Source organism: Phascolarctos cinereus, unplaced genomic scaffold (assembly GCF_003287225.1).
Source record: "Phascolarctos cinereus isolate Bilbo 61053 unplaced genomic scaffold, phaCin_HiC Scaffold_2;HRSCAF=192, whole genome shotgun sequence".
NCBI classification, from domain to species: Eukaryota; Metazoa; Chordata; class Mammalia; order Diprotodontia; family Phascolarctidae; genus Phascolarctos; species Phascolarctos cinereus.
This window is the reverse complement of record NW_027555625.1, coordinates 36,617,022-36,683,696: the sequence shown is the minus strand read 5'-3', so window position 1 is coordinate 36,683,696 and position 66,675 is coordinate 36,617,022. Positions and strand designations below refer to the sequence as shown.

The following is a 66,675-nucleotide window of genomic DNA, read 5'->3' as shown; positions in this document are numbered from 1 at the left end:
AGTTCTGTTTCCACTGGATCTCTTTTCCCACACTCAGTCCTCCTCTCCTCACTCTGCACCTCACCTCATTGATTGATGGCCTGTATAGAGTAAGTGATGCCGTTTGGATTGAAGCCGTGTCAGGTGGTCCAGGCATGCTCAAGACCACGCGTGAATGTTAAGACTGTCCTTGTTATCAGTGAATTTACGTTGCAGTGGGAGGTGAAGACACATAAAGGGGAGTGATGGTTTGAGAAGGGTATTTTGCTCTGGAAATGTACAGGGATGGTGAATGGAGCCAAAGAAGCACACTTTGAGATATTTCCAATAGGGAAGGCAATATTGATTTAATTTCTTGATTCCATATTTGATTTCTAGGATTGAAAAGTGGATAGTGCTTGGAGGGCAATGCAGGGGGTATATGGTAGCAGCAAGGCACTTGACAAAGAGATGCCTGAGGAGTAAGTAAACACAAAACCTACATACCCAATATAGCGGACCACAAGAAGCTCCCTTCAGTCTAAACAGGGCAGATGTTCTGCAGATGAAAAGCTTGATTCATCCAGGATACTTCTTAAATAAATAAAAACCGTTTTTAACATTTGTTGTTTTCTTCTTAAGTTTTGAGTTCCAAATTTTATCTCCCCCACCCTCCCCTCACTGAGATGACAAGCCATCTAATGTAGGTCATACATGTGAAATAATGTAAAACATTTCTATATTAGTCATTTTGTGCAAGAAGACTTGGGAGAGAGAAAGGAAGAAAGTGAAAAATAGTATGCTTTTCAGGGAAGCACTCCTCATCTTATAAAGTACAGCAAAAAATATAGACTTAATTAAGAGAGATAAGGAAGGAAACTACATCTTGCTTAAAGGTACCATAGACAATGAAGTGACCAAATTAGAAGAGCAAGGAATAGTCTGCCTGTCACATCTAAGGGGAGGGGAAGAATTCATGACCAAACGAGATAGAGAGCATTACAAAATGTAAAATAAATAATTTTGATCATATTAAATTGAAAAGCCTGAATGAAAACCTTCTATGAAAACAGGAAGCAATAAGTAATGAGATAAAGGGGAGCATCTCCTCATCTCTAAAATGGGAATAACAGTATTGCATGTATAGGGAAAGGCTTCAAGGAGCAGGTGAAAAAAGATGCACAGAATTTTGTAACCACAAGCTTAGTGCTCAATGAAAGGGGATTGTAACTCCTAAGAGGAAGATTTCAAAATAAAAGTAAGACCCTTGAGTTCCTGTCTTCTCTGACTCTTGCGTAACATAAAGAATATATTCCCAGGCTAAGAACTTAGAAGAGGGGATTTCTGGTGATGGAATCCTAATAAAGCTGCCTCCCAGCCCTGATTTTATAACTTCCTTATAGGCCTCATTATGAGCCTCACTGAGGAGCAGGCATGTCTAGGTTTAACCACACTGCAGGCCTCCAGACTCCATCATAGGCCTCACTGAGCGGCAGGCCCACTGCCCCTACCTAGCCACTGCTTTGCCCCCAACTCAATATCCTAACTTCCTCTTATATGCCTCACTAGAACAGCAGGCATTTCCATGAACACATGCCCCACTAGAACAGCAAGTGTGTCCATGTGGTGGACATGATTAGCAAGGCTGGAGATTAGATCCCCACAATGTCCCTGTTGGCATCTATTTTTAGAAGGAGAAAAATGTCACCCAAACCATACCCACTGAGGTATCTGCAGAACTAGTATTGATATTATCTTTATGTTTTATATCGTCTATTTTATATAAATATTTTGGTTTTCTATTGATGATGGGGTTGAAGAGGTTTGTAGAAAGTGTATTTCACCATCTTTCATGTGGATACTAATATGTAGAATGTGCTAGGAAGAGAAAAAATTAGTACTGGCCTTGTTGTTCTTAAAGAAAACCAGTGGAGCTCCTCCAATGTGAATATGAGGTATGCAGCGTGAAAGAATTCAGAGAAATTTGCAAAGGCAGCAAATCATTTCCCCCCTAAGTTTCCCAGATTACTATCAAACAACTCAGCCTTGCCTTGATTGTGTGAATATCATTTGTGAATGTCAGTGTAGAATGGGGTTTGATAGCGAGACAGGAACCAGATGAGAGGAAACAGCTGAATATGTGCCTAATCAGAAAGCAGTGACCACCCGGGCCATGGACTTAGGAGGATGTAGCTGCTCTTTTGAAATCACACAGTTTAATAGCCTGGACAAGTTTTTGCTCCAAGGTGCAGCATTTTGTGTGAGGCCAGTCTTTCCTAATGTTGAGAATAATACACTCCAGAATCTTCAGCTTCTACAGTGTTAATTGTGCGAGTGAAATTTGTCTCATGCCAGTTGCCACTGAACCTGGTAGAGATCCTGTACTTCATGTTGGAAGTTTCATAGATAAGGAGATTAGGGGATTGACTCTGTTTCTGTTGGTACCAGCCCTGAAGTAGATGGTGACACTCTCTCTCTCTCTCTCTCTCTCTCTCTCAGAGATGCAGGCTGAAACTAATTGGTCAGCGCAATCTGTCCAATGGTACCTGTAAGGAGAAAGAAAAGACATGGTTTCCAAGTGTTAACCAGCTTCAATCTCATTGACTCACAAGCAGAATTAGATAGACTCCTATCACTTGGATTTAAATACAGAACCCGATAATAGGTAAAAAACATTTTAGAATTCCTGGAATTTAACTGATCTAAGAAGAATGTAAGTGATCACAATCCACCTTTATATGTTCCCTCCTTCCTCACCTATGAGCTAGAGCAGCAAGAGAAAGACGAATAGAACTTCTGACTCCATGTCTATACTGTCTCCTTCTCTGGGCTGATGCCTGAGTGGGAGAGTAACAAGAATCATGGATAAGGGCTCTAAGCAGCAGTTGTAACAGGCTGGGGTTGGGGTCAGGTTTGGGGAGGGAACATGAAAAGCAGGCTGGCTCTGAGAAAGGTCTGGAGTTCCAGCTGCAGATCTAATTCCTCTCCAGGGCTCATGTTATGGATAATTCTTCTCTATTCTAGTCAAAACAGGAAGACAATTCAGGACTTTTTTTTTTACCCCAAATTATTAAGTGGCAAGGATAGCTAGATGGCACAGTAGGTAGAGTGCTTAGCCTGAAGTCAGGAAGACTCATTTTCCAGAGTTGAAATCTGGCCTCAGACACTTACTAGCAGTGTGTACCTGGGCAAGTCACTTAACTCTGTTAACCTCAGGACCTTATCTGTAAAAGAGATGGAAAAGGAAATGGCAAACTACTCCAGTATCTTTGCCAAGAAAATCCCAAATGAAGTCCTGAAAAGTCAGACATGACTGAAAGGACTGAACAACAACAACAAAGTTAAGTGGAAGATAATTGCTCTATTTTCCTACCTTGTGCTATCCTTAGTCTCAGAAGATATTATCTCTACACTAGTGGGGGCAGATGATAGAAAAGATACGCTGAGCATTTTCATCTATCTCTTTCTTGGCCTGGCTCTCTCTTCTTTCAATACATTCTTTGTTACCTAAATATGCCATGGACATTCTTACCTCCCCACTTTTGCTCATCCCCTTAGAATAACCCCATCTTTTCATTTGTGTCTATTTAAAATTTTGGAAACTTCAAGCAATCCCTCTATGGTTGTGTTGCTTTACAAAATCATTTTAAAGTGAGTTGAACATTTTTAAAGTCCTTTCAATCTATGAATCTTGTTCTCAGCAATAAGAGGGATTCTCCTCTTTCTGACCTATTCACTTTGGTGTCTATCCCAATGATCAGATGACCTCATTGACCTCTGTGTCAGATCAGTACCTGTCCCAGTAGGTATAATGAGTCTGTATTGAGTCAGAGCTAGAATATGAATATGGGAGTGACTACTTCAGAGAAAATGTACCTATGGATGTAGCAAAAGCTTCCCTTTTCCTCATCATGGGCAGCTTTCTACTTTGCCATAGATTATTACTGTTAGACATTTTAGCAAAAATTCATTCCTGGAGAGTCGGAAGATGGGGAGGGGCCAAAATTCGGGATTTGCCACCCAAATAATTATCTTCCATCTCCTAAAAACTGATCCAGTCATCCACAGTTCCCAGTGTAACACCTTTGTCAGAGGTCTTTCATCCAAATAGGCCCAAGCATTCCATAGGCCAAAATCACCAGAGGGAAGTCTGCTGATACTAAGGAAATATGGATGACCATGAGTAGCCAGCATTTTGGTACTCTTTCACACAAATACCCATCATTATTATTCATATGACCAATTAACCAGAAAAAAAAAACTTAATCAGCTTTTACGAAAGATCTACATTCTTTTTAGTAAGATCTACAGAGCATCTGAATGTTTGGGCTGGATGGGATGGCCACTGACGCCATCTCTCAGATCCAAATTATGGGAGTCTGTGACTCTCTTCATTCATTAAAGACTACTGCAAAGAAAGAGCAAATAGATAAAGATCTGACGAACAGTTAGTAAACTTGTCACACAGGCATAGTATAATAGTGATGGGGGACTTCAGTTATCTGAACACTTGATAAAGTGCTCTAGCTTTGTCAAGAGCAGAACAGATAAAATATCTTGACAAGTCTAAGTGTTAATTTCATCCTTCAAAAGGAATGGGAGACCTATAATGAAAATTCTATGCTGAACTGAATTTTCATCATGAGTGGAATAATGGGAAGCTGGAAAAGTGGCTGATCCAACCTGGATATTGTGTTAGAGAAGGTTTTGGTTGAGAACAAACACAAAAATCTAAAAAAGTGTTTAGAAAGAGTTTTATTAAGTGAATTCAGCAGAAAAGAAAGCCAGAAAAAAGTGTGGTCAACTCTCTCAAGTATCTGTAAGGCTGACATTATATAGAGTCCAGACAAGGACATAAGGACAAGTAGCTGGTTGCCAGCATGTAACAATTGGGCAGTTTTCAGAAAAGGGCAGTTCCCGGGTGAGGTTGATTGACATGTATACCAGTACATAAGTATAAACATTCAATTCAGTTTGGGCAAATACAAAAATTGTTGGGTGGACCTTAAACCTGGCTGGATCCAAAACAAGACCTGAGTGGAATCTGTGCATTCCATGCAGCCATCTGCCTTCCCTGGAGCATCTCTGAGGTTAGCCTAACCACTATGGGTTAGGTGATTACCATCATATAAAGCAGGCCTGTACAACCTGCAGCCCACAGTCAGCTTGCAGCCAATGGGCCTCTTATAGTACGTCAAAGGATTTCCTCTACATACAAAGAATGTTTTCCTTTACATCTTATGCAAGCTGCCTGAATCCTTTGACATGCTACAGGTGGCCCAAAGGCCGTAAGCTGCCCAGGGGTCACAGGTTGTGCAGGTCTGAATAAAGCTACATTCAAAAACATTAATTTAATATTTTATTTTTTCCCAATTACATGTAAAAACAATTTTAACATTCTTTTTTTTCTTCCAATTTTGCCTTCCAAATTCTTGCCCTCCCAGCCCACTCTCATTGAGAAGGCAAGCAATTTGACATAGGTTATACATATGCAGCCATGCAAAACATATTTCCATATAAGACATGCTGGGAAATAAAACAGACAGAAAACCAAGAAAAATAAAGTGACAAAAAACTATGCTTCAGTCTGCATTTAGACTCCATCAGTTCTTTCTCTGGAGATGGATAATATTTTTTATCCTAAGTCGTTCAGAATTGTCTTAGATCGTTGTATTGCTGAGAATAGCTGAGTTATTTATAGTTGATCATCATATAATATTTCTGTTTCTGTGTTCAGTGTTCTCCTGGTTCTGCTGATTTCACTTTGCATCAGTGTATGTAAGTCTTTTCATGTTTTTTTCTTCAAGCATCCCACTTGTCATTTCTCATATACTGCAATAGTATTCTATCAGAATCCCATACAATAATTTGTTCAGCCATTTCCCAACCAAATTGACATCTTCTCAACTTCCAATTCTTTGCCACCACTAAAAGAGCAGCTGTAAATCTTTTTGTACAAATCAATCCTTTTCCCTTTTTTTTTTTTTAACCCTGTGATACAAACCTAGTAGTGCTATTGCTTGGTCAAAGGTTATGCACTGTTTTGTAGCCTTCTGGACATGATTCCAAATTGGTCTTCAGAATGGTTGAATCAGTAAACAACTTTACCAACAATGCAGTAGTGTCTTAATTTTCCCACATCCACTCCAACAGTTGTCGTTTTTTTTCTGTCATAGTAGCCAATCTAATAGATGTGGAGTGATAGCTCAGAGTTGTTTTAATTTGCATTTCTCTAATCAATAACGATTGAGAGTTTTTTAATGTGAATATGAATAGCTTTGATTACTTCATCTGAAAGCTGCCTGTTCATATCCTTTGATCATTTGTCAACTAAGGAATGGCTCTTATTTCTATAACTTTGATTCAGTTCTCTATATATTTGAGAAATGAGGTCTATCAGAGGAACTTGCTGTAAAATTTTTTTCACAGTGATGATTACTAACAATATATTTTCTTCTATCCTATTTCCCCCATTTATCCTTCTCTCTCTTTTCACCCTGTCCATTCTCAAAAGTGTTTTGCTTCCGACTTTTACTTCTTCCAGTCTCCTTTCCCTTCTGTCAGTCTCTCTCTCTCCCCTCACCCCATTCCCTTTCCCTCCTGCTTTCCTGTATGGAAAAGTATATTGTTACGCCCAACTGGGTGTGTATGTTATTCCTTCTTTGAGACAATTATGATGAGAATAAGGTTCACATGCTATCCCACCCTATTTTCCCCATTTTCTCCTTCACTGTAAAATCTCTTTTATGTTAGATAATCTACCCCCATTCTAGCTGTTCCTGTCCCCTTATCCCAGTGCATTGTTCTTTCTCACCCATTAATTTTATTTTTTTTAGATAGTCATCTAATCATATTCAACTCACCCCTCTACCCTCTGTCTATGTATATTCCTTTTAACTGCTCTAATAATGAGAAAGTTACAAGTATCTTCCCATGTAGAAATATAAACAGTTTAAATTTATTGAATCCCTTATGATTTCTCTTTCCTGTTTACCTTTTTATACTTCTCTTGAGTCTTGTATTGGATGTCAGATTTTCTATTCAGCTCTGGTCTTTTCATCAGGAATACTTGAAATTCCTCTATTTCATTGAGTATCCATTTTTTCCCCTGAAAGATTATACTCAGTTTTGCTGGGTAGGTGATTCTTGGTTATTATCCTAGCTCCTTTGCTCTCTGGAATATCATTCCAAGTGCTCTGATCCTTTAATGTGGAAACTGCTAAAACTTGTGTTATCCTGACTGTGGCTCCATGATATTTGAATTGTTTCTTTTTGGTTGCTTGCAATATTTTTTCATTGACCTAAGAACTCTGAAATTTGGTTATAATATTACTAGGAGTTTCCATTTTGGGATCTCTTTCAGGAAGTGATTGGTGGATTCTTACAATTTCTATTTTATCCTCTGGTTCTAGAGTATCAGGGCAGTTTTCCTTGATAATTTCTTGAAAGATGATGTGTAAGCTCCTTTTTTTTTTAATCATGGCTTTCACACAGTCCAATAATTTTTTTTTTTTAGTGAGGCAATTAGGGTTAAGTGACTTGCCCAGAATCACACAGCTAGTGAGTGTTATGTGTCTGAGGCTGGATTTGAACCCAAGTCCTCCTGACTCCAGAGCTGTTGCTCTATCCCCTGTACCAGCTAGCTGGCCCCCAATAATTCTTAAATTAGCGTCCTGGATCTATTTTCCAGGTCAGTTGTTTTCCCAGTGAAATATTTAACATTTCTTCTATTTTTTCATTCTTCTGACTTTGTTTTATTGCTTGATGTCTCATAAAGCCATTACCTTCCATTTGCCCTACTCTAATTTTTAAGAAATTTCTTTTCTTCAGTGAGCTTTTGTAGTTCATTTTCCTTTTGGTTAGTTTTACTTTTTAAGGAGTTCTCCTTATTAATTATATGTTTAAAAAGAGGCTATCTGCATCCAGAGAAAGAACTGATAAAGAGAAATATATATAGAATAATTTTACATACATTTATACATGTATGTATGTGTATATAGGTATATACACACACCTATTTGGGTCTAATGGTAGCCATCTCTAGGGTGGGGTGAAGTGAGGGTAGGAAAAAATAAGAAAAAAGAAATTTACTTGATAATTTTGGTGATAATGGGCATCTGTCCTTGTTGCACACCTTATCTTACTGGAAAGTCTTCTAGCTTATCCCTATCACACATAATGCTTCTTCATGGTGTTAGATAGATATTGCTTATCATTTTAAGAGAAACTCTATTTATTCCTGTGCTCTCTAGTGTTTTTAATAGGAATGGGTGCTGTATTTTGTCAAAAGCTTTTTCTGTATCTGTTGAGATAATCATATAATTTCTGTTAATTTTGTTATTGACATGGTCAATTATGCTGATAGTTTTCCTAATATTGAATCATGCATATTCCTGGTATAAATCCCACTTGGTCATAGTATACTGTCCTTGTGATAAATTGCTGTAGTCTCTTTGCTAATATTTTATTTAATGTTTTTATACCAATATTCATTAGGGAAACTGGTCTATAATTTTATATCTCTGTTTTGGCTCTTCACATTTTAGGTATCAGCACCATATTTGTGTCATAAAAGGAATTTGGCAGGATTCCCTCTTTTCCTATTTTTTCCAAATAGTTTATATCAGATTGGAATTAATTGTTCTTTAAATGTTTGGTAGAATTCATTTGTAAATCCATGGTGATTTTTTTCTTAGGAGGTTCATTGATGACTTGTTCAATTTCTTTTTCTAAAGTGGGGTTATTTAGATACTTTATTTCCTCTTCTGTTAATGTGGGCAGTTTATATTTTTGCAAATATTTATCCAGTTCACTAAGACTATCAAAATTGTTGATACAGTTGGGCAAAATAGTTCCTAATTAATACTTTAATTTCCTCTTAATTGGTGGTGAATTCACCCTTTTCATTTTTGATACTGGTAATTTGGTTTTCTTTCAGTTCTTAAATCACATTAACCAATGATTTATGTATTTTATTTTTTCATAAAACCAGCTCTTAGTTTTATTTATTAGCTTAATAGTTCTCTTACTTTCAATTTTATTAATCTCTCCTTTGATTTTCAGAATTTCTAATTTGATATTTAATTGGGGATTTCTAATTTGTTCTTTTTCTAGTATTTTTAGTTGCATGCCCAATTCATTGATCTCTTTCTCTATTTTATTGATGTAAGCATTATGAGATATAAAATTTCCCCTAAGAATTGCTTTTGGCAGCATCCCAAAAGTTTTGGTATGTTGTCTTACTATTTTGATTCTCTTTGATAAAATTATTGATTGTTTCTATGATTTATTGTTTGACTCATTCTCTAGGATTAGATTATTTAGTTTCCAATTAGTTTTTAGCTTATCTTTCCTTGGCCCTTTATTACACATAATTTTTATTACATCATGATCTGAGAAGGATGTATTTAATATTTCTGTCTTTCTGCATTGGACTTTGATGTTTTTATGCCTTAATACATGGGTAATTTTTGTGTAGGTGCTGTGTACTCCCAAGAAAAAGGTATATTCCTTTCTAGTTCCATTAACTTTTATCCAGAGGCCTATAATATCTAACTTCTTGTTTATTTTGTGGTTAGATTTATCTGGTTCTGAGAGGGGAAGGTTGAAGTTTCCCACTAGTATAGTTTTGCTGTCTATGTCTTCCTATAACTTACTTATCTTCTCATCTAAGAATTTGGGTGCTATACCAGTTGGTGTATATATGTTTAGTATTGATATTACTTATTGTCTATGGTACCTTGTAGAAAGATGCAGCTTCCTTCCTTATTTCTTTTAATTAAATCTATTTTTGCTTTTGGTTTCTCTGAGATCAGGATTGCTATCCCTGGTTTGTTTGTTTGTTTGTTTTTTTACTACAGCTGAAGCATAATAGATTCTGCTCCAGCCCCTTACCTTTACTTTCTGTGCTTCCAATGTGTTTCTTGTAAACAACGTATTGCAGGATTTTGATTTTTAATCCATTCTGCTATTCACTTCCATTTTATGGGAGAGTTCATCCCATTCACATTCAGTTATGATTACTATATGTTTCCCTCTGTCCTGTTTTTCCCCATTTTCTCTCTCCTTTCATCCTCCCTTCTCACCAGTTTTGCTTCTGACCACCACCTCCCTCAATCTGCCCTCTCTTCTGTCAACCCCCCCTTTCTTTCGCCTTTTCCCTTCTACTTCTACCCTCCCTTCTATCCTCCCATTACCCCCCCCTTTTCCCCTTTCTTTCTCTTTTCCCTTCCTACTTCCCTACAGGATAAGGTAAATTTCTATGCCTAATTGAGTGTGTATGTTATTCCCTTTTTGAGCCAAATCTAATCAGAGTCAGGTTCAAACAGCGCTCACCCCTTCCCTTCTTTCCCTCTACTCTAATAGGTCTTTTGTGCTTCTTCATGTGAGGTAAATTACCCTATTCTATCTCTCCCTTTCCTGTTCTCCCAGTACAATCCATTTTTCACCCCTTAATTTTTTTATATCATCACATCAAAGTCAACTTATACTCATACCCTCTGTCTATGTATACTCCTTCTAACTGCCCTAATAGAGATACATTTCTCAAGATTTACAATTATCTTCTTCCCATATAGGGAAAACAGTTTAAATCTTACTGAATGACATGTTTTTCTTTCCCATTTACCTTTTTATGTTTCTCTTGATTCTTGTATTTGAAGACCGAATTTTCTATTCAGGTCTGATCTTTTCATCAGGAAAGTTTGAAAATCCCCTATTTCACCAAATGTCCATCTTTTCCCCTGAAAGATTATGCTGTTTTGCTTGGCAGTTGATTCTTGTTTGTAATCCAAGCTCCTTTGCCTTCCAGAATATCATATTCCAAGCCCTCCAGTCCTTTAATGTAGAAGCTACTAGGTCCTGTGTAATCCTGACTGTGGCTTCTTGATATTTGAATTGTTTCTTTCTGGCTGCTTGAAATGTTTTCTCCTTGACCTGATAATTCTAGAATTTGGCTACAGTATTCTTTGGAGTTTTTATTTTGGGATCTCTTTCAAGAAGTGATCAGTAAATTCTTTCAATTACTATTTTGACCTCTGGGTTGTAGGATATCAGGGCAGTTTTCTTTGATAGTTTCTTGAAAGATGCTTGAAAGATTCCAGGTCAGTTGTTTTTCCAATGAGGTATTTTAATTTTCTTCTATTTTTTCATTCTTTTGATTTGGTTTAACTGATTCTTGATGTCTCAGAGTCATTAACTTTCACTTGCCTAATTCTAATTTTTAAGGAATTCTTAAAATTTGAACAGATTTGAACTCAGGTCCTCCTGACTCCAGGGCCAATGCTCTATCCACTGCACTACCTAGCTGCCCCTCTCTTTTATGTTTCTTTCTCATTTCCCATCTATTTCATGACTTTAAAGTTGATCTTTGCTCCTGGGACACAGGGGACACTATCCCAAGCTTCTTATGCTGGGGACAGGGGCCTGGTTGCTGGCTTTCCTTGTTGAGGCCTCAGGTGCTGGTGGCTTGCCCACTGCACTAGGGTGGCCTGGCCTAGTTGTGACTGTTTTGCCAGGGTTCCAGGGGTCATTATTTGCCTTCTGTGCTGGGGCTGGAGGTCTCACAGCTGGCCTGCTGAACTGAGGGACCTTGGTTGCTGATCTGTGCTGTCACTAAGAGCCTCCTGCTGGCTTGCCCATCTACACTGGGCTGTGCTCCCCTTTTGCCCAAGTGAGACAGACCTTTTCTGAAGTCCTTCTAAGTTATCTTAAGCTGGAAAATTATCTCACTCCATCTTTTGTGGGTTCTGTCACTCTAGAATCCATTTAGAGGTTTGATTTAATGTTGTTTCCAAGGGAAACTGGGGAGAGCTCAGGTAACTTCCTGACTTCTCTCTGCCATCTTGGCTCTGCCCCCCGGAAGGGATCTTGTTGGGAATCTAGTCCAACTCTTACACTAAAGGAATCCCCACTCAAAATCCCCACCTGTCAATTCTAAAAAAAAATTACAAAAGAGCCCACAGAGGTTGTAGCAAAAAGCTTTACACCAACTGTAAACTCTGAAATGTAAAATAAAATACCCAAGAGCCCACAAAGGTTATAGGCAAAAAGCCTTCTTTATTCCGTTGCAGGAGGGAAACAAGACACATGTGCCAGGATCTGCTCTAGGACCGAGGAGACCCAAGGCAGACAGGCTAAGCCTTGTTATATACAGTTAGACAAAAAAAATCAAGCAGTAAGCTATAACAGCAGTGGTCATGTATAATAGAAACCATGAGGCAAGTTTGTCAAGTGACAAAAGGTTTATTCATAGCAGGGCTTCATGACTGCGACGTGGTTTGGGCTGGTGCTTGCCCAAGCTCAGGGATGGCCAGTTCTATGATTTAGCTGCAGCAGATTTCATCCAGAGGGTGGGCACGAAAGACTGTTGTTATGCAAGCAAATTTGCTTGCTGGGCATTAGCCCTGGAAAACGAAGTGTCTCCTAGTAATAAAAAGAGAGGAATGGTCTTGGCATGGGGATCCGGACAAGTGGTAGTTCAGTCTCTGCTTGAAGACCTTTAAGGAAAGAAAACTCATCACCTCTCAATGCAGCTTATCTTTTTGTTGTTCCTGCTGAGTCTTTTCAGTTGTTTCTGGCTCTTTGTGACCCCTCATTTGGGTTTTTTTTTTTTAGCAAAGATACTGGAATGATTTGCCACTTCCTTCTCCAACTCATTTTACAGATGAGGAAACTGAGGCCAACAGGGTTAAGTGACTTGCCTAGGGTTACATAGTTAACTAAGTGTCTGAGGCCATGTTTGACCTTGTCTTCCACACTCCTAGTCTCACACCACCTAGCTGCCTTCATCTAACTTTTGTACAGTTCTAATTTTTAGAAAGATTTCTTGACAATGTGCCTAAATTTCCTACTTTGCACCATTTACCCACTGCTCCCCCTTTTGCCACCTGGAGCCAAACAGGAAATGTCTAATCCCTTCTCCACATGACAGACCATATTCTTGAAGACAGCAATCATATTCCCCCTCTGTCTTCTCTTCAGGCTAACCATCCCACTTCCCCCAACTAATCCTCTTATGTCATGCAGTTAAGGCCCTCCACCATCCTAGCCGCCTTCCTCTGGAAAGTCTCCAGCTTATCAGTGTCCTTCTTAGATCACAGCACCCAGTACTTGACAGTAATTCAGATGTGCTCTGACTAGGGGAATGGGATTACTTCCCTGTTCTTGGAAGTTATGACCCTCCTAATGCAGATCAAAGTTGCATTCACTTTTTTGGCTCCTATATTCCACTGCTGACTCATTTTGAACCTGCAGCCTTGTAAAACCCCTGGATCTTTCTCAGAGCTGTGGCTGATCTGCGCTTCTCCCATCTTACATGTACAAAGTTGGCTGTATCCAACGGCCAGATTTTTTCCCTTTTGAACACCATCTTACTGGATTTAGTCCAGTACTCCAGCCTAACAAAAGTTTGATGGATCCTGACTCTCTCATCCTGTTACCTATTATTAATCATGTATCATCTGCAGAATTGATGAGCATGTTATTTATATCTTTATCTAAGTCATTAATCGTAACACGCAACAGCACAGAGCTAAGCCACAGGGCCTCAGTGCTGCACTGGGCAATATCCTGCCACATTGACATGAAACCATTAATAACTCCTCTTTGGATTCAGACCATTCAACCAGTTCTGAATCCATTTGATTGTTATTCATTAATCTATATTTTCCCTCTTCTCCACGAGAAGAGTATGAGATACTTTGTCAAAAACTTTGCTGAAAATGTAAACTATATCTTTGGTATTCTTCTTATATGTGGACTTAGCAATCTTCTCACACAAAAAAGAGGGAAATGAAGTTAATCCAGCATGTTCTGTTCTTGTTGAAGCCATGCTGACTCTGTGTTCATTCCCTCCCTTTCTCCATGATTGCTACCCACCTCTTTAATGATCCATTCTAGAATTTTCCCAGAAATCCAAATGAAGCTGACTGGCAATAAATCGTTAGCAGACTGTGCTCTCTTATCTTTCACAGGAAATGCGAGAAAGCATTTGCCTCTTCAGTATTGTGGTACTTCTCTCATTTTTCCATGATCTTTCAAATATCTCTGACAGTAACTGAGCAATCACATCTGTAGTTCATCTCGTCCAAATGACTTGAATTAATCAAGGGTGGCTGGATGTCCCGTTATTGTCTACTTCCTTATCTTGGGCATCCACTCTGAAGCATTTCTGTTCTGAAATTTCAAGTACAGATGTCACTCTTCTTTAGAGAGAAAACAAAATAAAAATAAAAATTGAGAAAATCTTCACTGTGTTGTCAGTGATCACCCTTTCTCTTCTTTGATCTTCATTTTTCTCCCAACATGACTTTAAAAAACCATCTTTTTTGTCTTCCTCAGTCTTCATTACCAGCCTCAGTTTATTCTGAGTTCTAACATTCCTGATGCAGTTTTTTTCCAGAACCATAAAATTCTCATATCTGACTGTTTCTTTTTTCTTTATTTTTTTTTTTGCCAATATAGAAAGTGAGAAATTTAATTTTAACTTTTTGGCTTTTACAACATAATTCAAAGACAAAATGGAACCCAATTCCCTTATCACATAGGGCCTTAAGATCACAAATTTTCTCTTAAAACACTTACTTAACAAATTGATGGTATGCTAGGCTCATTAAACTCTTGTAGTAACTACCTCATAAGTACTTTTACACAAATGCAGTAAATAACATCAAGAAAAAAATAGGAACTATTTCTTTAAGGTCTTTTATACTCAGGTTATATAGTATAATTAATCAACTTCACAGTACAACACATATGAATGTGATGTTAATATAAATACAAAAAAGCAAGACAAACTGCTGCAGGATTTTGTGTGGACTTGGTTTTTTTTAGGATCAACTCCAAACATACAGTACATGAAAGATGGAATAAATAGAAAAAAGGGCCTTAGGTATTTCCCTGTACAGTGAACTATACTAATGAAAGTATTAAGCAAATATGCTATTAAGTCATCTCTCTTAGTCATTGCCTTACTTCAAAACTGTCACCAAATGATGACTCAAGTCATAGAAATTCATTAGGGTGCCCCTTGCTAAGGTACACTACATTTATTAACTAGAAGTGCACTTCTTTCTCCCAAAATTTAGCAATTTTACTACTTTGGTCAGTTTACAGTGAGATTAAAAGAAATGGAAAATTTCAAAGCTAATATTCTTTTTTTTATCACATATATAATAAGATATCCTTAAAGACAGAACTACAGGTGGAGCAAAATATTTTCAAAGAAAAATGACAAACTACTAGAACGTACTGTCAGTCAAGTACATCTGAACAAAAGGAAGATTTTAAAAGGAAAAATCTCTACATACACACTCTATACCTCATACTGTACCACATGTCCTCATTGTACATTTTATAAAAATATCATAAAGTTTAGCCTCAAGTTGGGAAGAAATGGTGATACAAAAATGAATGCATTTAACTTTTATTTCCAAACAGTCCTAATTTCTACATTCAAAAATATTTTTCTCTTTTGGGCACTTAAAACTAACCAAAAACCTATCTTTAGATATTTTCTTCACTGTATACTCTCTTAAACCCTATATTTTAATACCTCTATACAATTTAACATTCCTGATACAGTTTTTTTTCCAGGACCATAAAAAGTTCTCATGTATTGATTCTTTCTTTTTTCTTTTTTTTTTCTTTTGCCAGCATGGAAAGTGAGAAATTTAATTTTAACTTCTTGACTTTTACAACATGATTCAAAGACAAAGTGGTAATATGGTAAAAAGGAGACAAGTGCATTTTAAAAGGTTACATAAGGGGCAGCTAGGTGGTGCAGTGGAAAGAGCACTGGCCCTGAAATCAGGAGGACCTGAGTTCAAATACAGCCTCAAACCAAACACTTGACACTTTTTAGCTGTGTGACCCTAGGTAAGTCACTTAACCCCAATTGCCCAAAAAGGAAAAAAAATTGCATAAAGTAACACCACTCATATTATCAAATCTGAAGTTCTGTCCTTTAAGCATTTCACTTTAAAGAGGTCCAACCAGTGTAACACCATTAAGTAGCACTCATGGATCCTGTGAATTATTGCAAATAATCTCACATGCACACATATTTTTAATATATGCTTTTTTTTTGAAGGGGGAGGAGGATACAATATTATTTTTCTATCCCTATCTAAATATTGTCTAGATGAACCAAAAGATTAATATTACTAATAGAAATACCTAAACTGTTTTAAAGACTAAAGTTTTCTAAATATTTAATTAGAATAACTCCACCAAACAAAAAGAAATGAAAAACTATGCCAGTACATTTTTTCCTGTGTGTATAATATGAATATCAATATGAGGCATAATCTGTAGACAATTAATACAGATACATATAAGTATAAGCTTTTATACTAATAATTCATGGTAGCCTGGTGAAGTTTGTTTTTTTGTTTTTTGGTTTTGGTGAGGCTATTGAGGGAAAGAGGTAGGAAAGAAAGGGGTTTCACTGGGAGAAGTACTTAATTGCCTTAGCATCATTACCATGATGTATGCAAAACTTCTTATAGTCCACTATTATGGAAAGGTAACTCCGGAAAAACATATAGCTTTCAAGTATGCTGGCCCAGAATATACTTTGTGTAGCAGTGTAAGATGAATATTTTAGCATTAATAACACTGCACTTGCTTTTACATATAATCTTCATAGATGTATGTCAAAATTCCTAAGGAGACCATAGAAACAGCTTTTAAAAAACAGCTACGTTGTAGTCTGAACTGTATTATGTGGCATTTCCTAGAGTATTCTGAATTTAGGATGCAAAACTCAGGGAAAATGTTGCTATTTCACTAGTAAATGGCTTATGTTAAACCTAAAGCTCACTCATCTTTTTCTGATAGATTTGTTTGATGAGGACTGTGATCCAACAGTTGTTTAGCAGCAATTTTACAGAACTGTAAATTCTTTTTTATTAAAAGGCATTATAAACGATAATACTAATCTTATTTAAAAACCATGAGTACCACAGTGGTGAATATACAGCTTATGAATAACTTAAAAAGTCTTTCCCATTTTAAAAGACAACATACAGCATGCAAAACTATACCAAACAAAGAAGCCATAATATGGATGCAAGATTCAAGTGTTTAAAATTAGATATACAGTTCATAATTGTTAATTATGTGTTCAGTACATTTTTATGTATGATTCCCATCAGGATTCACTTTCCCCAGACAATGAATTCTGCACTTCCTCTTCCAAAATTGGCAAAATCAGTTTATCCTTAGACATCAAATTATATTTCATTATGAACTTAGTAAATCAGTGACACAAAAATGTTTCATTCTCATGTTCATCAAATATTTTTCAATGATGAAAATAAGCATGCGAAAATATTCTGTAAATCCTATGGCATACTGATCCTAGTTTGGCTACTGATGACTCCTTTCTGCTAACTCTGCTAAGGAAGTATTTATTGCTATTCAGAAGACTTGCAGCACCATAGCATGTGCCTAGTGTAGTCTATAGCAGGACACTCTTGTGGAATTTTATGAGCTGCATAAATAAAAATCCATTGTTGAGCGGCCGTCATCTGCGCACATGAATCTGGATGGCACTCGTTCTGAAGTTTGACAGCAAGTCCATTTAGCTCCAGGCCAGGGCTGGGGAACCTGCAGCCTTCAGGCCACATGTGGTCCTCCAGGTCCTCAAGTGCAGCCCTTTGACTGAATCCAGACTTCACAGAACAGATTGGTTCAGTTTGGCCAAGGTTCCTCACCACTGCTCCAGGCAGAATTGCCTTAAATGTTCGTATTCCCATATACTGTCGTCTTGGCCTTCAGGTGGTTCAAGAATTTTGTCAATACTGGAATAATCTGCCCTTGTGTTCTGCTGAATATACTGTTGAACAGCATGGTCCACTTCATCAAAGGATTCATGAGGCCAATTATAGAAATCTTGAGTCCTGGTGCCGGGCCTGTTCTCCTCAACACTGCCGTCCCCGCCACCATGACCACAGGGCCAGTTGAGTTTGGGCAGCTAGTGCTGGTACCCGGATGGTGGGGGATGGCAGGGGATGGCTCCTGGCTTGCGAGATAAGGGAGCTATTGATTCTTTCTTATGTGGTCTTGCTTCTGTGCACCCCTCCCCAAACCGTTTTGAACCTCCAAGACCTGAGAAAGGCCAAAAACCTGGATTGGCCAATCAGGAGAGATATTTTGGTCCACTCTGACCTTAAGCTACTGTAATGTTTTGTGTGATCTGGCGTAACAGACATACTTTGCTTTGCTGAGTGAACCCAAAATGCCTTTTCCTGTGTCAGCAACTAGAAGATCTGATTAAGGTGATCAGGAGCATTCTTCTGTTTATGACTACCAAGGACAAGGTGCCTTGACCTGGATGCTATCTTGAATGTGATTCTTTTTACCTTGGTACTTTATGGACACGTTATGCTATGTTATGATATATGTATGTATGTATGTATATACACACATATGGGTGTATATATATATATACATATATATATATACACACACACATATATGTATGTATGTATACACACCTATAATCATGTTAATTATAAAACAAACAGACATCCTGGATCTGTAATTTCAATGGACACTTTGACACTTATTGTATTTGCTATCTGTCCTATTAAGAAATTGCTCTCTCATAATATGTTAACACATATAGAGATTATAATTTTGGTTGACAAAGGCAACCCAAGTTGAGATTGCTTTAGGTGTACAAAGGGTCTCCTTCAGTGTGTTTACCTCTGAGTTCAGAATTATTTTCTGACTCCCACATAATACATGATTCTCTGGCTTAATGAGAATAAATAAGCATGTTATAGCACATGTACAGCCTGATTCTGTTTGTCCCTTGGCCAGACCTTTGGTAAGGTGAACCCCATTCTGTTTGTTCTTTGGACAGACCTTTGTTTAAGGGGAAAACTGATTCTGTTTGTTTCTTTGGACCGAACCTTTGGCAAATGGTTGACACTTCTATTGTCTATACATTTCTTTTTTTTTTTTTTCAGTCAAACTTGGTTGGTGAGTTTGTCATGGATACACTTTGGTCTCTCCAGACAAAATTCATTTTTCCACTTGATTTGAACATTTTCTCTTTCCCTCTTCAGCATTTAATTGCTGAGTTTCTCCCATTCCTTTTTGGCTGACTTCTCCCTAAAGCATTTTACTTCATGGGAACATACCTCTGCACCTTTCTTCTTCTTTTTTTAAATTTTTTTTTTTGGCTAGGCAATGGGGTTAAGTGATTTGCCCAGGGTCACACAGCTAGTAAGTGTTATGTATCTGAGGCTGGATTTGAACTCAGGTCCTCCTGAATTCAGGGCCAGTGCTGTATCCACTGCGCCACCTAGCTGCCCCTGCACCTTTCTTCTGAACCACTTCAAATCTGCTTTCTCCAAATCTAGAGTACAGTCAGATTACAGGGGGTTTTTTTATAGTTTGATTTTATAGTAAAAAATTTTATCACAATGTTATGAAAGATTTTGTAACATTATGTACATTCTCTTATCCTGTGATTTAATATTAAAAATATATTTTCAAATGTTAGGAAAAATTCTGATCAATTTAACATGAGTATACATTATAATTTCAAAATTATAGCTTAAGCATTTTTCCTTCATCACATTTAAAATCATTCGAAGGCCCATATGCAGTTTTACATTCTTACCAAAAAAAATTTTTTTGAAATATGTTTTTTGCACTAAATGAAACCTTACTGCTTATACCTTTACAATAGAGGAAACAATGCAAATTTTTTGCAGCAAACATACCTCAATTACATTAGGAAAATTTTATAGGGGAAAAAACAGGTAAATCATTGTTTAAGACAATTGAAGGGAAGTGAAGGAGGTTGATTTATTTCTAGGAGTCACTTAACATAGCAAAATAATTATAGATTTTTGCTTTTTTTTTTAAAAATAAATCTAACATTAAAAATACCCTATGATTTTTCAAAACACTTTTTTATAACCTAGAAAACAATAAAGAAATAAATACATATGTATCAATTAAGAGTCAAATAACATCTTGTGTTCTATAATTTCATTTGAGTAATACTCATGCATCAGAAAAGAATGTCAGAAGTGTTCATAAAGACTGAGAAGACATTATCAAATATTTCCCCTGCCCTCCATCACATGGAAAATAAAAATCCGTGGTGAAAATATGAGGTTGTGATATAAAATACATTTAGTATAATACATTTTATAAACCTGACTACCTTTTAATTTGCCAGGGGCTATTTTCTACTCAAGGAACAGGTATTATCACATGTAACAAATCTTGCTTCTGTTTTTCAAAATAATAGTGTCTGAGAAGAACAAAGGAAGATAGATATTCCTTCCCTTCTTGTTGAATTCTTCCTCTTCCCTTCTTTGCAGATGTGGTGGATTATATTTGTAGAAGGCGACTTACCGTGTCTGAGTCAATAAATGTGTTAAATTAGATTTGCTGAACTGCTTTTTCTCTCTTTTTATTCTTTGTTATAAGGAATGATTCTTTGTATAGGGAAGAGGGAAGAATATTATTGGGGGGGAAGGCAATGTAAAAAATATTTTAGTAACATTTGAAAATACAACCTAGGACTTTGTCAGATTGATAAAAGCAAACTCAATGAAGCTATGAGAGCAGCTAGGTGGTGCAGCTGATAGAGTGCCACTGCCAGGAGTCAGGAGGACCTGGGTTCAAATTTAAGCTTAAACACTTACTTATTGTGTGTCCCTGGGTTAAGTCATTTAACCTTGTTTGTCTCAGTTTCCTCACCTATAAAATGAGCTAGAGAAGGAAATGGCAAACAACTCCATTATCTTTGCCAAGAAAACCCTAAATGGGATCAGGAAGAATCGAGCAGGACTGAACCACTGTGCCTAAAATTTCCTGATCCTGTTCTCCTCTGTTTCTTTTGAAAATTTGAACATTTTTCTCGTGTTCTTCACGATTTTGCAAATATGAGTGACAATAGCTCAGCAATCCTATATGCCAGTTTTTTAATACTAAGGGAGAAAGTAGGCACAGCTAGGTGGTTAGAATTCAGGGGGTGGAATCAGGAAGACCTGAGCTCAAATCCAAGTTCAGGCACTTGCTAGCTGTGGCCCTGGACAAGTCACGTCACCCTAGTTTCTACATCTATAAAATGGGGCCCATAACAGCACCTGTTCCCCGGGTTGTTATGAGGACCAGATGAGACAGTCCTTGTAAAGTACTTAGCCATAAGTACTTTACACATAGCGTGTTCCAGCACGCCTGGAACATAGTAAGCACCAAGTAAACGTTAGCTCTGAGTTTTATTGAGCCCATCTACCAGACGACTGGGATTCCTCAAGGCCCAGCCAAACGCTCTCCACGTCTCCTGCTTTCCCTCGGGTCAGTCTCCTTGACAGAGGAAACAGACACGAAGCGAGCACGGCCTGGCTCTGCTTCTCCCCGTGTCCGTGATCCTCGTCCCACGGACCCCACACAGGGCCCGGCCCTTCTTTGATCCTCGGCTTTTCCCCAACATCGCTTTCCTAAAACACAGCCCAGGCCAAAGCAAAGCCTTCCGTCGTCCCGCGGTCCCAGTTGGTGGCCCGAGCCCCCTTGACCTGTCCTGCTCCTCTTGGAAGCCCCAGGGGGCTGAGCGAGCCTTCCGGGCATCCTGCCCCAGCCCGTGGTTTCCCTCCTCAGAGTCGTGGCTTCCCTGCGTACTTCCGTCACCTCCTGCGTGAAGATGCTAGTGCACAGAGCATTTCGTTAGAGTCGCGGCCTGTGGTGACTGGCTGCCGGAGTAGGAGAGACTGCGGGCTGGACGACCCTCGGAGGAGACCCAGGGCCCCTAGAGGTCTGAGACCCCACGTCTGGTGACTCCCCGTGAGCTCTGGCGCTGTGAAGACCACGCACTAGGTGAGAGGAGTGGAGTAGGCGGGGCTCGTGGCAGGGAGTGGCGGGGCAGGCGGGAGGCAGGACCGCTTTCCAGGCCGGAGGAGGGGCCGAGCCCCAGGCATGCGCCGAAGGCACATCAGCCTCCAGACTACGATTCCCAGAAAACCACGCTTGCATCGCATGTCACTTCCACCCCACCTTCTTTATGCCTTTTCCTTGCTTGGTTGTGGCAGTTTTCTCCTTCTCTGTCCTGAGCTGAAGTAAGACGTGGTGAGCGGGGGGCCGAAAGCGGGGCCAGGCCCAGGGAGTCTGGTGGGGCTGGGGTTGGGGGGCGTTGGAGGCGGAGCCGGATTCCAATCCCGCCTTAGACACGCCCTCCACTCTTGACCCTTTAGGCCTCAGTCCTTCTCCCATGCTAAGAGTCTTAAGGGATCCCCTCCTGCTGTGTGTCTGGTCCTGGGTCCCCATTCCACTTCCGCCTCATCTCCTCCCGGCATCCTCCTGGGTACCCCCTTCTCCGGGAGGCTTCCCTGATGCTGCCGGGGGTCCATGCCCCTCCCCATGCCCCCAAAAGGTGACACCTCTGTGTCCGTGCGGGACTCCCTGGTTGTCTGTCTTATCTCCTCTTCCTCAGAAAGCCTCCAGGGTACCACTTCTTCCAGGAAGCCTTCTGTGCTGCTGGATCAGTGCTCTCTATCTGTTGTTCTGCTTTATCTCTGAAGAGATATTGTCCCAAAGACTCTCCTCCCTGATCTGCACCTCAGGGGAGAAGTGGGACTTTCTAGCCTCTGAGGCGGGGACGCATCCAGCTGACCTGTGTTTCTCCTAATTGTCATTTCCTGTCTAGAGCCTTTGCCTCTGGGGCCTCTGCTCTTCCCAGGAGGCGGTTTCACAGGGTGCAAAAGGGATGGTTCCTGTACTCCTGACAGCCAGGCCTGGAAGGGTGAGTGGGAATTGCTTCTTTCCTGAAACACCTTGTCAGTTTGAAGACCATGGGATACTTTTCTTTCTCATGTAACCCTAGAAATTGTGGGGATCAGAGCGTCATACATTCAGAGCTAAAAGTTAACACAGAAATCATCTATTTGTCCTCTCCTTGCAAAGAAATTGTTACATTTACTTTGATTTTTTGTAAGCGTTTTAACATTTTGCGTTCTTCATTCTTTCCCTTCCTCCTGCCCCTCCACCACCCATTGAGAATGGAAGCAATAGGATACATGTTATGTATGGGAAGTCAGGCAGAATATTTGCATATTAGCCATGTTACAAAGAAAAAAGAAGGTAAAAATAAAAGCAAGTGCTTTATATGCTTTAGTCTACAGCAGAGTTCATCAGTTCTCGTAATTGTTTGTCATGAATCCTTTGTAGTTTTCATGTATCTTCTATGGTTCAGACAAGTCTTTTACAGCTAATTATTGGTACAGTATTGCTGTTCCTTTATAGAGTGTTATTTTGATTCTGCTTTGTTTGCCTCAGTTCATGCAAGTTTTTCCAGGTTTTTCTGACCCCCACCTCTGTTTTGGCTAATCTGAGAGGTGTGAAGTGGTACTCTCAGTTGTAGTTTGCATTTCTGCATTATTGATTTAGAACACTTTCTCATTGGACTATTCATAGTTTTGATTTCTTCTTTCTTTGACTGTTTTTTGGTTGGGGAATGGCTTTTGTAAGTTTGGTTCAATTCCTTATATATTTGAGAATTGAGACCTTTATCAGAGAATTTTGCTGTAAAAAATTTTAACATTTTCCTACTTGCCTTTTTTTTTCTGCATTGGTTTTGTTTATGTAAAGACTTAAATTTCATGTAATCGAAATTATGCATATTACCTCCTGTGGTCATCTGTGTCTCTTGTTTGATCATAAATTCTTCCCTTATCCAAAGATATGACAGGCAAATTCTTGCTACCTTGTCATGATATCATCCTTCATGTTTAAATCGTGGACCCATTTTGGCCCTGTCTTGATATTTGTTTTGAGATGTTGATCTGGGCCTAGTTGCTACCTGACTGCCAGACTGCTTTGCAGTTTTCCCAGCAGTTTTGATCAGATAGTGAGTTCTTGCCCCCAGTGAGTGGATGCTTGGGTTTTTGAAAAACCGGATTATTATGGTCATTTACCTCTGTTTTTATGCGCCTGATCTGTTTATTCCGCTGATTAACCACTGTCTTTCTTTGTCTGCACCACATTGTTTTGATGATAACTGCCTTTTGAAATCTGGATTTGTTAAAATCTGGGACTGTTAGGCCACCTTTCTGCATTTTTAACAAATTGATTCCCTTGATATTGTTGACCTTTTCTTCTTCCTGATAAATTTTGTTATTTTTCTTAGGTATATAAAAAAAATTCATTTGTAGTATGATTGCTGTGGCACTGAATAAGTAAATTAATTTTGGTAGAATTGCCCACTAACCCATGAGCAATTAATATTTTTCCTGTTGTTTAGATGTGTTCTTTTTTGTGTGAAAAGTGCTTTGTAATTATGTTCATCTAGTTTCTGGGTGTATCTAGACAGAGAGACTGCCAAGTATGCTCTCTGGAGTTGTAAATGGAATTTCTCATTCTGTCTCTTGATGTTGGGTTTTGTTGGTACCATAGGGAAATATTGATGATATATATGGGTCTATTTTATATCCTGCAGCTTTGCTAAAGTTCTTCACTCTTTCATCCTGCTCTTTAGTTGATACTTTAAAGTTCCCTTAAATGTACCATCATATCATCTGCAGTGTGATAGCTTTGTTTCCTTGTTGCCTTATTCCTTCAGTTTCTTTTTCTTGTTTTATTACTATAGCTAGCATTTCTAGTAAAATACCGAATAAAAGTCTTGGTGCTGGTCATCCTTGCTTCACACCTGATCTAGTTTATCTCCATTACAGATAATGCTCACTCTTCTTTTTGATAGACACTATTTTTCGTATTAAGAAGAGCTTCATTTATTCCTGTGCTTTCTTGTGTTGTTTTTTTTAAAGTAGGAATGGGTGTTGTATTTTCTCAAAAGCTTTTTCTGCATCTATTTGTGTGATTTTTGTTGTTTTTGTTACTGACATGGTCAGTTTTCCTAATATTGAATCTGTCTGCGTTTCTGGTATAAATACAGCCTGGGTTAGTGCATGATTTTTTTGATACGTTATCTGTCATTGCTAACTTTTCTAAAATTCTAGTCATGTGCTTAACTTTTTTCTTATTTATTTTATGGTTAAATTTATCTAGTTCAGAGAGGGAAAAGTTGAGGTACCCTGCTAGTATGGTTTTACTATTTCCTCCTGTAACTCATTTAATTTTTCCTTTCAACATTTGAATGCTATGCCTTTGGGAGCATATATGTTTAATATAGGTAGTACTTTGTGGTCTATAGTCCCTTTTAGCCATTTGTAGTTTCCTTGATTATCTCTTTTAATTAGATTTATTTTTGCGTTTCCTTTGTCTGAGATCGTGGTTGCTACCTCTGCCTTATTTACTTCAGCTGAAGCATGATAGATTCTGCCCCAGCCCTTAATTTTAACTCCTTATCTTTTTTCCAGATGTTTTTCTAGTAAGCAGTATATTGTTGGATTCTAGTTTCTAAACCATTATGCATTCTTCTTCTGTTTTATAAGTGAATTGTTTCCATTCACATTCACTGTAATGATTACTAATTGTATATTTTCCTCTATCCTGTTTTCTTCGATTTATACTTCTCTCACTCTTTTCTGTTCACTGTTCAAAAATTTTGTTTAATTTTTGCTTCTGACCACTTCCTTCCTTAATCAACTGTACCTCTTATCACCTTCTGTCCCTTTTCAGAGGTCTTTTTTGCTTCTGATTACCTCTTCTCTTAATCAGCCCTACCTCTTATCACCTCTATTATTTTTGTTAGTCCCCTTCCTGTCCTTCTTTCGCATTGAGTAAGATAGATACGATTGAGTTTGTATATATATTCCTTTTTTTAAATTTTGGTAAATTTTGTATTCATTTTAAACTTAAATTGAAAATGAGAAAAAGGAAAAACATTGCCATTTACACAGCAGAACATAAGAGAGGATTCAAAAGATTAAACAATAAATTTCCATTTCAAGAAAACCTATATAATATATACTACACATTGTTTTCTAAGCTACCTCAGCTTTTCTGCATGCTTCCTTCTAGGTTTTCTTTTGTTCTCTGCTGTACACTTTTTACTTTATTTTTTTTTTACCTTCTCTCCACCCTCTTCCTAAAGAAGGCTACAATTAAATAGTTATGTATATATATATACATGCACACATATACATACATAAACTTGTACTTATATGCACATATACACTCATACACATATATGTAAACCGTACTACGAATAGTTCCACTTGTGATCTCTTTCTCTGAAGGTGGATAACATCTTCCTTCATGGATCCAAGTCTTTCCCTATTTTTCAAAATCAACCAGCTCATCATACACCACAACAATTTTCCAACACAATCATATCTTATCTGAGAGATTGTCTATTAAAAATTTTTTCCCAATTTTTGCATTCCTTCTCTTCTTGGCTGTATTGGTTTTATTGATACAAGAAAATTTGAATTTAAAATAATCAAAATTATCCCTTTTACACTTCAGCAATGATCTCACCTTATAATATAGTTTAAGTTCTGATACTGCTGAATCTCTTTCCTTTACAATCTTTCCCCCCTGGTTTCTTTGAAATTGCTGACCTTTTGTTCTTCCAAATGATCTTTGCCATTATTTTTTTCTAACTCAGTAAGATAATTTTTTAGTAATTTAATTGGGATGGCATTGAATAAATAGATTAGTTGGGTAAAATTATGATTTAAAGTTATATTGACTTTACCTACTCAGGAACAATAAACATTACTCCAGTTATTTAGAGCTGTATGTATTTGTATAAAAAGTGTTTTATGGTTATGTTCATATAGTCCCTGTGTCTTTTTAGGCAGATATACCCTCAGCTATTTTATGCTGTCTAGTTATTTTAAATGATCTAAAACAGTACTGAATGGTATTGGTGACACATAGTATATAATTTCCCTATTTTTCTCTATTGATTGTTTATTTTCGCTTTAACTTTGTCTGAGATTGTGATTATTACCCATCCTTTTTTTTTAACATGATAAATTCTACTCCTGCCCTTTATTTTATCTTTGTGTGTATCTCTCATTTTTGTAGTGTTTCCTAAAAGCAACATATTGTTGAATTCAAATTTTTAATCTACTGACCATTTCTGTCTTATGGGTAAATTCATCCCATTCACATTCTAAGCTACAGTGAATTGTTCTGTGTTTTCCTCCTTCCTATTTTTCCTCACTATTTTTCTCACTCTATTTACAGTATCCCTCCTCACTCCTCTGCTTTACTTCTACCTGCTACCTTGCCCTCCTATTCCTTAAACTACCTACATCTCTAAGAGTCCTTCCCTTATCCTTACCCCCCCATCCCCTTGCCCTCTTATTTCTTCCTGAATTTAGAAAACTTTTATACATACATACGCATATATGTTACATATGCATATACATATATGCATGTGTGTATGTATGTATAAAAGTTTATTTTTATATATATATGTATGCTCCCTCTTTCACCCATTCCCAATGAAAGTAAAATTCAAATACTACCCACCTTCCCCCCTAATTCTTCTATATCAGTTCTTCCTTTTTTTTTCTTTCTTTCTTTTTTTTTGGGGGGGGCGGTTGAGGTTAAGTGACTTGCCCAGAGTCACACAGCTAGGAAATGTTATGTGTCTGAGGCCGGATTTGAACTCAGTTCCTCCTGACTCCAGGGTTAGTAGTCTATCTACTGTGCCACCTAGTTGCCCCCATTTCTTCCTTTTGTGCCTCATTTATGAAATAAGTACTCCTTTTTATCTCTCCATATTTTTTTTTGGAAACCCCCATCAGACACACCTCAGCCCAAGCCTTTCCTTCAGACTACCCAAATAATAAGTCATAAGAGTACTGATAACATTTTAACGTATTCTGTTTATTCAATTTGTCCTTTTTGAGTTCCTTATAATTGGTCTTTAGTCTTTACCTTATATTTCTCCTGAATCTTATATGACAAATTTTCCATTAAGTTCTGCTGTTTTTGCCACAAATACCTGAAAGTCTTTCAGTTCATTAAATGTCCATTTTTTTAAAATTCAGGATTTTACTAATTTTGCTTGGTAAGTTATCCTTGGTCGTAACCCCAGCTCTTCTGCTATGTGAAATATAGTATTCTAAGGCCTATGGTCCTTCACTGTAATAGCTGCTAGGTCTTGTGCACGTCTTATTGTAGCTTCCCGCTATTTAAATTGTTGTTGCTTGCAATATTTTGTCCTTAACCTGGGAGCTTTGAAACTTGGCTATGATATTCCTGTAAGTTTTTATCCTGAGTTTCAGCTAGTGATTGGTGAATTTTTTCTATTTCTGCTTTGCCTTCCTGTTCTAGAACTTCAGGGCAATTTTCTTTGATAATTTCTTATTATATCAAGGTGTGTTTTTTTTTTATCGTATCTTCCAGGTAGCCCAGATATTCTTATATTATTTTCCTTGATCTGTTCTCCAGATCACTTGTTTTTCTGATGAGATATTTCACATTCTTTTCTATTTTTTCATTCTTTTGATTTTGTTTTATTATTTCTTGGTGTCTTAAAATGTCATTAGCTTCCCCTTGCTCAATTCTAGTTTTCAAGGAGCTATTTTCTTTCTTAAATTTTTGATTCTCTATTTCAGTTGATTAACTTTATTTTCATAATTTTCTTGGATTGCTCTTGGTTTCTTTTTTTCTCTAATTTTTCCTTGATCTAATTTGATTTTTAAAGGTCTTCTAAGAACTCTTTTTGTGCTTAGGACCATTTGACATTTCTCACTGAAAAAGGAGTAGCTTTTTTAGCTCCGTTATTTTCCCCTGAATACGAACCCTGATCTTCCCTGTCCCCATAGTAGCTATCTATGGTTAGGGTTTTTTCTCCTTAGCTTACCATTTTTATTTTGTTTTACTTTATTTTTAGCAGCTATTAGTATAATCAAGTTCTACTCTCAAGGTGTAGGGAACGATGGCCCCGAGCCTCAGGTCCTTCTTACGGTTATTTTCTGAGGTATGTCTCAGGGCCCAACCTTAGACTGTCCTCTCACTCCTAAGCCATGTCCAGGTGCCCTAGCTGTGCTGTCTTGCACGTGGGCTTGCTCCCTAGGGTCCCTGTGGTGGCTGCAAACTACACCTGTCCTCTCTGCCCTGGAACTGAAATCAGGGACTCCGCTCTCCTGCAAGTACCCACAGCCAGCAGGCTCCCTGCCCCTCTGCTGCTGCACTCACCAGGCGTGCGCTAGCTCCTCATTGTCTTAGGTGGACAACTGCTTTACCCTGACCTTTTTTTATTTTTGCTGCTCTACATTCCCTCTGAGGCTATCCTTTTTTTTTTGGGAAGAAATTTAGAGAACCAAAAGTTTTCTGACCTACTCCTCCATCTTCCCAGAATTCTTTCTTGTTTGTATATATTCTTGCCTATATGAACCACAAGAGAGTGTAGTTTAAGCTTTGTCACCCCTCTCCCTTTTCCTTTACAATTTAAAACTTCTTTCTTTTTTGTCTCTTTTTTATATTTCCCCCATTTTCCCACTTCCTTCCTCCTTCTCCTAGTATATCCCTCTCTCTCTCATCTTTTTTTTTAAGATTATCCCAACATTATCCACCCACACCTGTGCCCTGTGTTTATGTAGACTCCTTTTAACTGCAAAATGAAAGACAGTTTCTGCCCTAAGGAGTTCATAATCTTACAGGGGAATAAAACTTAGAAAAGGGAGCTGAGAAAATTCTCAGTGTTGGGAGAGGAAGGTGCTTCATGGGGATATCATATCAGGGTTAGGAAAGTCAGAAGCAGCACTGGCAGAGAGAGGAAGCATGACTGGTCTGGACCCTTCACAAAATGGAGGCCCAAAGTTTTCTTCACTTCTCTAAAACTGTCTCATGATTTCTGTGTTTTTAAAAAATTCTTATAACATTTTTACTTAAGTTTTGAGTTCTAAATTCTATTTCTCTCTCTCTTCCCCCCTCCCTGAGGCAGTAAGCCATCAGATATAGGTTATATAGGTGAAATTATATAAAACATATTAGTCATTTTGTACTGAAGACTTGAAGAAAAAATGAAAGAAAGTGAAAAATAGCATGTTTCAGTTTGTATTCAATCAATATCAGTTCTTTCTCTAGTGGCAGATAGTATACTTCATCACTAGTCCTTTGGTATTGTCTTGGATCATTGTATTGGTGAGAATAGCTAAGTCATTCACGGTTCTTCATCAAATAATATTGCTGTTACTGTATACAACATTCTTCTGGTTCTGTTCACTTCACTATGCATCAGTTCATGTGAAGTATTTCCAGGTTTTTCTGAAATCATCCTGCTTGTCATTTGTGCAGCATGATAATATTCCATTACAATCATATACCACAGCTTGTTTAGCCATTCCCCAATTGATGAGCATACCTTTGATTTCCAATTCTTAGTCACCTTTAAAAAATTGCTACAAATATTTTTGTACATATAGGTCCTTTTGCCTTTTTTATGATCTCTTCGGGATATAGACCTAGTAGTGGTATTGCTGGATCAAAGGGTATGCACAATTTTATGGCCCTTTGGGCACTTTCAAATTGTTCTCCAGAATGGTTGGCACAGTTCACAACTCCACCAACAGTGCATTAGTGTCCCAGTTTTCCCATATTCCCTCCAGCTTTTGTGATTTTCCTTTTCTGTCATATTGGCCAGTCTGATAGGTGTGAAGTAGTACCTCAGAGTTGTTTTAATTTGCATTTCTCTAATCGGTAGTCATTTAGAGCATTTTTTCCTGTGACAACAGATAGCTTTGATTTCTTTGAAAACTACCTGTTCATATCCTTTGACCATTTATCAATTGGGGAATGCCTTGTATTCTTATAAATTTGACTCAATTCTCTATATATTTGAGAAATGAGGCCTTTATCAGATACTTGCTATAAAATATTTTCCTGTTTTCTGCTTTTCTACTAATTTTATTTGCATTAGTTTTGTTTGAGCAAAAACTTTATAATTCTATATAATCAGAATTATCCATTTTACATTTCATAATATTCTCTTTCTTTTGTCTCCATGTCAATTATTTTTCCAGTTAGAAATTTTACATTTTCTTCTTTTGGTTTTGTTGTACTGTTTCTTGAAGTCTAATGGAGTCATTAGCTTCCACTTGCCAATTCTATTTTTGAAGGAATTACTTTCTTCAGTGAGCTTTTGTACCTTCTTTTCTATTTGTCCAATTCTATTTTTTAAGGAGTTTTTTTCTTATGTCAGTTTTTTTATATCTTTTTCCATTTTTGTGTTTCCTTTACCAAGCTGTTGACTCTTTTTTCATGATTCTTTTGCATAAGTCATTTCTTTTCCCAGTTTTTCTTCCACTACTGTATTTTAAAAAATACCCTTTTTGAGCTCTTTCTTTTGGGGCCTTCGACCCATTTAAATTTTTCTTTGAGGCTTCAAGGCTTCACGTGTTGCCATTTCTAAATTTGTACCTTGATCTTCCTTGTTATCATAATAACTATAGTCAAGTTCTTTTTTGTTGTTTGTTTTTTGGTCATTTTTTCTATCTATTTTGTGACTTTGTGCTTTTATTGTAAGAATTGGGCTCTATTCCTTCACTCTGTCAGATTTCTTTTGCTAGGGCTCAGGGCCTTGCTGTTGCACTTAACTGGGCAACTTAACTGAGTCTCCCCTCCCACTCTAGTGAGACTGAGGTTTCCTGCTATGCTGGTAACCTGTATTTCTGCTCTTAAATCGGTTCTGAAGGCTTTTTTTTTTTAATGTTGTTTTTTTTAGAGGAGTTTGGGAGGGCTTTAGAAAGGAGTTCCTTCTTCACTGTTATCTTGGCACTGAAATTCCCTTATAGTTATTTTTACGTGCAATTGTGAATATATATATATGGTTTTTTTTTTTTGAAGAGAGGAAGGCAACTACTTTAGTGATGAAGAGCTCATGCTGATTGGTCAAAGAATCAGAATGTTTAGTCTGCATGTGAAGACTTAGGAAAGGAATTCTTAAGTGCCTGCTCTGTACCAGGCACTGTACTGCGTTTCACATAAATGAATGAAAAAATCCATGCTTTCAAGTGCTTTTCATTTAAGCTTCATACCAGTCAGAGCTGTACCTGGGTAACCCAAATATTTTTGTTGTTTCAGAAATCAGTGACATTCAAAGATGTGGCTGTGGAATTCACTCGGGAGGAATGGCTGCATTTGAACCCGTCTCAGAAAAAGTTGTACAGGGATGTGATGTTGGAGAACTATCGGAGCTTGGTCTCTTTAGGTAAGAACAGCTAACCCTTTGGAGTCTTGATATATGCTGTAGGGACTTTCAAGATTTTAGCAGTTATTCTTTGGCATACAAAGGGAAGATACTCCTAATCCTTTTTTAACAAAGAGACATCTTTGTTTAGTAGGAGTAGTAACTGACTTCTTGGTTTATTATTGTCCTAAACTCTCTGTACTGCTTCAAATCCAACATTCTCTGTTTAATCCCAGTGGAGGTATCATCACACACAAAATATTCTCATTGTCTAAGCAGGGAGTGTGTCAAATGAACTATTTTTCCGAAGTCCTACATTGTAACCCATTCCCCCACAATATAGACTATCCTGCAGTGCTCATTTGTACCATCCTTGAGGTCTTCCTAGCATGCCCAGTTTTTTTACCCCCAAAAGAGCTTAAGCTAGTTTTGGATTCTTTTATTAAATTTTATGGATGTTTTATTTGATGTCAGTTCTCCTTCCCTCCCCACCTAAAAAAAAATCCTACTTCTCCCCTCAACCAGCCTATTAAGAACTACCTGGTTAAAAAAAAAAAAAAAGAAAACAATTTAAGACAAAATCAGCTAACATAGTGAATGCCCTTCATGATATAAGATACATTCTGCACTCTTATTCCCACATCTCTCTACTAAGAGTAGGATGAGTATTTAAATCATTTGTTTTAAGATAGAATTCTTGAATTACCATTCCTAGCACTTTTTTCTTTTCAATGAACAGGATTTGCAGTTTCCAAACCAGATGTGATCTACCAGTTAGAAAGAAAAGAAGCATTTTGGATGCCAGAGACAGATATCATCCCAAGAAGCAGCTGTCCAGGTGACTTCATAAAAACCAAACAAATGAATCATTGTAAAGTACAGCTCTGTTGGTCATTTTAGGTCAGAGTTCTTACAAAATGTTTATCCATTGAGATATTTTGCATTTTCTTATATTTTTTCATTCTTTTGGTTTTGTTTGGTTGTTTCTTAATGTCTCGAAGTCACTAGCTTCCACTTGCCTAATTTTAATTTTTAAGGAATTATTTTCTTCAGTGACCTTTTATACCTCTTTTTCCATTTGGCCATTTCTAATTTTTAAGGATTTCTTTTCTTCAGTGATTTTTTTGTGCCTTTTTTTCTGTTTGATCAGTTCTGCTTTTCAAGACATTCTTCTCCTTACCGACTGTGGGCTGAGAGCTCCAGAGGCAGCCGCTACTGCCGCTGATTCAGTTGCTCCCAAGGCCCACTGCTGGTTTGCTGAGGCCTGCATGTGCTAGACAGTGCTCTGTTCTCACCCTGGTGCAACAGACCTTTTCTGCCAACCTTTTGAGTTGTCTTGAGATGGAAAATTGTTTCACCCCATCCTTTTGTAGGTTCTTCTGCTCCAGAATTTGTTTTGAGGCATTAGTCATTATTTAAAGTTGTTCATACGGTTTTGGAGGAGAGCTTAGGGGAGTCCCTTCCTTTTCTCCAACATCTTGGCTGCACCCCCCAAGTTCTTATGAAATGTTAAACAGGGTGGTCTTATTAAAATTTCTTGGTCCTATTGAAAAGAGCTGAGATTTTTTTAAAAAGAAGATTTTTTTTGTGCATCACTACTCACATATACTTCTACTCTCAAAGAAAGTTGTTTCCTCAATATAGAGTAGGTATTCTCTTATGTTCTTTGAATCTTATCTTATGCAAGCATTCTTCTGCCACTGTTCCAGCAATTCATTCTCCCTTTTAAAGTGAGCATATTACTTAAGATATTAATAATATAGCCTTTTTTCTTCTGTGTTTTTATGATCATGTTGCTTTACTACTGTTACTTTTTAATGCATTTAATCATAAACTAATTCTCCTTTCTTCATTCTGTCATTTTACGTATCATCCCGTTTTTCTTTATGCTTTGAAATTATTTTTATAAAGGCACAATGATACATTTGTATGACACAATTTGTTTAGCCCCAGTCCCATCTCTGAACTTGTTTTCAGTATTGTGCTATTTCACAAACAGCTGCTATGAATATTTTTGAGAGAGATCTGTGTTTGCTTTCAGTAAAATTTTAAGGATGTAAACTTAGTAGTGAGATCATTGGGTCAATGGATAGGAACAGTTTTGTAGCACTAAATTAAATTGCTATGTTACATTTCAGAGAAATAGCAACAGCAGTTGAATAAGTGCCTATTTCAGTGTAACTGCCAAAATTTCTTAGCATTTTAAATATCTTTGCTAATCTGATCACTAATTGTCAACATACCCAAATTGTTTCGTTTTGGCTTCTTTGATTATCTGAGTTTGACCAATGTTTCAGGTAACTATTAATAATTTCTCTAATGAAAAATATCTTGATTGTTTTCATTTTTGGAATTGGATCTTACTCTTACAAACTTGAACCAATTCCTTACAAAGTAGGTATGTTGGATTTTTAGCAGAAATTAATGGCAACAATTTTCTGATATGATTCCCTTTTTCCTCATATTTCTTCTTTATTCAGCTTACTTGATTACTCTTCTGTTTTTCCTCCTCACTCTAAATTGGTTGATTCTTGTTCTTTCTATTCAGTGTTTTCCCTTCCTATTTTCACCTCAGATAGTAAGGATGTATTTGCAAGCTCTTAAAGGTCTTTACTTTTTGTGGATGGTCTTTCATTTCTTTATTCCATTCAAATGTCATCTGTTTACAGTAGAGTAAGGGCTCATTCATCCCTCCAAGTAATTTTATGATGACCGAATTTGTTTATATATGCTAACTATGAATTTTCACATAAAATGAACTGTGATGCTTATTGAAAGACCAGAGTGACTAGTTCTCTCAGATGGGAAGGCTAGAGAGTATTTCTTTCTTTCTTTTTTTGTTGTTGGGCAATGGGGGTTAGCTGACTTGCCCACAGTCACATAGCTACTAAGTATTATGTGTCTGAGGCCAGATTTGAACTGAGGTCCTCCTGACTCCAGGGACGGTGCTCTATCCACTGTGCCACCTAGTTTCCCCCTTTTCTTTCTTTCTTTCTTTTTTTTTTCTTTTGAGAATATTTCTAAAACCTTTAAGTGAATACAAACCTTAGGAAAGGGAAAAAAGCAGGGTTAATTAGCCCTTTGTTCTTCCTTTCAGGGAACAAAGAATTTACTGGAGAAAAACCTTATGAATTTAATGAATGTGGTAAAGCTTTCAGACTGGGCACACAATTTACTCAGCATCAGAGAATTTATACTGGAGCAATTCCTTATAAATGTAAGGAATGTGGGAAGGGCTTCCGTTATGTGTCACAGTTTATTGAACATCAAAGAACTCATACTGGAGAAAAACCTCATGGATGTAGTGAATGTGGAAAGGCCTTCAGACAGAGGATACAACTTACTCATCACCAGAGAATTCATACTGGAGAGAAGCCTTATAAATGTGGTGAATGTGGAAAGGCCTTTAGAGTGAAGAAACAATTTATTCAACATAGGAGAATTCATACTGGAGAGAAGCCTTATGAATGTGATCATTCTGGGGAGGCCTTCAGACTTAGGCCACAGCTTACTCAGCATCAAAGAATTCATTATGGAGAAAAACCATTTGTATGTAACGAATGTGGGAAAGGTTTCTTTTGGAATTCAGATTTCATGCAACATCAGAGGATTCATACTGGAGAGAAACCTTATGAATGTAACATATGTGGGAAGGCTTTTAGACTGAAGACACAGCTTACTCAGCATAAGAGAATTCATACTGGAGAGAAGCCTTATAAATGTGATGAATGTGGGAAGGCCTTCAGAGTGGGGACACAATTTATTCATCATCAGAGAATACATACTGGAGAGAAGCCTTATGAATGTAATGAATGTGAGAAGACTTTCAGACTGAGAGAACAACTTATTCTACATAAGAAAATTCATCCTGGAGAAAAACCGTTTGTATGTAATGAATGTGGGAAAGGCTTCTTTTGGAATTCAGATTTCATGCGACATCAGAGAATTCACACTGGAGAGAAACCTTATGAATGTAATGAATGTGGAAAGGCCTTCAGGCTGAAGACACACCTTACTCGGCATCAGAGAATTCATAGTGGAGAGAAGCCTTATAAATGTGATGAATGTGGGAAAGCCTTCAGCAGCAATCCATCACTTAATGCACATAAGAAAATTCATGGAGAGATGCCTTATGAATGTAAGGATTGTGGGAAGGCCTTCCACTACAACTCAGATCATATTCAACATCAGAAAATTCATACTGGAGAGAAACCTTATAAATGTAATGAATGTGGGAAAGCCTTCCGCCTTACTGTACAACTTACTCGACATAAAAGAATTCATACTGAAGAGAAACCTTATAAATGTGATGAATGTGGAAATGCATTCAGACAGAAGATACAGCTTACTGTGCATCAAAGAATTCATACTGGAGAGAAGCCTTATAAATGTGATGAGTGTGGGAAGGCCTTCAGAATAGGAAAACAATTTATTCAACATCAGAGAATACATACTGGAGAGAAGCCTTATGAATGTAATCATTGTGGGGAGGCCTTTAGACTGAGGGAACAACTTACGCGGCATCTGAAAATTCATCCTGGAGAAAAACCATTTGTATGTAATGAATGTGGGAAAGGCTTCTTTTGGAATTCAGATTTCATGCGACATCAGAGTATTCATACTGGAGAGAAACCTTATGAATGTAATGAATGTGGGAAGGCCTTCAGACTGAAGACAGAGCTTTCTCGGCATCAGAGAATTCATAGTGGAGAGAAGCCTTATAAATGTGATGAATGTGGGAAGGCCTTCAGTAGCAATCCTTCACTTAATACACATAAGAAAATTCATACTGGAGAGATGCCTTATGAATGTAAGGATTGTGGGAAGGCCTTCCACTACAACTCAGAGCTTAATCGACATCAAAGAATTCATACTGGGGAGAAACCTTACAAATGTAATGAATGTGGGAAAGCCTTCCGCCTCACTGTGCAACTTACTCGACATAAAAGAATTCATACTGGAGAGAAACCTTATGAATGCAATGAATGTGGGAAGACCTTTAGACGGAGGATAAAACTTACTGTGCATCAGAAAATTCATACTGGAGAGAAGCCTTATAAATGTGATGAATGTGGAATGGCCTTCAGAATAGGAAAACAATTTATTCAGCATCAGAGAATACATACTGGAAAGAAGCCTTATGAATGTGATCAATGTGGGGAGGCTTTCAGATTGAGGCCACAGCTTACTCAGCATCAGAGAATTCATACTGGAGAGAAGCCTTATAAATGTAATCATTGTGGGGAGGCCTTTAGACTGAGGGAGCAGTTTACTCAGCATCAGAGAATTCATACTGGAGAGAAGCCTTATAAATGTGATGAATGTGGGAAGGCCTTCAGAGTAGGAAAACAATTTGTTCAACATAGGAGAATACATACTGGAGAGAAGCCTTATAAATGTAATCATTGTGGGGAGGCCTTCAGACTGAGGCCACAACTTATTCAGCATCAGAGAATTCACACTGGAGAGAAGCCTTATAAATGTGATGAATGTGGGAAGGCCTTCAGAGTAGGGAAACAATTTATTCGACATCAGGGAATACATACTGGAGAGAAGCCTTATGAATGTAATTATTGTACAAAGGCTTTCAGACTGAGACATCAGCTTACTCAGCATCAGAGAATTCATACTGGAAAAAAGCCATTTGTATGTAATGAATGTGGAAAAGGCTTCTTTTGGAATTCAGATTTTATTCGACATCAGAGTATTCATACTGGAGAAAAAACTTATAAATGTGATGTATGTGGGAAGGCCTTCAGACGGAAGTCAGAGCTTCCTCGGCATCAGAGTATTCATACTGGAGAGAAGCCTTATGAATGTAATGAATGTGGGAAGGCTTTCAGACTGAGGGCACAGCTTACTCAGCACCAGAGAATTCATTCTGGTGAAAAACATTTTGAATATAATGTGTGTTGAAAGACCTTCTGTATGAGTTCAGAAATTACTCTGCATCAGAGGATTCATATGAGAGAAAACTTAAGGATGCGATGGAGGAATGTGAGAAGGTTTTCAAGATTAAGACCCAGATTGCAGTGCATCAAAGAATTCCTACTGAAGGGATTCCGTATGAATATAAATTGTATGGGAATGCCTTCCACTATACTCCAGAGCTTATTCAATGTCAAAGAATCCTTATCAGAAAGAAAATCTTTGAATGTAATATATTTGGGAAAACCCTCCACCTGAATTCAGAACTTACTTGACATCTGGGAGTTTGTACTGCTAAGAAACATGAATGTGGAAATGTCTTCAGTCATACCACAGAACTTATTTGACATGAGAGAATTCTTACTGGAGAAGAAATCTTATAAAAGCAGTTAACGTGAGAATGTCTTCAGATTGTGGGCACACCTTACTATGAATCAGAGAAATTATACTAAAGAGAACACTTAGTGAATATGGGCTTTTAGGCTTTCAGAGCAAGAATGGTGGAGTAAAGCCAGCATTTTTTTCCAAGTTGTCCCAACACACCCCCTCCATAGCAGCTTTAAAAATGCACCAAACTGAATTCTGAGTGAAAGTGAAGGAAAAGTCACAGTAACTTATTTTTAACAGGAACTTAGGAAGTCAGAGAGGTAGGTAGGCATTGAAGTGGGAACTGGCCAGGAGTGCAGTGCATAGGGTATAAGCCCAGCAGTGCTGAGTGGCCTAGTGCCCAAAGAAGGTAAGGGGATTAAACATTTGGTCAAAAAGATTCCAGGGGACACCTGTGCTGGCACTAGGTACAGCATCAGGTGCCATTTGGCAGTTATTACCCACTTCAGGTTTGTTAATTCCAGTACAGAACGGAGCAGTTACAGTGGCAAAGGAGCAGATAACCTTACTTAGTTAAGGTAAGGTACTAGCTTGTAGACCAAAGAGCAGTGACCTGACTTCTCCCTGGATCAGACTCTCTTAGAAGCAACAAAAACTTACAAGTCCCTAGGCTTAACCTCAGAAAGCAGTAGGACATAAAAATCAGAAGACAAGACTGGAAAGATGTCCCCAGAAGTGAACAGAACCGAACACTAACAAAAAGTCCAAACTCAAAGAAATAGGCTAGAAAAATGAGCAAACTACAAAAATACAAATGAACAACAACAACAAAAAAAAGAATCTGACAGTAAAAAGCTTCTGTGGGCCCAGGGAAGCTCAAGACGAACTCAAAGCCAATGGCTTACAAATGTCTACAGTGAAAGCCTCAAAGAAAAATGCAGATTGGACACAAGCCCAAAAAGAATTCCTTGACAAACTCAAGATTTTTTTTTTATTAGAGCTAAATTTAAATCAAGTAAGAGTGGTAAAGCAAAGTTTGGGAGAATAAATAAGAGCTATTATGACACACGAATTAACAGCTTGATAAAAGATACACAAAAAAAGTACTGAAAATAATTTCTTACAAAACAGAATTGGCCCAAACTGTTAAAAGAGGCACAAAAAATCTCACAGAAGAAAATAACTTCTAAAAATTAGAATTGGTCAAATGGAAGCTAATGATTCCATGAGACATCAAGAAACAGTAAAATGATGTCCAAAAACTGAAAATTTCAAAGAAAATGTGAAACATTTCATCAGAAAAAATTAACCTGGAAAATAGGCCAAGGAAAGATAACTTAGGAATTACTGAACTACCTAAAAACCACAACTAAAAAAGAGGCTAAACTTCATATTTCAACATTATAAAGGAAAACTGTCTAGATATAGTAGGACCAGAGGGCAAAGTAGAAATGGAAGGAATCCACCTGTTTCCTCCTGAATGAGATCTCAGAATGAAAACCCTTAGTAATGACAGTCAAAATCCAGAGCTTCCGGGTCAAAGAGAAAATACTACAACCAGCCAGAAAGATACAATTCAAATACCGCGGAACCACAGTTAGAATCACACAAGCTATAGGAACAGAGGATTTGGAGTATAATCAAGATAGCAAAGGAAGTTGGTTACAAGCAAGAATGACCTACCCAACAAAACTGAGTATAATATTGTGGGGGAGGGGAGGGTAGAGAATGGATATTTATTGAAATAGAAGATTTTCAAGCATTCATGATGAAAAGACCACTACTGAATAGAAAAAAAAATAGCACTTAAACACGAGACCCAGAAAAGCATAAAAAGGTAAGCTTGAGTGAGAAATAAGGAAATTAATGATGGTTTAATTGTTTTTATTCCTAAATGTACTCCTCAGAATCCTTAAGAACTTTTTCATCCTTAGGGCAGTTAGAGTCTACTTAGAAAGAGGGCATGGGTATGAATCTAGTATATTAGGATAATCTCAAAAGAAAAATGTATGTTTGAGAATGCGATGCACTGGGAAAAGGGGAAAGGAGAAGAAGAATGGGGAAAGTTAACTCATAAAAGATGTGTAAGGATGACTTTTTAAAATATAGGGGGAAATGGAAGTGGCGCAGGCTGTGCTTGAACTTCATTTTCATCTGAATTGCTTCAGAAAGGAAAGAAACACACACACACACACACACACACACATGCATGCACAATTTAGATATAGGAATTCATCTTGCCCAAGAAAGAAGTAGGTTGGGAAGGGGCTAAGAAAATGAGAGGGGGTATGAAAAGAAGGAGGGTAGATTCAAAACAGACTCTTAAAGAGGGGAAGGGTAAAGAAAAGACAGAGAAATAGAAGAGAATAGAATGGAGTGCAGTACATAGTTAGCAATCCTAACTGCACGTGAATGGATGAACTCACTAGAAAGACAATATATTCAGAAACAACAATATTGTAAAGATAACTGAGTAGCCACTCTGATCAATACAGTGGTCCACCACAACTCCAAAAGACTCATGATGAAAAATGTTCTTCTCCTACAGATAGAGAACTGATTGATTCAGAGTGCAGATTAACAGGCATATTTTTTCTTTCCTTTATTTTTCTTGCTTTTTTCCACCTGGAATATGATTAAAGCAGAAATGTATTTTACATGACCATTTGTATAATAGATATCATATTATTTGCCTTCTCTGGTCTGGGGAATGGGAGAGAATTTGGAACTGAAAATTTAAGTAAAATTTAAGTGCTGTGTCAGTAGGCTTCTTGTATTAAGTGAGGCACAAGGAAGACACAGAGGTCCCTCCATTGTTCATCATACATGTTTTCTGTATGCATTGGCAGAATAATCTTCCTAACCTACAACTAAGATAAATGGAATGTGGCAAAGAGGGATTATGACCTTGCCACTACTATTCCTGAGGTCAGAGATCTGCTATATGCTCCTCTGGGATCCAGTAGAAAAAGGCCACTTGAACAATAACTCCATGTCCCCTAAAACTTGTAGAGATCAAGGCCCATAATCCTTCCCTCAAGCTTATAGTTGTACGATCCACAAGGTGAAGTGTTTGATTTCCATAATCAGCTACTTCATCACAATTTTAAAAGCATGTGTCAGATCTACAGTAATTAGAGTTAAATTTGCAAGTTAAAACAGAAAGAGCACCCAAGATAAAAGCCTCATGAAATAACAATGAGAAAGTGAAATACTTGGAGCTGCAACTAAGTGTTTTACTCCCTAGCACACATACCATTCAAGACAAAGTCAGGGCAAGCCATTACAGGATTGATCTTTGGTATCAAACTATCTGGGTATCTGAATGGTTCTTCCCTGGAAGTGACTCAATATGAACATGCCATAGCTCACAAGAGATGAAAGCCTAAATCTGCGCAGCTATCAGAAGGAAAGGAAATGCATTTGATGTGGGGGACAGAAGATGGCACCAAGGTGATACCGGATTATAAAGCCCTAGAGGTTTCCATGCATGGGGGACAGAGTAGGAAGCCAGCTATCCTCTAAGAATTGACTAGGGAAAGGAAATTGACATCAAGGTGGTGCAGAATGCTGTTTTTCTAACCAGTACTGTGTTTTTCTGACATAACTAAGGCAATTTTTGTTGACTTATGGCCACAAAGGAACAAATGTAACATGAATGCACAAGCAGGTCCAACAGCTGTATTCTTAGATCAGGTAGTGTATTGCTATCCAATTTATGGTCTTACAGTTTGGTTAAGATGAAAAAAGATAAATTGAGGGTGGTCTAAAAGTCAAAGACAGATGGGATTAGTAGAGTTGGGAGGGGGAGGCCCAAAGGTAGGAGATTGATAAAGGCACATTTAATGGGCCAAAATGACTGACTTATGACTAGGGTATTCTAGGAACAAGTACTGCAAGTGGCATCGAAACTACCATTGTCCTTCCTAGAGAGAGCGTTCTTCTCCATGGCAGTGTGTTTATCCATTGTTTCATCAGGACAGCTATACCTAGTCTACCCACAGGCTTTTCAAGGTGTCTTGAAACCCAATGACAGACAGCAAGCCTAGGCTCTTGATTTTTCAGGAAGAGGAGACAGAGTGAGAAGTAGAGCTAGAAACAAATTACTGGGTGATGAGAAAAATCAGGGAAAATAATAAATCTAAAAGAAAATCTAGCTAGAAGGTAAGACAAGAATTTATTAAGTTCTTATGTACCAGGTTATATGGAAGTTAGTTTCTGTGTGGAAGTTAGCTATGGAAATCAGCATGTCAAAAATCATATAGAGTCAAAATTACCCTTTTTCCTTCCTTAAATTGCCCATGAAGTACAGGCAGGAGCTTTAAATATATGACCACCTGGAAAGAAACTAGGAAAATCCTGACTTCAGAAGCTTGATAATGAAGCCTTATTCCTACCTCTTGGCAGAGAGCTGATGGAACAAAGGTTTAGAATGAGACATGTTTTCAGACATGGTCAGTATCTTGATTTGTCTTGCTTTATTATACTTACCTTTTTAAGCAGGGCCTTTGATTTGGGATGTGGGTTAAGTTAGTGGAAAGTGACTGGGATAGAGACTGAAACTGTGACTTCATTGACATAAAGAATTCTCAGATGAATGAAACACCCTCTCCCAATGCAGGTCAACACTTTCTGTGTGACTTCTGGTTTTAGAGAGTTGCTTGTGGTGCCCAGGGGTTAAATGTTGTTGAAGAAAGCAACCTAGAGTCTTCCTAAAGTCCCAGCCTTGCTGATTCCAACCCAATACCAGATAAGCTATCATAACCCTACAGCCTCCAACTGTCAACCAGGAAGAGATCCTGAAGCCCAGGTGGTAGAGCAGGCAAACACCAATACCTGGACCTCAGTGTCTTAGTGGGGGCGGGGTGGGGGGGTGGGGAGGGGGTGGGAAGGCTGGTGGAAACCAGCTCAGAAAACCACCAGGTGCCTCAGCACTCTACTGCAAAGGAATCTCCCAGTGCATTAACAGAAATGAGGGAGGCAGCACTGCAGGGGGCCCCAGGCAGATAAACACCCTGCCGCATCCATCTAAAAGGAGCTGAAGAAAGTTAAAGGAAAGGAAAAGCAAACAACCTAGAAATGCCTGAAAATTCCAGCCTTGCTGATTCTAGCCCAACACAAGGTAAGCTGCCAGAAACCTACAGCCTTCAATTGTCAACATAAGAGGCCACAGCACACAAAGCCAGTGACTAAAACCCAGGCTCCCAACACAAGAAGCTTGGGTCAGTGCCCTCTGTTCCCTGGCAGGAGAGTTCAATCTCTTTAAAGGCCAGGGAATAAAGAAGCTGTGAGTAAAAAAAAAAACATGTGCCATAGATTCATATTATGAGAAGAGTGAAGATCAGGATAGAGATTCTGAAGAGGACAGCATTGTCAACAGACCCACATCTGCAACATCAAAGGGGAGTATGAACTGGTCTGAAGCCCAGGGAGCCTTCTTGGAGGAGCTCAAGAAGGATTTTAAAAGTCTGATGAGAGAGGTAGAAGAGTCCTTAGAAAATGCAGTTGGCCAATTGGAAAAAAAGTGCACTGAAGAAAACCAAATCCCTTAAAAATTCAATTGGCTAATTGGAGATGGAAGTATAAAAACTAACAGAAACTAACAACTAGAATTGGACAAATGGAAACTAATGACTCTATGAGAGTGAGAATCAGTCAAACAAAAAAATGAAAAAATAGGTGAAAACGTAAAATGCCTCATTGGTAAAACAACTGACCTGGAAAATTGATCCAGGAGAGACAATTTAAAAATTATTGGACTACCTGAAGGTCATGATGAAGAAAAGAGCCTGGACAGTGTCTTTTGGGAGGTCATGAAGGAGAGCTGCTCCGAGGTCATAGAACCTGAGGATGAAATAACCATAGAAAGAATACACCCCTACCACCTGAAGGAGATCCCAAATTGACAATGCCAAGGAATATAATAGCAAAATTCCAAAATTACCAGATGAAAGAGAAGGTGCTCCAAGCAGCCAGAAAGAAACAATTTAAATATCATGGAACCACAGTCAGGATTGCAAGGGACCTTGCAGCTTCTACATTAAAAGACCTCAGGTCGTGAAACATGATATGCTGTAGGGCAAGGGAGCTTGGATTGCAGCCAAGGATCAACTACCCTTCAAAAATGAGCATGATTTTTCAAGGGAGGAGATGGGTGTTCAATGAAATGGGGGACTTCCAGACCTTCCTGGTAAAAAGACCAGAGCTCAATAAAGGATTTGGTCTTCAAGTACAAGATTCAGGAGAGACATGGAAAGGCAAATGGGACAGAAAGAAACAATATGTTGTTAATGAGGGCAGACTGTTTGCATCTCTACAAGGGAAGATGACACTTGCAACTCTTGAGAACTGTATTGTTATTGCACTATGTTAAAGGAGTATGCATAAAGGGGGTGGATATTAGCTGACTTTGATGCAATGATAAAAAAAATCTAATCAGATGGGTTAAATGGATCTAAGTAAGTGGATTGGTCTGATCTTAGAAAATGTATTGAGAAAGGAGGAGGCAGACAAGGGTAAATTACATTACAAGAAAAGACAGAAAATATTGCAGAAGAGGGAAAGCGGAGGGGGTGAGCATTGTTTGAACCTTGCTCTCATCAGATTTGGCTTGGGAAGGGAATAACATAATCAGTTGGGTATGGAGCTCCAACTTGCCCTGTGGGCAGTGGAAGGGGGGGGAATAAAAGGAAGGGGGGATGGGGGGAGGGAAGAAGCAGTAAGGGTAAAGAGGAAGAAAAGGGAAAGGGATAATAGAAGGGAGGAGAGACTGAAGGAGGTGGTGGTCAAAAAGCAAAACACTAGTGAGGGGGGGAAAGGAGAAAGAAAAGCATTAACGAGGAAAAAAGGATAGAGAAAGACACAGATAGTAATCATAACAGTGAATGTGAATGGGATGAACTATCTTTTTTTTTTCTTCTCTTCTGTTGAGTTTTGTTTCTGCTTTCTGATGGTTCCTCCTATTGGTTTTAATTTTTACTTACAACTTCACTAATGTGAAAATATGTTTAATAGGAATGTAAATGTATAACCTATATCAGATTATGCACCGTCTTGGGGAGGGTGGTGGGAGAAAGGGGAGAAAAATTTTAAACTGAAAGTTTAAAGTGTGTGGAAGTGATTGTTGATAAATCAAAATAAATTAATAAAATAAATTTTAAAAAATAAATGAAAGAAGGGAGGGGAGATTGGAAGAAGTAAAAGTCATAAGCAAAACACGTGGGAATGCACAGGGTGAAGGGAGAGAGTAGGATAAATGGGAGAAAGGATAGAAGTTGTTGGTAATCATTACTGTGAAAAATTTACAGAAGTTTCTCTGATAAAGACCTCATTTCTCTCTCTCTCTTTTTTTTGCTAGGCAATGGACTTGCCCGGAGTCACACAGCTAGTGGTTTCTGTGTCTGAGACTGGATTTGAACTCAGGTCCTCCTGGATCCAGAGCCGGTGCTCTTTCCACTGTGCCAGCTAGCTGCCCTTCATTTCTCAAATACATAGGAAACTGAATCAAATTTATAGAAAAAAGCCATTCCTCAAATTGATAAATGGTTGAAGAATATGAATAGGCAGTTTTTTAGACAAATTAAAGCTATCCATAGTCATAAGAAAATATGCTCTAAATCACTGTTGATTAGAGAAATGCAAATTAAAATATCTCAGCTGTCACCCCACACCTATCAGATTGGCTAATATGATAGGAAAGGAAAATGACAAATGTTGGATGGGATGTGGGAAAATTGAGATACTAATGCACTGTTGGTGAAGTTGAATACTGATTGAGCCATTCTGGAGAGCAGAAATATGCACAAATGGCTATAAAATTATGCATACCCTTTGACTCAGCAATATCACTACTAGGTCTGTATCTCAAAGAGATAAAAAACAAACAAAAAGGAAAAAGACCTATATGTAAAAAAAAAATTGTAGCCATTTTTTTAGTTGTGGCAAAGAATTGAAATTGAGGGGATGTCTATCAATTGGGAATAGTCAAACAAGTTGTATATGATTGTGATAGAATACTATTGTGGTAAAAGTAAAGAACAGAATGGTTTCAGAAAAACTTGGGAAGGTTTACAAGAACTGATGCAAAGTGAAATGAGCAGAACCAGGAGAACATTGTACACAGAAATAGCAATATTGTATGATGATCTGCTATGAATAGCTTAGATATTCTCAGCAATACAACAATCCAAGACAATTGTGAAGGACTTATCATGAAAAGTGCTATCTTTCTCCAGAGAAACAAGCAGTGGAACCTGAATGCAGATCAAAGATACTTTTTCTTTACTTTCTTCATTTCAGAAAACCAGCTAAGACCATTCAGTCATTGAGGAAGTTAGGTAAAGGTGGGCGGGTCAGGGTAGGTAAAGGGGCCTGTCATCTCCATATCCCCCAACATAAGGAGGCTGAGGCAATACAGCCTCAGGAGTCTGTGCACTCCAGGGAGGAGAGACAAGCAAACACTGAGCAGTGAGGGAGCATGGGGGGGGGGGTATAAACACCAAAAAGATCGAGAGAAAGTCAACAGAAGGTCAATCCCCAAGCAGATAAATCACCCAAGGAGATCCTGAAAAGAGAAGGAAGAATGGGTAAACCCCCAAAGTAAAACAAAAACATGGTTAAGCAATTGAGAAAAGGGAATCAATAATGCCTAATAAAAGGCAGAATTTTTTATGCCCCAGAGGTCATTGAGCACATCCTCCACCCATATAATCCTGGGTAAAAAACAATTCATTTTTTAAAAATTACACTTGTGAATCTAGGTCAGTAATTAGAGCTCCTATGCAGAAATCAGGACTCTGAATAAAGAACTGCTTGTATTTTTAAATTGTATGTTTTGCTTTTTTTTTTTTAAACTCTTCAGAAATCTTGTTGGATTTATGCTTGTAGATGTTTTGATATCATTGCTTCTGAATTTGAGTTTCCCTGTCCTCACAATAGCAATTTGAGTTCTTTTGTTGTTTGTTCATTTTTCTACCTTAGTCCTTGACTTTGGACTTTATGTTAGTATTGGCCTCTGCTCACCTCTGAAGGGGGCTATTTGGTATGAGCTTTCATCTTTTACATCCTTCTGCTGCTTGCTTTTTTTTTTTTTTTGGAAATTCAGTCTTTTATTTTTGCCCCAATTATAAATATATTTTTTTATCATTCTGTTTTCTAATGTTGAGTTCCAAATTCTCTTCCTCCCTCCCCACTCCCCTCATTGAGAAGGCAAGTAATTTGACATAGGTTATACATGTGTAGTCATGCAAAACACATTTCAATGGAAGTCATACTGTGAAAGAAAACAAAGGGGACAGCTAGGTGGTACAGTGAGTGGATAGAGCACCAGCCCTGAAGTCAGGAGGACCTGAGTTCAAATCTGACCTCAGACCAAACACTTGACACTTACTAGCTGTGTGACTCTGGGCAAGTCACTTAACCCCAGTTGCCTTAAAAAAAAATTAGCCTATCACTTTTCTTTTTTTGGTGAGGCAATTGGGGTTAAAGTGACTTGCCCACAGTCACACAGCTAGTGAGTGTTATGTGTCTGAGGCCAGATTTGAACTCAGGTCCTCCTGACTCCAGGTGTTCTATCCACTGTGCCACCCAGCTGCCATGCCTATCACTTTTAGTGACTATGACTGCAGAATTTTGCCTCTAAGATGCACTATCTTTGGGTAAAAATAAACTCTGCCTTTGTCAGTTTTAGGCAAAATCAGCTAACGCCCCATTAACCACAGTGTGAATGTGGAGATGCAGATTAAACCATTTTAAGCACAATCTCATTATCAGCAAACTGTATGTTTCCCTGTATAATGCATATTAACTGTTTCAGCTCTCTGCCCTGCCTTAATTGTGGAATATGGAGTGTGAATACCAAAGTAGCATGGACTCTAGTAAGAAGACTAGACTGGGACCAATCAAGTACTTACTATGTGCCAGGCATAGTACTAAGCTGGACATATAAAGATGGAGAAGAATGTGGTCTCTCACCTCAACTAGTTTACAAACTAATAAAGACAAAACAAAAAACAAATGAAAGGCAGGAGTTTTTGGGGGTTGCACTTTTTTTTATGAGAACAAACTCCAAAATCTAAATGAAGAAGAAATTTATTAGTATGCTTGGTGGAGGAGAGCAAGCTGGGAAAGGTGGTTTGGCTGTGTCTGTAGTCTCTGGACTGTTTACGTTATATAGGATTTTGATAAGGGCATGGGTATTGACGCACAAATCACATGTATACAGTTAAGCAATTTTGCCAGAGGGTGACTTGAAAGCAAGGTAGATTGAGATGGATGTTAGGAAACGTAAGCATTCAGTAAAATTTTGGCAAAGGCAAGACACGAGCTTGGGTGGACTTAATATAAGACCTGGGTGTGGAGACGCCAGAAAACATTTTGGATGGATCCTGGTCCTGTGGGTAACTCAAAATACTTTGTAGCCATCTCCAGCATTCCTGGAGAATTATTGCAGTCAAGGCAACATTCTGGGTTCAAACTCTAATCACACAATATCAGATGTATGCAATATAATAAGTTTACCAGACAAAATGATTAATCATCCAGAATCCCTTCTTTTGGGCTTAAGACTAACATTCTCATAGGAGTGAAAGCATAATTACAGAAGCAGAAATCTGGGTAATGATTTCAAAGGTGTTCAATATGTTAAGATACTGTTAGGAGACACCCTGTTTTCCAGAGCTGAGGTCCAGTAAGCAAACCCTGAGTCTGGCATAACAACAATCCTTTGTGCTCACCTTTTGGATGATCTCAGCCATAGCGAAATCCCAGAACTGTTTGATATAATTATCGTATTGCTTTGACCAGCACCGGGTGTTCTCTGAACTTGGACAAGCATCTGTATCCATGTCCTGGTTGTGAATCCCTGCCGTGAATTGAACGTGTCCTCTTGTTGTTGTTACCCTTCCTTGTCAGGGCTGTGGTTCGCTGCTTAGCCATTGGTGTAAATATTGAGATTTGCCCCCAAGTTCCCTTACTGGGAGAGGGGGGCAGCACATGTGTCTAAGTTTCCTCCTTGATTGCAAGCCATTTCCCTCACTCTGAAATTAAACTTCTGTTTGATTCCTGACTCTTCTGTCTCTAGCCTACTCTGTTAGAGCCTGGTTCAGTCCAGTTGACAGGAGATTCTTAGAAGATCAGAAGGAGGTGGTCAGTGTTGTCCTTCCATCTTATCTCTGTAGGGAATTGCTTTGCACTTATATTGGTCATTGTTTCATTTTGGTAGCAGTTTGAGGGCATTGTCTCTTCAGGCCCACCATCTGACCATCTCAGTTCTCTTCTTATAAATACAGTAGCTAGAATGCTCTGCTCTGCTAAAAAAAAAAAAAAACAGTCTGTCAGCTCTCTTATCTGGTCAGAGGATATGACATACCACATAGAGCTAAAGATATTGTGTAATAGATACTAGGGAAAATGCACCCCCCCATCTCCCCCCCGCCCCGAGCTAGGATCAAGTCTTTCCTTTGACTCCTATTTGTTGGGTTGATCCTATCTCTGGAATCTGTAGGGGAGACCACATTAGAATTTCAAGGAGAGAGAACACAAAATCGAAGAGCTATTGATACTCCCTATGACTGGGGAATAGGGAACTATGGCAGGTATGATACAAAGAGTGTGCCTTCCTCTTAGGAATGATGGCTGGATATTCATCATATGGTCAACATTACCTAACATCCTATCATCCATCTAGTTTCCTCACACCAAATGATTTGCCACGTACGCACAAGTAATGAGTAACCAAGACAGAACCAGAAGCAACACGTCCGCACTCATGAAAGCTATGAGCTGGGATTTGCCTCTCAGAACCAGAATCTGTCTCTACCTAATAATGCCCAGTGATACAGACCTTGGTTCAGAGGATTGGGCAAAGGTGGACAAAAGTAACCCTGACCTTCATTGCACCTGCATTCGGAGTTACGGCAATTTAACATGAACTTGAGACTACAATCAGAACTGTTCTGCTATTAAAGATATCCAGTAGTATATCCCCTAATTTACCCTGAATTTCCCAGACTACTGTGTTAAACTCTCTGCCCTTCCTTGGCTACAGGAAGGTGGGGTAGGATTTCATGGCAGGACCTGCTTTGGTGAAAAGTGGAAGTTCAGGGAGTGCAGTGGGGTGTGGGGGGAGAGGGAAGCGGGAAGCTTGGTTTGGTCCTGTTCAGAGAGCAGAGGCTGCTTTGAGTGGTGACCCTGGGGGAAACAGCTGCTACCCTCAGTGACATAAAGCCACTGAACAGCCTAAGGAAGTTTTGGGGGCTGAAACACTGCGGGAAAGGGAAGTTATAGAACTGCAAGCAGTAATAATCTCCAGCATCCTCAGCCTCCATGCTGCTGATTTTGAGAGTGAAGTCTCTTTCTGACCCACTGCCACTGAATCTTGGCAGGAACCCAGGCTGCAGCGTGAAAACCTTATAGATCAGGAACCTGATAGACTGTTGATACCAGAATAACCTATTGTAATGTTCTGATTGGCTCTGCAGATGATGGTAACTGTCTCTCCAAAAGAGATGGACAGGAGGGGTGGAGATTGGGGCACCACGATGTCCCCAACAACTGGCTTCTAGGTTGAGAAATAAAGCATCAGTATTATACATTGTTAACCAGGTTTCACACCTGCACATTACTATTCTATTATGTACCCTAATAAAGGCAAGGAATCTGGCATCCCACAAATATGTTCTGAATGACCTAAAATAAAGCCACAATGTTAACCATCCCATGACTCCTTTTTGTATCTACTTCCTTGCCTGGGAACCAGAGCATCAGGAGATAGAGAAGCTGAACAGGGGACCCCGTCTCCATACTACGCCCTGTCAAATTCTTGCCCTGCCCAGGGGTACAATGGGCCACACTAATAAGGGCTTTAAGCAGCTAGCTGGGAAGTAAAATGCAAAACAATGAGGCTTTGGGGGGATGGGGAGGAGCAGCGTAGGCTAACACCTGCAAAAGCTGCTTTTTCTCTGAGGTTCGTAACATGAAACATTCCTCCCAGAATGCTCTCAGTCAGAAAAGGAAGGCATTTGCAGTGTCAGCTGTAGGTCTCCTTTCCCACACTCCCCGTAATGGTCAATGGGATGGATTCAGAATATTATCTAGCCTCATTCTCTTCCCGCAGTTTCAAAAGAAAATCAGCTGGAACTGAGGTGAGCTTCATTGGACCTTTCCTTCCATAGGATCAGGGATTTTGAAATGAAAGAGAAGTTGGAGCACATTGAATCTAAATTACTCATTTCACAGTTGACAAAAGTGAGGTCTGAAGAAAGTGAATGACCAGCCGAAGTCACAGGATTTGAACCTGAGTCCTCTGTCTCCTAATAGAGCATCCTTTCCACTGCACCATGATGTCCCCTTCTAAACTTGGGCTTCTTTCCTCAAGCCACTGGCATATCTATTGTACTTCTGAAAGATGCGTGTTCACTTCACACTCTTCAAAATCACAGAGAAGATAAAAGACAGAAAAGCTTGGTGTTTGCAGGTCAGTGGGAAGACGGTCAATTTTGGGGAAAAAATGATTTGGAAATACATGTGAGGAGAGTTATTAAACTTCATACACTTGGACCTAGAGTTCCCTCTGCTAGGTGATGATGGAATAGAAGGTCCCACAGATAATGAAATTCTCATGGCCATGTTCTTTGAGCTGCAAAAATGACTAAACAAAATGGAGGTCAATAGCTGAAGAAATCATGGGATAGGGGCTGCCATGAAACATTCACTGAGCCACAAGAAGTGACAAACATGAGTAATTTTTAGGTTAGGTTAGGCCATAATTTTTGTTATGTTTCATTGTTGCATTACCTTAATGAAATTACTGATAGTTTCCATTTGTTTGTTCTTTGACCCACCCATTTTAGGATTGTTATTCAATCTACAATTCATTTTTAACTATTGCTTCAAAGACTCTATTGCATATAATTTTTATTGCACTATGGTCTGTAAATACATGTTTAAAATTTCTGCTTTTCTGCATTTCTTTGCAAGATTTTTATGTCCTAGTACATGGTCATTTTTTGTGAAGATTTCCTGTACAGCTAAGAAATATGTATGCTCCTTTCTACTCCCATTCAATAACCTCTAGAGGTTTATCGTATCTAGTTGGTGGGGGGCCAAAGTCAAGAGATTACTAGAGACACAGGCACCTAGACAGATGCGGGACCTGCCACCTGCCACTCAAGAAAGGGGTTAAGGGCTTAATGACAACCAGCTTCCCCTGTACTTTGATAAAGAGGAATGGCCAGCTTGTCTTGGCCAACAACCAACTGTTCTGTCTAATGTTGGGTAGTTTTGCTATAGAAATTCCTACAAATCCCTTGGGTATTTCCTGAATTTCCCAGGTTACCATATTAATGCTCTGTCCTGTGTTGGCCATGTAAGTGTGGTACCATGGTGTTAAGTGTTAAGAGTCTGGGATGATGGCATCTGAGAAGAGCTTAGCTTGAGCGGAGAGCAGCCTTCATTCCAACTGGGGGCTGAGCAGGAGGCAGCTCTACCATTCATACCATCCCTGGAGGCCATATGTAATACATGAACCACTTCTACTATTCTACTCTTTCAGAGATATGTGGAAAGAGTAATCCCTGAAAAGCATTTTACTGATGTTTTGTTTTTCTCTCTAATCTCGGAATTGGGATTTAGATTCTTGATGTTATCCTTAGGATTTTATGCTGCAGTTTGACATTCATCTAGATCTAAATCCCAGCCTCCATCCATTCTCTGTCTTTGTCCAATCCTAGGTCCTCAGAAAATTGGCTCAGTGATCATTTTACAAATCTTGGGTTACTGGATCTCACCTTTCTTTTTCTCCCCATTTTGACATGTATTTTCTTCAGAAGGATGTTAAATGTTTATGGCCATTATTCTCTTGATAGAATCATCAACTGAGAGCTAGAAGGCCATTAGGGGCCATCACATCCAAGGCTCTTGTTACTTTACACATGAAAAAGCTGAAGCACAAAGACTTTAAGTGACTTACCTAGGGTCCCACAGCTAATACTTCTCTCTCTCTTTTTTTTTTTGGTGAGGCAATCGGGGTTAAGTGACTTGCCCAGGGTGACACAGCTAGTGAGTATCATGTGTCTGAGGCCGGATTTGAACTCAAGTCCTCCTGAGTCCAGGTCTGGTGCTCTATCCACTGTGCCATCTAGCTGCCCCTAGCTAATACTTTTTTTTTCTTAAGGCAATTGGGGTTAAGTGACTTGCCCCGGGTCACACAGCTAGTGTTAAGTATTTGGTCGGAGTCTGGATTTGAGCTCAGGTCCTCCTGACTTCAGGGCCAGTACTCTATCCACTGCACCACCTAGCTGCCCCTTGCTAATACTTTTCTGAGGTGGGATTTAAACCCACTTATTGTGGACTTCAGATCACAACAGATTCATGTCCATCATTTTAACCCTTCTGCCACCTTGTGCTACTCTTCTCAATTAGAACAGATAAGAAGACATAATTCCAATTGTTCCTTCATTCAAGATCAGAGGATTCAAAATCAGTAATAGTGACAATTCAGTACAAGCCCTCCATTTTACTGATGAAGAAATTGGTAGGTCACTACTGCTTGTCCTCACAGGGGCTCTTGGTAACTCACCAGCTCTGAAGCCAGCCATACAGTCATGTGCCGGGTTCATTGCTCTAAGGATGGCTGATTTCTCAACAAGGGTTCCCAGTGCTTCATTCTGTCACCACCCCCACTTTGAATACCCAAAGAAAGTATCCCTTGGGGAGTTACTGACTTTTTAAAAAAATCTGGGCACAATATTTCAAGAAGTCATAAAACAGTCCAGGCCTATTAGAACCAGAGGTCAAAGTGAAGGTAGAGACAAATCTACCATGTAATCATCTCCTGAAAATAAAAAGAAAAGTCCTAGGAATATCACAGCCAGAATCCAAAGATTCTACATCAAAAAAAGAAATGCTGCAAGATTCCAGAAATGAGCAGTTCGAGTACCAAAGACCTACAGTCCTGGACCACACAGGACTCAGAAGTTTCTACTACAAACAAGAGGATCACATAGAATGCAATATACCCAAAGGGAAAGCTTTTATGGAGCTTTGGTGAAATAAAAGACTAGCAAGCATTATTGATGAAAAGACCAGAGCAGAGTGGGAACTTTGAAAAACAACTATAAAGTCTGAAGACACCAGAAAGGGATGTTTCTTTAAGCAATTGAAAGGAGCTGTATGGCGATGTTGTGATGGGGTTGGGGATGGGGAGAAGAAACAAGTGTCTTTCAGAACCTTAAAGTCTTCAAGGCATAATGAAGGTTTTAAATAAGAAAAATCAAGATGCTAGGAGTAAATAGATTCTATTCTAATGATCTGAAGAAGAGAGAAATGAGGGAGGGTAAAAGAAAGAAAATTCAAGTAAGAGTAGAATGGAGGAAGAAGAGGACAGAATGTGTTATTTCTCATAATTGTGGAGTATGAAAAAAAGCATATACAAAGGTGGATGAAGGAGTAGAGAGGGTTGACATCAGATGAATCTCACTCCTGTAATGAATAAAGAAAGGTAGAACAGATCAACACACTAGTTTGGTTTAGGAATATGTCAAACTCAACAGAAAAACAAGGAGGGATAGGGAAAAGGGTGGTTAAGAGCAAGATAATAGGTACTGGGGAGACAATCACTGCAAGCAAAACTTCCTAATCCCAAAAGAGAAACTAACATGGATGAGGAGAGAAAAGGAAAAAAAAAAACCCTAGACTCTTCTGGGGTGCCTTAGATTGACTCTAAGACAGTTGAAGAATGTCTGAATAGATTGTGACAAATTAATATAACATTATTATGCTGTAAGAAATAACATGAGAGGGACAGCTAGGTGACTCAATGGATTGAGAACCAATGCTGGAATCAGGAGGTCCCGAGTTCAATTCCCGCCTCAGACACGTAACACTCACTAGCTGTGTAACTCTGGGCAAGTCACTTAACTCCAATTGCCTCACAGAAAAAAAAAAAGACGTGAGATAATCAGAGAATTCTGGTTAATACGAACTAGTGAAGAGTGAAGTAAGAAAAAGCAGGAGAACAATTCATTCAAGAAGAGTAACAATTTAAAGAAAAACAACTTTGAAAAACTAAGAACTCTGACCAGCACAACATGTCTCAAGTGGTCCCATGATGAAGTGTGCTATCTCCTGGAAAAGAAGTGATGGACACAAAGTACAGAGACATACATTTCAGGGTATAGCTACTGTGTGGATCCATTTTGTTTGGCCATGTTTATTTGTTAGAAGGTTCTTCCCCACCCACCCAACCCCAACCCCTCTTCTTTCTCTCAGTTTTAAGTGGTGGGAGATCGAAGGGAAAGGTCAGGTGTGAGTGAGGTTAAACATAGTAATAAAAGAAAAGGACAATAACAGCATGTGTTAAATGCACCAAAGAGAGCAGAAGGAATTTCAGAAGGAGTACAGAAAAGGACAGTTTAGAAAATTATCATATACTTATTTTTAAACTAAGGTGTATAAAATGGAGATTTATGGTTTCATGTAGAGGACATTTTTTGTCTGCTTGTGTGTAAGGAAACATTCTTTTTTATGTTTAAGTTTAGAATGTGTATTTAAAGCACAGCCCTAGGTATGTGGAAACAGGGAGCCTCTATTACTTTGAAAACTTCTTTGTCCACCAGGCCTCCTATGCAAAGAGGGTCACTCTGGTGCTGTCGGGCATAACTACTTAAACCTTTAAATCACATTTTCCCCCAAACTCGCTGTAGACTTTTCCTGATATTCTCATTTGGTTCTTTCTCCCCTAGCATTTAGGTAGTGTGTGTATGTGTGTGTGTGTGTGTGTGTGTGTGTGTGTGTGTGTGTGTGTGTGTAAGGGAGTGTTTTCAAACATACCACAACCTGTTTTTCTACTCAGTAAGACCCCTCTTAAAAAGAAAAAAAAAAAAAGAAAAAGAAAAAGGGGGCAGTGTTTTAGTCATTTGGTGGTTGTTTTTTGAGTTTTGTTTTTTTTTTTGAAAAGGAGGGAGGTTCATCCATAAATTTTATATTATGACTACTTTATTTTTATTTTTTAAACTTTTTATATATTTTCTTTTTACATGAATTTATAAATATACCTCTGCTTGCTCCTCAACTCGGGGGAGTATAACAGATACTAAGAAATAAAAGGCAGAGGGGAACAGTTCGGTAAAATCCACCAGAATATCCCCACAATATAACATAAAGGGAGAAAGGTCCAAGTGTGGTCCTTTCAGTGATTAAACATACAGTTTTGTTTTGATGTTTTTGTTTTCATTTACATTATTGCAGTCCTTATAAGGTCTTGTTTTCCTAGTGGTGCTTAGAGACGTCAATGGAGAGGCATACGGCAGGGAAGAACAACAGCAAGGAATTATTAAAAAGTGGCAGAAGAAAGCCTCTTATCCAAAATGGAAGCTAAAAGAATGTGGAAGGCAGAGGATCCCCCCGTCCTGTTGTATCCTAGCGTCTCTAAGACTGTGTCCTGGGGATGTCCAGCAGAGTGAAGAAGGGCCCCATTCATTTGGGTGGAGCCCTTGCAGTGAGCCTCGGAAGGACATGACAAAAGTGGTATCAGAGCATGGACATGCATGGCTGCCTTGTCACCCGCACAGCTGGAAGGACCGGACTCCAGGGAGTGTTGGCCAGACTCCAGTGCTTTCATGGTGTTCTGCCTTAGTGAAACCACAAATAAACGTAGTCAAACAAAATGAATCCTCAGAGTAGCCATGCCTGAAATGTATGTCTCTGTACTTTGTGTCCGTCCTTTCTCTGTCAAAAGGTGGCTGATCCACTTCTTCTTAGGTCCCAGGGTGTTAGAGCACCTCTGGAATAATGCTTTCCCTCCTGGGTGCCCCATTTTAGAATGGACTTAGGCTGGTGTCCAGCCAGAGAGAGGCAGCCAGGATAGGGGAAGGACCAGGGGCCAAGAGAAGGAAGGTCACCTGAAGGAAATAGGGATGCTTAGCTTGGGGGTGGGGGCCATGATGGGGACATGTAAGAACTGCCTTCAAGCATTCAGGGGGCTGTTACAAGGAAGAGGGTGTGACTTGTTCTGCCTGGTACCAAACCACAAAAAGAGAAGCAAAGGGTGGAAGGTACAGAGAGGCAGACTTTAGTATTAATCTAAGAACAGACTCCCTGGTAATGAGAACCATGTAAAAAGTGTAACTGATCTTCCATTACTGGAGGAAGTAATGATAATGATAGCGAACATCTCTAGAGAGCTTACTAAATGCCAGGCACAGTGCCAAGCTCTTTACCATTATTATCTCACTTGATCCTCACAACAACCCTAGGAGTTGGTGCAATTACGATCCCCATTTTATAGGTGAGAAAACTAAGGCAAACAGAGGTTAAGGGACATGCCCAGCCTGACAGAACTAGGAAGCATCTGAGGCTGGATTTGAACTCAAGTCTTGTTGACAGCATACCTGACTGTATTTACTGCACCACCTAGCTCCCTAGATGGCTAGACTCTCTGCCCTGGTGCTTTTCAAGCAAATCTTTAAGAACATTTGTTGAGAATTTGGAAAGGGGACTCTTGGTCAGCTATGGGTAAGAGAAACCCACCTTTGGGTGTCATCTAATTATTTAGATTGTGACACTCCATGATTCTTGTCTGTCAAAGAAATCAAGGTCAGAACTGGTCACAGCCACAGCATCTTCCTATGAGACCTAGAAACCTGCCCCCAAGGCAGCCTTGACAAGCTGCCCCTGACCCAGCTGGGGGGGGGGGGGAAGGAGAAGCCCCAGGCAGTGATGCCTCCCTCAGCTGCTGCCTGGGCAGGTTTTTGTTCAGAGCTGTATCACTGTGGGAGGCCAGCTAGAGTACTGCTGACACTAAGAAACCATGATGTCTTCAGGTTCAGCACTGCTGATAGTAAAATAGAAATCTGTCCCAGAGCCTTTGGCCCTGAACCAGGCAGGAAGCCCAGAGTCCAGGGTGGAAGCTAATCTAATGATGAGCCTAGTAGTCTGGCCTGCTTTCTGTTGGTACCAGTGTAGGTTGGTGCTAATGCCCTGACTGGCCCTGCAGGACATGGTCACTCTCTCTCCTGCAGACACAGAGAGGGAGGCTGGAGACTGAGTCAGCACAATGGCCCCTCAAGCATCTGTAATCATAAATGCAAAATAAAAAGTTATGAATATTCATGCCTATAATGATACCAGGACAAATCACTGTTAAAATATTATGAATTAAATTCTCAGTTGCCAAAGGAGACTGCATCATGACCAAGGAGGGAACAGATGGTCTCTCTGTCACTCAGAATCACACGTATTTCTATCCTCCCCAGAGGGACAAGAGACAACCAGGATTTCATAATACCCATATGAAAACTCCAAGCAGTCTCTGATCTTCCTCCTTCCCCTGGGATGAGGAGCAGAGCAGATGGGCCTGAGACCCCATCTCCTTGTGTCTGAGCTCTGGCTCCCCAGCATCTCCCTCCAAGTTCCCCTTTTGTAGCTGATTTCTTCAGCTGGCCACATTTCCTGAGCATAAGACATGGAAAAGAATATACATAATAACTATAACAATGTAAATGTAAAGGGCAACCACAAAATAAAATCAAAAATGAATCTCGCAAAACTATAAAGAACAAGCATATCTTGAAAGAAAAGATATGAGAAGACATTTCCATTCTATCCTTTTTTTTTTCAAAAGAGGAAGATCACAAGTATTGTACATTGTACCTATTTTCAGCCTTTTTGATGTATTGATCAATTATGATAATTTTCCCCCTTTTTTCTTTTTTTTTCTTTTAAAAATTCTACTTCTTCTATGAGATGACTCTCTAGAAGGAGGGTAGGTAATACTGGGGGAAGATATGCTAATGTTTTCAAAAAGTCATTAACGAAAACTTATTTTAACAAAACAAGATATTTAGGAAGGCCTATTTTTTCTGTCTTCTCCCATACCAAGGTTGGTATTATACATCATTCAGTTTTATTTTGATATTTGTCCTTTTCCATTTGCATTGTTGAACTCATTGTGTATAGTATTTTCCTATTTATACTTATCAATACCAATGGCACAGTTGTGAGAAATACAATGGATGTTCCAAAGACCTAAAACTGAGTATCACTCTGAAATCAGTACAGAAACACACAGGGTCTAAAAGCAAGCTACAGCACCTAACAAAGGATGGATGTTACAGAAGGGATGGAATCGTAAAATAATGTAAAATATGTAAGATGTAAGATAAATGTAATGATATGTAAGATAATGTAAGATAAAATGCAATGTAAGATTAAAAAAAATGTCGAGTTGCTAATGTGATGAGAGCATAAGATAACTGTTGTGTTACTGTGTGTGTTCCATTTTGTCCTTGTGATGTCCAGAGAAAGTGAAGAAGGCCCCCAGCAGCTGGCATGAACTCCATGTGGCAAACCTATAGCAGGACATGAGGGGGGATATTTAGTAGGATAGGCAGGCATGACTAGGCTGTCGTCTATATTGCTGGAGGGAACAGATTCCGGAGAGCGTTTGACAGTGTCCAGAACTAAGACAGAAAAATTTGGGTGATATTATATGTTAGTGAAATCACAGATACTATGTTCTTCCCTTGTCTGATCACAGCTGGAATGGTGTTTTCACTTCCCATTCTAGGAAGGACCTATACTTAGTTCCAGACAGAGGAAGGCAATCTGGATGGTGAAAGAATTGAAGCCCAAACTATGTGAAGATTGCAGGAAGGAATCCCGGAAGCTTAGCTTGGAGACGGAAAGACATATCAGCCATGTAAGGGACTTCCCGACTTGGTTCCAGTGATAAACAATCCATAAATATTTAATAAGCACTTCCTTTGTTGTGGTCGTTTTGTTTGTTTTTGGTTAGGCAATGGGGTTAAGTGACTTGCCCAGGGTCACACAGCTAGTAAGTGTTATGTGTCTGAGGACAGATTTGAACTCAGGTCCTTCTGACTCCAGGGCCAGTGCTGTATCCACTGCGACACCTAGCTGCCCCTAGCACTTCCTTTGCTGCAGACAGTGTGCTAAGTACCAAGGATACAAAGAAAGGCAAAAATATGGCTCTTGACCTAAAGAGGTCACATTCCAATAGGAAGACACTTGCAATAACTGTATATACTAGATACGTACAATACAATTGTAAAGTAATCTCAGAGGGAAGGCACTAGCAACGGTGGGTGACAGAGAAGAGAAAAAAAACCCCTTGCAAAAAAAAACCAGGATTTGAACTGAGTCCTGTAGGAAGTTAGGGATGGATGGCAGTAGGCAGAAGTGAAGAGGAAGAATATTGCAGGCATGGAGCACAGCAAATGCAAAGGCAACAAGGTTAGGAGGAGGAGTGTCACTTGTGAAGATCAACAAGAAGTCCAGGTGATTGGATCGTTGAGCGTACAGAGGGAGCAGAGGGCAGGAAGACTGGAAAAGGGTGGTGAAGGGCTTTAAATGCCAGGCGAGTGCTTTTATTTGATCCTGGAGGTGAAGAGCCAGCCACTAGCGTTTAGGAAGAAGGGAAGTGATGTGGTCAAACCTGCACTGTGGGAAAATCCCATTGGCAGCTGCTGCACTGGAACAGAGACTTGAGGCCAAGCGAAACGTCGAATCCTCCCTTCTTCCTAACTTCCCTCCTAGTCTTGGGGATACCCTAGATACCCAGGCTTACAACCTAGGTGTCATCCTCCACTCCTCACTTTCTCTCACCCCACATATTCACTCTGTGGCCAAGGCCTGTCAATTTTACTCTTGTAGAAGTCTGTCATATATATACCCCCCTTCTTGCCTCTCACACTGCCATCCTCCCGGTGCATGATCCCATCACTCCACACCTAGGCCACTGCAGTAGTCTGTCTCCCTGCTGGTTGGTCTCCCTACAACAAGTCTCTCTGCTAAGTCCAGTCCATTGTCCATTCAATCGTCAAAGTAATCTTTCTGAAGTGCCAGGTTGATTATGTCACCCCACATCCATCCCTGTTCCTCCCTGCCCCCCACTTAATAAGCTGCTTATCACCTCCAGGACTCAATATAAAATCCTTTGTTTGACATTCAAATTCCTTCATAACCACGACCCCTCTCTACTTTTACCAGTCTTCTCACACCTCACTTCCAGCCCCATTACTCTGATCCAGTGGTACTGGCCTCTTTGCTGTGCCTTACATAAGACATTCCATCTCTCAGTGCTTGGCACCTTCACTGGCTGACCCCTCATGCCTAGAATGCTTTCCTGCCTCATCTACACTCCATGACTTCCTTTAAGTGAATATAAAATCTCATCTTCTACAGGAAGCCTTCCCCATTCCCCCTCTACCAGTTCTAGTACCTTCACTCTGTTGATTATTTCCCATGAATGCTGCATACAGCTTGTTTGCACAATTTGTTTGCTTGTTATACTTTGAGAACTCCCTGAGAGCAAGGACTGTCTTTTGCCTTTCTTTATATCAAACCTGATGCTTAGCAAAGGGCCTGGTCCATAAGGACTTAATAAATGTTTATTGACTAGAGAGCTGCACTAGATAACTTCTAATCTACCTTCTAGCTCTAAATCTATGATTCTGTAATCATGCCTTTGTACCAGCTAGTCTCCATGCTAGGGATGCACTTAGAATCTTAGAATCCCTAATCTCTTTCAAGGTTCATCCTCTACAGGACAATTATCCTGAATTCCTCTGATCACCCCTTACTACTCCCTTCCCCCTCCCCAAATGACTTAGGGTTGATTTTGTATAGGGATAGGGATTGGTCCCATGCTTTCACTGGTGTAAAGACGAGGAAAATATTTCTAGGATGAGGAAAATCCCTCTACCAATGTAAGTTGGCGCTTTCACCAGAGCACTGAAAGCCTAAAGGACTTGCCCAAGGTCACCTGGGCATGATAAGATAACAGACAGACTTGAACACAGGTCTTTTTGGCTCCAAGACTGGTTCTCTATTCATTACATAGCATTCCAGGCACTGTGCTAGCTGTGCTAGCTACTGAGAATACAAACAAAAATGAAACAACTTACATCCCACTGGGGTGCAGGGAAGGAGAGGGGAGGCAAATAATACCAAAAAAAATTACAAAGTGAATGCAAAGTAATTCAGAGGTGAAGGGAAGAGACTAGCAACTGGGGGGGGGCATTAGAACAGGCCTATGTAGGAGGTGACATGAGCTACATCTTGAAGGAAGCTATGGCTTCTAAGAAGCTGAGAACGAAGCACATTCTAGGCACGGGGAATAGCCTATAAAAAGGCATGGTATTTTTGTTCAGTTGTTTTCAGTCGTGTCTGACTCTCCACCACCCCACTTGGAGTTTTCTTGGTAGAGATACTGAAGTGGTTTGCCATTTGCTTCTCCAGCTCATACGAAGAGATATGGAAACTGAGGCAGAGTTAAGTGACTTGCCCAGGGTCACACAGCTAGTAAGTGTCAGGCACTCTATCCACTGTACCGCCTAGCTGCCCTAGACAAAAGCATGTTTGTAGGCAGTAGGATGTGGGCCAGCAGGGAGGGAGAGGTTGGCAATAAGTGAGAGTAGGGATGACAGAAGAGGCAATCTGTTGGGGGGAGACAGGATGGAATGGAATCACCTGGATGAGAAGAAGGGCTAGCCTTGATGGAGAGTGAGGCCACTTCATCATATGAGACAGAGGAAAGAGGAGAGTGGCAGAATACACCTGAGTGATGGAGGATAGGGAAGAGGGGAGGGGAGGGAGCCCACAGCAAATTGCCTCGATGCTTTCCTGTAAAATATAAGGCAGAGTGTTCAGCTGAGAGTCAGGGGGGGTTGTGGGAAGCCATGGGAGGTCTGAGGAGGGATGAGAAGGTTTGGAAGAGTCGCTGTGGAGAGTGGGATTGTGAGCTGTTTAGGGAGATGGATTGCCTAGAAGCAATGAGGGCCCAGTTGAGGTTCTGTAACATAAATTTGTAATAGACCCAGTCAGAAAGGTTCTGTGACTTTCTCTACCTTCATTCAATATCACCTGTACCAGACTGAAGGCAATGAATGGTAGGACACATCCAAAATTCCCCACAAGAAAGAAATAATAGCTCTATAACAAATAGCAAATATTTGTATTTATATATTAATATGATAATTGCAAAAATTTCAAGGAAAAAATGGACTTCCCACCAGAGGATCAGTCAAGAAGGACTATGTGGATACTTAGAAGAAATAAAGCAAGAGAGAAAAATGGAATACAAGGTCTGAGAACCTTCTGCAATTCTCCATTCCTTCAGGGCCTTTCTTATTCTCCATCATCTGTCAAAGACCATCTGCTGGGGTTCAGCAAATCCATTCCTTCAGTCCTCTGAGAAATAGGCCCCACCACCACTCGCCCCCTCCCAGGCCTAGTGACTCAAACTTTAAACTCACCAAGGGCAGCTAGATCCTGTTTGAGTATTCTCTCACTTCTCTTGAGTTTCCACATCTTGTTAATTAACAATTTTGTGTGTTTTTGTCTGGCTCTCCCACTCCAAAGACAAATTCCTTTCACAAAAAATTAAAATATAAAATAAAATTAAGACAGAATAGTGTAGATTCCCCACCACTGTCCATTATCGTGATCCCTCCCGTCCTAAACATCAGTCCTCTCCATCTTTCGATCATTCTCTTTCCCTGATACAGCTCAAACAAAATAATGATTCAGGTCTCTCAGTCTGTGTTAGGTTCAGTCACTTCTTCCTTTCCAGACTTGCTTCTAGAAGTCTTTCCCAAAGCAGTCTCAGGTCATTTGAATAAATAGATTCAAGTCCCCCGGAAAACTGGGGACAGAAAGCTGGGAGGAGTGGGGCTATTCCTCTGAATTCCAAGATGGAGACAACATTTTGGTGACTTGTCCAAGACAGCGTAGTCCAATGGAAAGAGTAAGGGAATGGATAGAGAAAGAAGGAAGGTGAAGAGAAGAAAAAAAGAAAAGAGTTATGTCTGAATAATATATTGTCCTTTGCCTTTGGAAGGTTTCTCCAACTTCCCGATGTCAGGGGCCCCACCCCAAGACCAGTCCTCTCTTTTTACTATTAGGAAACACCCTATTTTCCAGAGCTAAGGCCCAGCAAGCCAGCTGTGCCCTGAGCTTGGCATAACGACAGTTCTTTGTGCTCACCCTCTGCATGAACTCTGCTGCAGATAAATCACGGAACTGGCAGTCCCTGAGCTTGGGCGAGCACCAGCAGGCCTGGTCATGATGCCCTGCTATGAATGGACTGTGCATCACTAAGGCAACCTTCCCTCCCTGCTGTAATGCCTCACCGCAGTCACACCTCCCTGCTTGATTCTTTGTCTGGCCACTATTATATGTTATCAAGGCTGCCTGGAGTTCCTGGCACATGCGTCTAGTTTCCTTCCTCCAACATAATAAAGAAAGCTTTTTGCTTATAAGCTCTGGGAGCAAATGGGTATTTTACTTTATTTTGTTTTATTTTATTTTGTTTTTCAGAGTTGACAGTTGGTATAAAGCTTTTTGCTCTAACCTCTGTGTCTCTTTGGCCATTTATTTTTCAGAGCTGACAGTTGTATAACCTCTGTTAGCTTTTTGGTATTTTCAGAGTTAATACCTGTTTAAAATAAGGGCAGAGTCAGGCTCCCTCTTAAGTGACCTCACATCTATCCTTGGGCATGAAGTGACTGACCGAGTGCAAAATGTCTGAAAGTCTTTGTTGGGGTGTGGGAAAATGAGGAGAAGGCCCACAAAGTAAGTAAAGTCATACCCAGTCTTACCGTGAGTCCCCCAAGTATGTCATCTAAAAAAAGTCCAACATTTCTGCTTTTAATCACAGCAGAGACCAGCTGCTCAGCCAGACTAGGGGAGGTTTTTGTTCAGGGCTGGAGCACTGTGAGAGCAGAGACTCTTGACTGCTGACAATAGTAGACTGCAGCATCCTCGGGCTCCACACTACTGATTGTGAGGGAGAAATCTGTCCCGGACCCGCTGCCCTGAAGCGGGCAGGCACTCCAGCCATGAGGTTGGAAGCATAGTTGATGAGAAGCCTAGGAGCCTGCGAAGCTTTCTGTTGGTACCAGTTTAAATAATTGGCTTGAGATTCTACAAGACTTTGACTGGCCTTGCAAGTGATGGAGATTCTCTCTCCTGGAGATACAACCAGAGAGGCAGGGGACTGGGTCAGCACAATCTGACTGATGGCATCTGAAATTAGAAATACCAGACAGATGAGGAGAGTGGACCAGAGGACCACTAAGCTCCCTTTTACCTCCAACTTAGATGATCCTACAGTGGTAAATATAAATGTAGATAACAGCCAAGAAAAACCCTTATTATGCCATCATGAAGCACATTCAGGAACCAGATCAACAATGAGATTGTCTCTATGTCCCTCAGAATCTTTTACACACACACACACACACACACACACACACACACACACTCTAAATTCCTCCCATGGGAACAACAGATTCGGGAGCTCCACGTGATCAGAGGACAGGCATCAGGGCTTTTCCTACTCTTTCTCCCTAACCTGGAATCCACAGCATGAGGAAGCAGAGCAGTTGAGCCAGAGACCCCATTTCCATGTGCCTGAGTTCTGTGCTCTACAGAAGTCTCCCCCAGCAGTTATCTGTTTATAACTGCTGTCATCAGCTGGCCTAGTGACCTGGGGATCAGCCATGCAAAGCAGTCTAGGGAGGGTTGGAGGTTTGTGCTCAAAGAACACACTCCAGTGATCTTGCTTACCGGGTTGCTCAAAGTACTGGTATATGCTGAGTAGCCCAAACCCTGAGTGTTGCTAATGCCTAAGGCCTCTGGCCCTTCATATTCTATGAGCCCTGAAAAACTTTTTGTAAAAGGGAGCTTTGACATAGAGCTAGACTAATATTGCAATAATTCAAGCATTTGCCTACTGACTTATCTGAATCTTTCTGGGAGACTCACTCACTGTATTACCAGTCCTGTCAGGAATGGCAGTGCCCAACATGTGGGGAATGCCCCACATTCCAGTCCAAACTTGGCCCTGCAAGCATTGGCTTTTGTGCTTTGTAGTTGAGTAGGAAGTTCGAATGCAATGAAAAGCTTTTGACATGAGCCCTTTTTTCCTTTGAAAGGAAGCTTTGAGGAGTGGAACTTTATAAGTCACTGGCTGCCATCTACTAATAATGAAAACCTACTGACCCCATTCAGAAGGGAGCAGAGCTGTGTGAGACCTGGAAGTTAATCAGGATCCCAGACTAGAGAAGCTCCAAGAAGAAAGTATCTTCTGGACCAAACAAGAAAATGTCAAGATGATTTTTGCATTGGATCCAGAGAGAAGTTTTAAGGGAAAACCCCACCCTACGAAACAAAACTTAAGAGGACCCTAGTTTGCAGTATTTCGAGCATGTCCCACCCTCCACCGTAACAATCAGAGTGAAAGGTTATTTTCTAGTATATTTCAATAGGCTATTCCTTTAGAATCTGGCTTGGTAAGATGTGATTGATCCAGTCATGTTGTTGACCCCACTCCTGACATACTCTACTTATTATTCATTTGTATG

General features: G+C 39.4%; 1 protein-coding gene and 2 pseudogenes across 2 annotated transcripts; 1 reads left to right on the top strand and 2 right to left on the bottom strand.

The window, feature by feature from the left end:
* Positions 1-17,061: 17,061 nt before the first annotated feature.
* Positions 17,062-21,151, bottom strand: LOC110202759 (MOB-like protein phocein pseudogene; annotated as a pseudogene).
* Positions 21,152-21,486: 335 nt separating this feature from the next.
* On the top strand, positions 21,487-47,114 carry LOC110202765 (uncharacterized). Its single transcript, XM_078149295.1, has 7 exons — positions 21,487-21,804; positions 22,631-22,726; positions 31,930-32,056; positions 32,775-32,873; positions 35,133-35,437; positions 35,522-40,127; positions 45,648-47,114. The coding sequence occupies exons 2-6, from the start codon at positions 22,691-22,693 to the stop codon at positions 37,949-37,951; spliced, it is 2,997 nt and encodes a 998-aa protein (XP_078005421.1). The 5' UTR covers positions 21,487-21,804; positions 22,631-22,690; the 3' UTR covers positions 37,952-40,127; positions 45,648-47,114.
* A 17,878-nt stretch (positions 47,115-64,992) lies between these two features.
* On the bottom strand, positions 64,993-65,772 carry LOC110202775 (immunoglobulin kappa variable 3-11-like; annotated as a pseudogene). Its single transcript, XR_013484440.1, has 2 exons — positions 65,664-65,772; positions 64,993-65,335 (listed from the first exon to the last, which is right to left on the bottom strand). The product of XR_013484440.1 is annotated as an immunoglobulin kappa variable 3-11-like (transcript).
* Between the last annotated feature and the right edge of the window lie 903 nt (positions 65,773-66,675).

Coding starts and splice junctions, on each gene's coding strand:
- LOC110202765 (XM_078149295.1), top strand. CDS start 22,691: ATGGTTCCTGTACTCCTGACAGCCAGGCCTGGAAGG. Junction 32,874..35,132: donor CCCAAGAAGCAGCTGTCCAG/GTGACTTCATAA, acceptor TCTTCCTTTCAG/GGAACAAAGAATTTACTGGA. Junction 35,438..35,521: donor AATGTGGTGAATGTGGAAAG/GCCTTTAGAGTG, acceptor CATTCTGGGGAG/GCCTTCAGACTTAGGCCACA.